General features: G+C 39.4%; 1 protein-coding gene across 4 annotated transcripts; it reads left to right on the forward strand.

Annotated features, from left to right (window-relative positions):
- The first annotated feature begins 15,170 nt into the window (after positions 1-15,170).
- Positions 15,171-50,579, forward strand: LOC5567254 (multidrug resistance-associated protein 4). 4 transcript variants are annotated; one of them, XM_021851094.1, is made up of 9 exons: positions 15,171-15,389; positions 22,051-22,371; positions 46,014-46,181; positions 46,241-47,885; positions 47,950-48,362; positions 48,422-48,625; positions 48,690-49,030; positions 49,090-50,029; positions 50,087-50,579. In XM_021851094.1, exons 2-9 carry the CDS (start codon positions 22,187-22,189, stop codon positions 50,355-50,357), a joined length of 4,167 nt encoding a protein of 1,388 aa, XP_021706786.1. In that variant the 5' UTR covers positions 15,171-15,389; positions 22,051-22,186; the 3' UTR covers positions 50,358-50,579. The 4 variants fall into 4 exon arrangements, with proteins under 4 accessions (XP_021706786.1, XP_021706785.1, XP_021706787.1 ...); XM_021851093.1 differs by having other exon boundaries at positions 15,171-15,382; XM_021851095.1 differs by having other exon boundaries at positions 15,171-15,363.
- Positions 50,580-52,344: the final 1,765 nt, after the last annotated feature.

Here is a 52,344-nt window from a genome sequence, read left to right on the forward strand (position 1 = left end):
CACTCAATGTGATTTTTTAAAGGTAAATTTTTATTAGCATGAGCCCAGGATGCTTAACTTAATCTGACCAATTTATTGGAACCCTTCTCATCGTGACAACATGTCTACTTGAAGGTGTCAAATTAAGTGCTTTTGGTTTATGCGGGAATATTAATCGTTGAGTTTTAGAAGCATTAGGAGAAATCTTCCATTTTTGCTAGTATGAAATCCAAACTTTTTTGCAATCGACTACAGATGACACACAGGCTTTAGTCCTTTAGCGGAGAGACCTGTGTCATCCGCAAACAAAGATTTTTTACATCCCTGAGATAACTCAGGTAAGTCAGATGTGAATAATGTGTAATATGGGTCCCAAAATGCTGCCTTGAGGAACACCAGCTTTTACAGGAAGTCTTTCAGACTTGAAGTGCTGAATTGTACGATTTGACAGATAACTTTGGATTATTCTAACAATGTATGTTGGAAAATTTAAGTTTTTTAATTTTACAACCTTCGTGCCAAAAACCGTCGCATGCTTTTTCTTTGTCTAGAAGAGCAAGACCAGTAAAATAGCCTTCAGATTTCCTGGAACAAATCAAATTTGTTACACGTAAAAGTTGATGAGTGGTCGAATGTCCATGGCAGAATCCGAACTGTTCATTGGCAAAAATTGAATTTTCGCTGATGTGGGCCATCATTCTGTTCAAAATAACCTTTTCAAAAAGTTTACTGATGGAGGAAAGCAAACTGATTGGACGATAGCTAGAAGCTTCTGCTGGATTTTTGTCTGGTTTTAAAATTGGTACAACCTTAGCATTTTTCCATTTGTTAGGAAAATATGCCAACTGAAAACATTTGTTAAATATATCAACTAAGAATAATAACCTACATTCTGGAAGATTCTTGATGAAGATGTGAAAAATTCCATCATCGACAGGAGCTATCTTTTTTTTAATTGTTCTATAATAAGTTCTCTTGATTGAGAATGTTTTCGAAGTCCTGAGTAACATGATTTTCTATTGGACGCACTTTCAAACTGTTTTTGAGCTTTTTTTTTTATCGTTGGTTGTTTGACTGTAGTTTCTTGTTGATGGATGGATTGGCGGTATAGCGCGAAAGCAATCCCAGACAACCAGAAGTCGCATAGCAGTGAACAAAAAAAAATCGCTTATTCGTAAAAACTGCATCACCCCCGCATTACATGGTGGATGAAATCGTTTGATCGATGAGCTTCCTCGCACAAAACGCTATTTTATGAGTTCATATGTACATTCCGTTTAGTCCCGTATACTTTTGCAAAGTAATTCGGATCAATAAATTTTGTTATCATAAATTAAGTCGCATAAGAGTACATACTAATTCGTAAGAAAATAAACACACTCGCATTGCATGTTATGTTTCATCATTTAAAATATGCACGTATATCGCCTCCACTTTTGTACGTATAAAGCCTTTTCGCGACATCTAATACGTGAAACTTTGTATATATAAGCATCGCATAACCGAAAGGTGATTCGGTTATACGTACATTCTGGTTGTCTGCGATCTCAACCTCCCCCCATAAACCATTACGTAATTTATGCACGGTCCCTTAGAAGTAAGTGCATTATCTGATGCTTTTTTTCTTGGGATTATCCATTAATGAAGAGACGAAATAGAAGTTTCCTGCGGCAGCAAGGGTTTCCATGTGATTTGAAACAATTAGAACGGTTATCCATAAATAGAAAATTTTAAGGGGAGGAGTTGTAACTGCTAGCTACAATATCGGCATACGAGTTTGCTTGGGTAGATTAATTCGAAATTAAAAGATTCGAACGGCTACCCGGCAGAAGAAAATTAGCTTGTTAATGAGCATGATTATAATTAACCTGATGAGTATGATTCTTAAGCAATCGATCGTTAACTGAAAAATGAGCATTGTTTGAAATTCTGCCAGGCGAATTCCAGGAACGAAAAACATTACCATTTATCTGCCAGCTACGAGCCTCGACGAGCTTACGCGAAGGCCAATCCCAAAAGTTCGACTCATGGTTGCCCCCGCTATTTGCGCATACAATTTTTTTAGTTTTTTCTTCCACAGGACATACGTCCTTAGCGTGATGATAACCTCCGCAAATAATGCATTGCATTTAGCATCCATGCGGCACTTTTGGCACCGACGGCACTGAGTGGGGTTCTGGAAATTTCCTCTAGGTTTCTGGAAATGTTCCCATGTCACACAGACATCAAACATATGTCTTGCTCTTTCTAAAGCTTTAATATAATTAAGATCACTTTTTTTTAAAGACACCGACACGTTAATGCTCCCAGTGGACGATTTGCCCTTTGAAGGAAGCACCACACTAGACAACGGACTAGCATGCAACGCCCAGTGGCACAATCAAAATACATTTCTAACGAAAAGTTTTCCAGACTGGAGCGGGAATCGAACCCACACCCCTTGACTCGATGCGGCTAAATGCTTGGTAACACTAACCGCACGGCCACGAAGTCCAAAGCATCGAACTGATTGCTCATTTCGATGCAATTATCAACATTAAACATTTCATATTTTAAAGAGCGCGCATTCAAGAGAAACGTTTAGTGACCGTGCCACGTTTAGTGACAGTTTTAAATCCCACTTTTTTGGAAGGAAGTTGTGAATTTAGAGATTCACCCTTCCTTTTGTTTGTAGTTGCAACCATGTTAAGTGAATAAACGGAAGAAGACGAGACCTCCTAAAAGTTTTTTTTTTCAAGACGGTGTCCAAGAAGGATTACCACCACTAGCTTTCGCCAACGGGTCCAACGAAAAATCGAAGGCACGGGTCCAAACAAGGATTGTAAAAGGATCAACAGTAGAAAAAATAGTACTGAAAAGTACTGTTTTAGGAGCACCGAAAAGTACTGTTTTATTGCTTTAGGTAGTTTTTAAAAAACTCCCAAGAGCAGAGAGAATTAGTGTACGCACAGACGAAGGTACGATGCGCACGTCGGAGAGCGATATATCTCGAATTGCACATAGCCTTGTTCTTTTGCTCAATATATGGAGACTTCAATGTGACGGCGCCTAGACATCAAAGCCATTTTTAAACCTACTTGTGACATTCCAGAGCTTTTAAGTTGGGTTGGGTTTTGTCCCAACCAACGAACAGCCAACTATCGAGTCATCCCATGTACTTCATTTTAAGGAGACGCTTGGTTGCTCATTATATTGTGAAGAGACTATCGGTCATAAGATGTTCGTTGTTCAGAGACCTTAGAAGATGTCAATTTTGCGTTGCGTTGCGTGGTAATACTCCGTTCGTAAATTGCATATTGAAAACTGTCATATTATTTACTTTACCACTCTTATTCTAATTACTTACGAAAAACTATTGAGAATGAAATAGCTGTTCAATCGAAAGTCAGAGATGGAAAGATAAGACAATTTCCATTGCCGGCCACGCCCATCTTCTCTGTTACGAGGAACGGGAAGGATAATGATGATATGACACCTACTCAAGGAGAGGCCAGCGACTCACCGACGCGCTCATAGATGTCAAGGAGTTGGATAATAGGGAAGGGAATGGTCTAGGATTCACTACAGGCGAGTGATACGACTGGATTCAAATTCATTGTAAGTGTAATAGTGTGCAAGTGTGAATGAAATGATTCTGTCAACAATGGGAGTGACGTAGCTAAGAAAGTTAATGTCACTCCATGCGCGTTTGTCTTCCAGGGATGGGACACAGATATTTCCACCGTGTGACCTAGCTAATGAGATTTGGTTTAAGCGCCATTCCTCGCTCTCTGAAACGAGAAAAAAATGACCCTACCCTGTGATGCAAACATACCCCTGATATCATTGAAATTAAGTAGTTTAATCGGAACAATCTCACCAAATCAGTCAATTATTTAGTCTTATCATCAAATGAGAAGCAGTTTCCACAAGGAATTTCAATGCCTTTGTTGGAAACGGGATCGAGATTCTATGGATTCGAATAGATCCCAACAACCGTGCATAAACCTTGCTCTCGTTGAAACAGCTTTCGTAATGGTATGTGAAAAACCGAACAGTGCATTTTATTCAAATATTCAACTTCGTGTAACTCAATGATCATAAAAGAATGCTATGTTCACACTTTACATTTGAGTTTTCTAGCATTCATTATATAAAATCACTTGACAGTAGGTTTCACACCTACAACTGATATAAATTCTATCGAGATCTCACTTTTCACAAACGAAAAAAACAACACTACGGGTGGCGTAGTACCCGCCGGACCACCAGCGGAACAAAGTAAAAATTGATCATTTGAAATGGAAAAAAAAGTGTAAAGCACAACCTTTGTGAAAAAATACAGCATAATAGAGCATATAAAAGTGCCATAGCATTATCAGCCGATTCTATTGAAAATATCGCGGAACCGAAATGAACGTGACAGAAAATACAAAAAACCATTATAGCAATTGTTCAATTGTATAATGATAAAGTGAAATCAATAGTGTGAAAATAAATAAGATTGCCTTTATGTAGTAATTCGGCAGTACACGGTTGAAAACCGCCGAAAATTCAACAACGCAGGTACAATAGGGTGCGGCTTATTTCTCGAAATTTCTTAAAACCAAAAAATCCTGTGCTCTTCTGAATTCAAATCACATAAAAATGGAAATCTCCAATTTTGAGCCAAAAATATTAAGATTTAAGCGCAAGCAACTTGAACGTGAATTTTCAAGTTATGAAATATGAACTTCAGTAAAGTCTCAATAAGCATTCTATTCAAAATTAAATTTATAAAAAGTTTGTACAATATTAAATTGGTCTAAAATCAAAACTAGTCTTAGTTAAAAGTAGTTTTCTCTAAATTTTTCCTCTTTTTACTAAAAAAATCATTTGTGTTTGACCATAACTTCATGCATACTCATTCGATTCCAGATCTTTATACATGTTTTTGAAGCTAATTTAGTTGTTTTCATAGTATGTTTAAGTTGAATACGCGTCTACAGGTGGCCGTGATAACTATAACCCGAATAAAACGTACGCGGATTCAATAATTAAAACTATACTACTTTATTAAAAGGTACCGGTACATAGAATGGTGTTACTCGAGTAGGCGGAAGTCGTAATGACATTTTTATACCAAACTGACATGGCATCAGTCGCATGACAGTCCAGCTGTCAGGATAGAGCCCAGTGGTAAAGCGCCCAGCTCTGCTCCATACGCCCCAACATCTCCCCCGTTAAAACTGACGGTACACGTCGAACCGCGCAGGCATCCTTCTAATGCGCGAAGAACGTCGAGGCTGTTGTACCATAGATGTGCTTGAACTTGATGACTCGATGTTGGAGGCTATGGTTGAAGCTTGCCTTGTGTGGTTCGAAACAACTGGATGATGAGTAGTGTCTTCAGGCGGAGGTGATAGCGAAGGAACACCCATCATGCCGATTGCGTTCGGCCTCGGCGTATTTGTAGAGACAGATGAGGCAGACTTGCTTGGTTCCTTAAAGTTCCATGCTGATAGCAGGACATCGAGAGGCAGAGGATTTCTAGGCTTGATTGACTCCGATGTACATTCAGAGTCTGTTGAGGTACGGCGTCTTAGCTGGTTTACGTGTGAGCGAACCAAATTACGTGTTTCAGTCCACACGTTGTACATAACTTTCCCAATTCTTTCCAAAATCGTTCCTAGTACCCATCTCCAGATGTTTTTGCTATACAGCTTTACGTAGACCTGTTCGTTAGGTTGAAATGACCGGCGGTTTGCCGTTTCTTCTCCTACTTCTTCTTGATGACGTTTTGATGGTGGCCGCAACAGTTCTAAATTGGTTCGGATCTGTCTACCGAACATCGCTTCCGCTGGTGATGCCGATGGGTTCGGTGTGCTCCTGTAGGTCAACAAGAACAGGTCCAAGGCCTCTTGCATTGACCCCTTTCCCTCGCGAATCTTCTTCGTTGCACGTTTGAACGTGTCTACCGCTCCACCTGTCCATTGGATTGGGGATGGAACGGTGCGGTGGTGATATGTTGAATGCCGTTAGTGCAGCAAAACTCGGCAAACTCCGCACTAGTAAACTGAGTGCCGTTATCGGAGACTAGTGTTTCCGGCATTCCCAGCCGAGCGAAGAGACTGCGAAGAATCCTTATGGTTGCCGGGGCAGTGATCCGGGACGTTTGCACTACTTCCAGCCACTTGGAGTGTGAATCTACCACCAGAAGAAAATATTCACCGTCAAGAGGTCCTGCATAATCAATATGCACGTGTTGCCATGGTCGTTCTGATTTCGGCCAAGGAACAGGCGCGGCTTGCGCTGGAGACTTGGCAGCCCGTGCACAGTGGGGACACGCTTTCACAAAATCTGCTATCTCGTTGTCGATGGAAGGCCAATAGACATACGCGCGAGCAATGGCCTTCATTCTTTGAATTCCAGGGTGTCCTTGATGTAATTGTTCCAGGCACCGTTTTCGCAAAGCTTTCGGAATGACGAGTCTCTCACCAAAGACTAGGCAACCCTGAACAGTTGTTAGCGAATCTTGACGATTGTACAGCTTGTGCAACTCACGATCTGCGGTTGACGGAGGCGCTGTCTTCCAACCTTCCTCGATGAATCTCAGTGCTTTTCCAAGGACAACGTCCTTTTTGGTGCCTTGCTGGACATCGCTAAAATTGAGTGGCAGAAAGTTGAACGAGTCAAAAGCTACTGACCTTACATCATCCTCAAGCGAAATGGCTGCTATGACGTAGTCTTCGTCCGGTTTAGCGTGTTGGTTTATGAGACGAGACAAAACATCAACCTGGCCAAACTTATCCGTGGTCACATATTCGATCGTGAAGTCATACATGAGCAACATCAATGCCCAACACTGCAACCGGTTGGCTGTATAAACGGGAATATCTTTCTTGGCCCTGAAAATCCTAAGCAGCGGTGCATGGTCCGTTTGTAGCCGAAACTTTCGACCAAACACCATACGGTGGAATTTAGTAACAGCGAATATTATAGCCAGCCCTTCTCTATCTATTTGGCTGTAATTCCGCTCAGCTGGAGTAAGCGCTCTCGATGCATGCTGGACAACTTTAATCGATCCATCTGGAAAACGATGACTAATCGTGGCACCAAGACCTATCGATGACGCATGAGCTGCGACAATGATCTCCAAAGCAGGATTATAATGTGTCAATAGCAGGTCGGGCGACAATATTTCCTTGAACTTGTCAAAAGCGGCTTGACAATCGGCGGTCCACTCGAACTTTGTTCCCGCTTACAACAACTGGTCCAACGGATATCGAATGGATCGCATATTTGGCACTAATTTGCCGTAGAAATTTACGGCTCCCAGAAAGGCGCGCACTCCTGTTACATCCACTGGCGCAGGCATTTGCCTAATTGCTTCGACCTTCGCCGGATCTGGTCGAACTCCATGCGGATCCGTCAAATGACCCAGGTACTTAATTTGGGCCTGACCAAACGAACATTTTTCCAAACGCACCGTGAAGCCAAAAAATAATGCCACTAAATTCTGCCAATGTTTTTCTTCGTCTTTACCACCTACCTTTTTTTTCCTTCTAAGCAATGGGGGGATAATCTGCTCAACAGACTCCGGACCGAGGTCCGGGAGTGTGGGGTTGGGGACCATTTACTACGTACAAGCAGTAAACAGGACTACACCCCCGACCCACTAAACCATTTCCATTGCCGCCAAACCCTTCGTCTCTCCGGGACCACCAAGAAGGCATTGCTTCGGAGAGGGGCTATTGCACATCGCATCCTCCAGGTTAGCTGCGTAGCCATGCAGCAACGAACATCGATGACACGCTTATGGGGGTCCACCAAGGTAGCATGCTGGCGCATTGCCAGCTTCCCGGGTGGTCTTCACCTCCCGTTGTCCGCTGAAGGCGGGCAGGGTCGACCACTAAGCCCGCGCCCAGCTGCACCGCAGGTATCAAGAACTGATACTGCGGGCTTCGCAATTTGACCTACTGAAGGCTCAGGCCCTATCAGCTAGCACCAGCTGGGATTGCTGACGAAGGGGCCTCCACCTGCCCCGAACAACCAGAGGCTCGTACCCACCCAGTAGGCCGGCGCCACGACAGCAGCGCTACCAGGATGTTCTCCCCGCGGCCACTTAATCGCTGTAAGGGTCGATTTCGACCGTAGGGCACCGGTATGACCTACGTAGCCGACTGCGAACCCTTGGACCACCTGTTGATTAGCGTCTGCACTAGTCACTCCTCGAGTCCACACGCCACCTCCTTTGGAGTTCCGAGACGATGTGGGTGATAGCCGATGAAACGGCATTCCAGCCAAACTCGTCTGCACACATCCTCTGGACCAAATTGTCCGGAGTCGTGTCCCGACCGCATGTGGCAAACATGCGGTCACGCATTGTGCGGAAACGCGGGCACACGAACAAAACGTGTTCCGCCGTTTCCTCTAAACCTGCACAAACTGGACATTCGGGAGAACCCGCATGACCGAAACGGTGTAGATATTGTCTAAAGCATCCATGACCCGAAAGGACCTGTGTTAGGTGGAATGTTAGTTCCCCATGGCGCCTATTGACCCAGATATCTAACCTCGGAATCAACCTGTGAGTTCACACTCCCTTGGTGGAACTGTCCCACGCACGCTGCCATTTGACCATGGAGGTCGTTCTGGCAGTCCTGCGTATGCCTCTTGTGCCGCGCCTTTCGAAGCACTCTATGTCTTCCATGATAAGGATACCAATAGGCATCATACCGGTGATGACACAAAGTGCATCGTGTGACACGGTACGGTACGCGCTCGCAACCCTCAAGCACATTAGCCTATAAGTACTCTCTAGCTTGCTACGGTAGCTATCGATACTCAAAGCCGTGCCCCAAGCCGGGCCACCATACCTCAGTATGGACGAGGCGACACTGGCCAGAAGCTTACACTTACTGGCGTACACCGCAGAGCTATTGGACATCATCCGGGACAGTGCCACAATAGCTGTGGAGGCTCTCTTGCAGGCATAATCGACATGGCTACCGAAGGTAAGCTTGTCGTCGATCATCACCCCCAAGTGTTTGACGGAGCGCTTCGAAGTGATTGTGCAGTCGCCTACACTGATCACCGCTTGCTGCACCGACTTTCGGTTGTTGACAACAACAGCCTCAGTTTTGTGGTGAGCCAGTTCCAGTTTCCTGGAGCTCATCCACTCCTCCACAATTGCGATCGAGTGGGCTGCAGTCAATTCCACTTCTTCGATCGATTCACCGTAGACCTCTAGCGTAATATCGTCGGCAAAGCCAACGATGACCACACCCGCCGGGAATTTTAATCTCAACACCTCGTCGTACATGACATTCCATAACACCGGACCCAGGATGGAACCTTGCGGGACTCCTGAGGTTATGTGAAAGCACTTCCGACCCACCTCTGTGTCATAGACTAATACCCGATTCTGGAAGTAACTTCCGAGAATCTTGTACAGGTACTCGGGTATCCCCAGACGCAGGAGCGCATCAGCAATAGCCGCCCAACTGGCACTATTAAATGCATTCCTTACATCCAGAGTCACTACTGCGCAGTAGCGAATACCCCTCCTCTTACGCTGGAGTGCTATCTCAGCGGTTTTCTTAACCGTCAGAACGATGACGTCGTCTAGGTAGCCGCAGGTGTGCTTCAGACCTGCTAACATGGCATCGACAACCTGCTGGAACGCCCCTGGTGCTGCTTTGACGCCGGGCGCAAGGCGGTTTACTTTGTAAATGCCCCGGTGTGTATTTATAGACAGCATCTTGCTAGAGGGTTCATCGACTTCCAACTGCAAATAGGATTCCGACATATCGATGATACTAAAAACTTTGCAGTTGCCGAGCTTTACAAAAATGTCCTGCGGTAGCGGAAGGGGGTACTGGTTCGGCTGCAACGCATCGTTTAGCGCAGTGGAGTAATCTCCACAGATTCGAATATTGCCGTTCGCTTTTCGGACGACCACAATCGGAGCGGCCCATTCCAAATAGTCCACTGGGGTTATTATCTTCATCCGCATGAGACGGTCCAACTCGTCATCCACCGCTTGATACACCGAGTACGCCACCTGGCGTTTAGGACGGAACACTGATTGTTGATTCGGCTTCAACTCTAACTTGACGGTTGCTTTCGTGCACTTGCCAAGCACGTACTGAATAATTCCGGAAACTCAGTCTTCAATCGTTCGACGAGGGTAGGAGAACCCGTGACCTTGTTACATAACGCACTGATCGGTACTGTATCCAACTGGAAAGCGTCTATCAAATCCAACCCCAAAATATGCAGGTCGCGATTCACTACAAAAACCGTACCGACTTGACTCACACCGTTTACCGTAATCGAACAATCGAATTCCGACACTAACTTTAAATTGTCTCCGGATGCGGCCTTCGCTTTAACCGACGGCGTGCGTACTGATGGTTTTCCTAGTCGCTTCCAAGTGTCCACGGAAATCACACTAATGTCCGACGCCGTATCTAACTGTAATCGGACGAACACACCATTCAACACTACGGGAACGAATCTTCTTCTACCGCGAACCAAATCCACCGATACTGTCACAGTCTTCGTCTCAACCGTAATGCTTTGGGACTTCCGTTTGAAATAACGACGAGGAGCTGGTTTCTTCGCACTTGCACAATAGCCCTCTTTATGGCCATACCGACTGCAGTCCGCACACTGGTGAGTCTTGAAACTGCAATCCCGACTATAATGCATTCCACCACAGCTCCAGCATGGACCTGATGGTCTCTTTGGTGTGCTGCTTGCAAGCTGAGGCTTCGACGAACTTTCCTGTCTCAGACTAGCACGCTTCTGGAACCGCTGGTGTCGCCTGATTTGGTTCGCCGAACTTCCACTTCCTTCGAGCATAGCCGTGTCATGTCGAAGGTTGAGCAATCGCTGACATTCGGTTGACAATTGCTCTAACGTAACGTTTGCGCGCTCCTCTATGCGAGAAAGAAGTCTCGTTCGCACTTCCGCATCAGCTTCGGATTTCAATCCACACACGAACATTAAACTTTTAAATTCTTCTTCGGACAGCTTTTTTAACTCGACTTCCACACAACATTTGTTAACACGACATGCGTATGAAATATAATCTTCTGTCGCCCCCTTGCATATCTGCAGACAACGGTAACGCTTGCTAAGCACCGACTCCGCAGCACCGAACAAGCTCTTCAACTTGACTACCGCTTCGTCGAACGTAAAGTCCTTGGGCGCTTTTGGCATGATAAAACTGATGAAGCGTTCATGCTCAGTGGTTCCCAATTTACGCATCAACAGTCTAACCTTCGCGGCATCGTCCTAGCAGCATCACGAGCAAAGAGATCGTCGTATCGAGCGAACCAAGCAGCAAATGTGCTGCCGGCCTCGACGTCATACCGGAATTCTTTTATATTGCCGGCAAGCGAATCCAGAATCGCTTCTGGCCCCGTCGGCACTTGAACTTGAAGATTCCGAAGCGCCTTGTTGCTGAATGAATAGCTTTTGCTGTTCCTGCGTCTCACGATGGTTGTTGAGAAGTTGATTAGTTACGAGCTGCTGCTGCTGCAACTGTTGGAGAACCTGCAGAATTAACGCATCCGTGGGGATCGGTTGTTGCTGATGCAACGCTTACTGCTGTTGCTGGCTCATGTTCACCGGAGAAGAGGATCGATCCGGACTTTCATCCACTTCCAACCTTTTCCTTTTCCGCGTGGGAGGTGTGATTTTTCCGTTCACTTATTAACCGCGCGAACGAAACAAAATCGCGATTACCGAGTCGCCACTGTTGAATACGCGTCTACAAGTGGCCGTGATAACTATAACCCGAATAAAACGTACGCGGATTCAATAATTAAAACTATACTACTTTATTAAAAGGAACCGGTACATAGAATGGTGTTACTCGAGTAGGCGGAAGTCGTAATGACATTTTTTATACAAAACTGACATGGCATCAGTCGCATGACAGTCCAGCTGTCAGGATAGAGCCCAGTGGTAAAGCGCCCAGCTCTGCTCCATTCGCCCCAACAGTTTACAACGGATTTAATTAAAGAATTGTTTGACTAAGTTGATTAACAAAAACTACCCAAAAGCGTGATTTTTAAGGGAAAAATTAAATTTCTTCGAATTGTTGATTATTTTTTGCCGGAGATTAATTTTCTACTGTTTAACCCCTCTACCGGCAGCTTCATTTTTCCACCACAAAAAATATTCAAACTGCGATAAATTTTTCGTTTTTCGCTGTTTTTGCAAAAAAAAAATCACAAGCCCTCAAAAACCTCTTCTATTTTGAGAATCTGTGTCGATATTGATCATAAGTCATCTAGATCCGGAGATTTTCCGAAATTTCTTGGGGGACCGACTTTTTTCTACAATCTACGTAAATATCTCAGGCTACAGATTTTTTCTAATGTTCGGTCATTCGCTGTTCGAAACAATACTTCAATGAGAGTTTGTTGTGAAAAAATGAAGCAAATTGGTGCAACCATTTTGGAGTAACGAACCTTTATGTGTCTGGTACCAATCTGGCCGTATAAAGATCTTAGAAACTTCAAAAAACGTCTTTTTGTAATTTTCTGATTTCTTCAAGCTTTCTCAACCGATTTGTATGATTTTTTCAGTGAATCTCCTTATAACCTGACATTGTTTAGCCCACATTTTAGTTTTTTGATAAATTGACTAGAAACAAAATGACGCCCAAAGATTTTTTGTATGGGGAATGTCGGTCCCCCAAGGCATATCTGAATATCTTTAAAACCGTATGACCAATGATCAATATTGATACAGACTCTTAAAATACAAGAGTTTTTTGAGAGCTTGTGAAAAAATGGTGCAAAAATTTCGAAAAACAAAAAAGTTATCACTGTTTGAATATTTTTTTGTGGTGAAAAAATGAAGCTGCCGGTAGAGAGGTTAACTAAAGTTTATGAAGCATCTTGTTAAAAGTTACAAAATGCATATATTAAAAAAAAATCTAAGAAATTATACGTTATAAAATTTATGAAAAATTGCTTCTACTACCTTTTTGTAAGTTTAACAAATGAGAAAAAAAAACAGTTTCAGCTTAAGTATTACGGTTTATTTTCAAAAAAAAAAAAAAAAAATGGAAGATATTATATTTTTCGTTAAAATTTCATGTTTTTGGGCAGTTTTGAATAAATTAATGAGTCAAAACCATTTTTAAATTAATTTGTTGTACCCACGGTTTGAAATCTACTAAGTTTGCTTCAAAAGCATGTAAAAATATTTGGAATCGGTCAAGTTTTTATTAAGCTATGGTCAAACAAAAAATAGTAAAAATTGGAAAAAAATTGGAGAAAATTACTTTGAACTTAGACTAGTTTTAACTTTTCATAAATTCTATTTTGAAAAGAATAATGCTAAGAGCTTCAAATTTGGTTGGAAAATAACAAAGTTATGAAGACTTCACTGAAGGTCATATTTCATAACTTGAAAATACGCGTTCAAGACGCATGCGCTAGCTCTAAATCTCTATATTTTTGGCTCAAAATTTGAGGTTTCCATTTTTATGTAATTTGAATTCAGAAGATCACACGAATTTTCGGTTTTAAAACATTTCGAAAAATAAGCCCCACCCTAAGGTACAAGGTTGATCAAAATTTAAACTGTGATGATTGTTGAATTATGGCATTCTTCAACCATGTACTGTCTACCCCAGGATGTCAATCTTATACATGTACATGCACGCACGCCTTATTGTTCAAAATATAACATTTCAAACTGAACTTAGTAAGTTCAACTTACTGAACTGATCTAGGTGCTTTCTACACCATACTCTCCCCCTGTTTTCGCATACAGCTTCCTCGCACGTGCTTCTAAAAGTGTATTCGCAGCGCTGTGGCTGTATTCTCCAACACCAAACAGTTGACTGGGCTCAGAGCAATATTGCGAACGTGCCGCTCGTCGATCGGTACGCCCCCAGTGAAGCTGTGCCGGCATTGTTGCACACAATACTCGCTTAGGTCGTCGGTATAACCACAGGCAAACAGACGTAACGCTAAGAACAGTTTCCTTCAAAACTTATCGCCCACTTCACACCATCATCATCATCCAGTGGCCATGTTGCACGAAGTGCGATTATGTAGGGGGACATGGGGCAAGAAGGACACCCGGGGCAAGAGTGCCACCTCTAATTTCACGTAGTTCAAATCAATTTTTTTTATGTTTAACGCAGGATAAGTATAAATTGAGTACTAATTGAGGGTTGTGTAAATATTACAGTTAAAAATGTTTAGTACAAAAAATTAGAAAAATGTCTTTAACTCACCAACGCAAAATATGCGAAATATTATAAGAATGTAAGGCTGGAAAACAAGGTTTGACTCCCAACAAATACAAAACATATTGATTTTTCCGCACAGTATTGATGATTTTCAATTGTTTAATATAGCTGTGAGGATTTTTTTTTCGAAAAAGTCCTTTTGACATTAAATTTTGCATATATAATAACAGTATGTCTTATGGGGCAAGAGGGACACCGCAATTTTCTCATGTAAAATCAAATGAACTTTTATTTTTCTTGTTTAATATTGCATTCAATCAATGTTTCCTACTAAATAAAATCAAAATAAAGCAACTTGGACATTCAAAATGGTTTCTGAAAATTTTTACTATTATTGTTACAGTCAAATAAGATGAAAAATAAATTAATTTCGTAAAATTTCTTTTTAACTATAAGTCAACTTTTATCCATCAGTTTTTATCTTTACTTACTCTACAATTTATCCTTTAGGCGGGGAAATAATAATATACAAAATTTGTGGCATTTTGCTCTGGTGGTCTTCTTGCCCCATACGAGTGGCACTCTTGCCCCGTGCCTCGTTTAAAAACCTCATAAGAAGGGACATTTTCAAAAATCTCAAATCATCATGTGTTTCTTATATTTTTGAAATCTATCGATAACATCATTTAGAACAAGAGCTGAGCTTGCCCCTACACTGGAATAATCTTCAAAAATTGTGCTAATCAACCATGATTTGAACCTATATATCTTAAGGTGTCCTTCTTGCCCCCAGCCCCCCTACCTACTCGCAGAAGGCGCTAGCGTGAAACGTCAAGCACGAACAAAGCGATGCGCGCGCCTCTGGTGGCGAAGTATGAAGCAAAGGAGTTTCGAAATGATCGTTAAAAGCGTGGTCCCTGCGATTTTCAGCAGTGTCACGTCTGTATGTCTGTGGTATAACTTCCACTACGAGGAGCGAAGAGTAGCGATTCATTCACTCGGCCAATTCGTCAGCCAGTCATCGTTCAGCGTCTCTGGGGAGAGGACGAGCTCGCGCCAAAGTGCCGTTTTTGTCGTGGTTCTCGACGTCTGTCTCCCGCGTAAAGTCCCTACCGTCCGTCGTCGGCGTCCATCCGGAAAGGGAGAGAACCTCTGTGTCGATTTGTTGAGTTTGGCATATGCGCATTGTTGTGTTGTTGGTTTGTGGAACATTGTGAAGTTAGTGGTAATTGTTGTATATTATGTTTTAAGAAAAGTAACTTTTGCGAAGGTAGCATTTCGTTGTGCAACAGTGTTCAAATGCATAAGTGGTAAAATGCATTCGTGAAAATGGTGCAGAATAGTATCAAAACCTGTAGGACATGAAACTGACAAATTCCGATTACAATCCAGAACGATTAACTATATGCCCAAGTCGATGGACAGTAAAAGTGGGAAGAGCATCTAATGTCAGAAAACGATTTATCAAAAAGCTGAGTATCAGTTGTACATCAGCATTCAACAACTCGCGTATGAGTGCCGTAACGCAGTATGAATGAATGAATCAAGCACACTTGTTGGCAGCAGACATGCGGTTAATGTGAACACCAGATTAACTATGGCTGTCCGTTTTATGTGTGCACTTTTTATTTTTGCCTCGCGATTTACCCGATACGGACGAAGGGTGATGTAAGCAAACAGTGTGATTACTTTTTGTGCACCTTATTTTTTCGGGCTTTTCGTTTGTCTGTCTACACTGGTATCTTATCTCTACGTTTACGTTAACTCTGGACTAACATGGCATTCAACAAATTACTCGATAGAGGTGGAATGTGTTGCTCAATCTCAGCTCCTGAAATCAAATTATCTCTATAAATGCCCTTGAAATGCTGATACTTCGTCTATCGATACTGTTAAGGTCAAGAATGTGTCGGCTAACGAAGGTTATGATGCTGTATTGGTAATTGTAAAGAATGTCGTTGACACCTGTTTGTTGACTGATGGTAGCCAATTTTAGTACTGAGTTTCAATTTGGAAACGGCAATCAGTACGATGAATCACGATTACATATTTGTCAGATATAACAAATACACCAAATTGAAGATTCTGTTAAATTTGAGTAAATCTCAAACAAATCTTGAATAATCCTGAACCTCATATGTACAACTAGCAAATATTTAAATTTCATCGTCATGTTCGTCTGATTGCGCCCAAAAACGAATGTATGAATGTATTGCTGTTAAAACTGCTAAATCATCATGGAAGCCGACCTATACGTAATGTGACGGATGAAATTGCCAACTTGTCAGCCAGTGGTCGAGAGTTAGGTAGTGCTTCGCAATGATGAACATAGCGTTTTGCAATATCAAGTGCTTTGGGAGCACCTAGATGATATTCGCACATTTTTATGTTAGTGTTTCGAGTGTGGTAATTCATCAAGAGCCTGGACACTGTAAAAAATGTGAAGTCGAAATTTAACGAAGATGATTTGCGTGAAATGCGGTCGCGCCAGCAGCACAACCATGCTTGTTAGCACTGTGCTTGATTCTCAAATGAACTCTGGGTAAACGCGTGGCGATGATCAAATTTGGAAGCAGTCTAATGAATATCTGAGGAAAATCGCATGCACCTTCCAATACTTGTCACTTGCTGAATAAGATGAAAGTAGCACAACCGAAAAAGCGTGCGGGTTAACTTGAAACGACAAAGCGGCAAATAATTAACTCATCATCATCATCTCTTCTGAATTGGACGGCAATCAAAATTATACGATCACTCATTCAAAAATTTTAAATTACTTTGATGATTTGCAACTTGATTAAAACGGAAAAATAGTAGGAATGGGAATATTATGAGCCAAACCCAGCAAGGGGCTGTCTATTAGGGTGCGGCTTATTTTTCTAAAGTTCTCAAAACCAAAAATTCGTGCGCTCTTATGAATTTAAATCACATTAGAAGAAAATCCTCAAAGTTTGAGCCAAAAATATCAAGATTGAGAGGTGGCGCAAGCGTCTTGAAGGTGAATTTTCAACTTATAAAAAATGGCCTTCAGTGAAGTCACCATAACTTCGGTAATTTCTAATTAATTAAAACTTTTAGCACCATTATCTTCAAAATTAAATTTATGAAAACTTTGTAGAACATCGAATTTGTCTAAAATCTAAACTAGTCTAAGTTAAAAGTAGTTATCTACAATTTTTTCTCCATTTTACTCAAAAATTCATATTTAATATTTCATATTTTATACCATTACTCCATAAATACTCAACCGACTTCAAATCTTTTTACATGGTTTTGAAGAAAGTTTAGTTGTTTCCAAACTGTTCTTACAACACTTTTTTCTAAAAAATGGTTTTGATTTAGTTTTGTAACAAAAACTACCTAATACATGTTTTTCAATGAAAAAAATCCAATATCTTTGGATTATTTAACTTTTTTCGCCAAAAATTACTTTTTCCCTATAAAACTTATATTTATAAAGCATCTTGTTTTAATTACGAGTTGAATAGTGCGCATATTTTTTAACATGGGCAAAAATCTTTTTGTTTCGAAATTATTAAAAAAAATGTTGCATAGTTCTTTTTACAGGTTTAACAAATGAGGAAATTCAGTTTCAGCTTTAAAAATATAGTTTAACTGACAAAAAATTGAAAAAAAAAAACTAGCGTTTTTCGTTGAAAAATCATGTATTTGTGCAGTTTTTGTTAAATAACTTGGTCAAAACATTTTTTTAGTGAAATGTGATGTATGAAAAATTTGAAAATAATTCAATAAGCTTCAAAACCATGCAAAAAGATTTGGATCGGTTGAGTATTCATGAAGTTATGGTCAAACAAAGATATTTTTTAGTACAATGAGGAAAAATTTAATTTGATGGAAACTAGTTTCGCTTTTAGACAAATTTGTGGTTCTACAAAGTTTTCATAAATTAAATTTTGAAGATAATGGTGTCAAAAGTTTCAAAATTGGTTAGACATTACCGAAGTTATGGTGACTTCACTGAATGCCATTTTTTATGACCTGAAAATTCACCTTCAAGACGCTTGCGCCACCTCTAAATCTTAATATTTTTGGCCCAAACTTTGAGGTTTTTCTTCTAATCACAAGAATTCATCAGAGCACACGCATTTTTGGTTTTGAGAACTTTTGAAAAATAAGCCGCACCCTACTGTCCATTAACCACGTGGATAGTTTTTTGGGATTCCAGACAACCCCTCTCCCCCATCGTGATCATTTGTCCATACAAAAATTTTAAAATTTGTATGAACCGTGATCTTTGGCCAGACCTTCTCCCCCCATGAATAACCACGTGGTATATGGACGACCCCCAATGTTGCTTGGGTTGCGCCATGAGGAATATCTTGGCAAGACCATACTTGGAGTACACCGAAAAAGCCAACTCTTGTTAAAGATCTCACCAGAAATCATTAAAAGATTAAAAACTGCTGGTTGTCTCTACGAAAATCCAATTAGGGGAAGTTACGTATTCTCGGCAGTCTAAGCCGATGCCGCGCTTCTTTTGTAATTTTCTCGGACATCAGCGTACAAATTACGTGTTTATTTGTTTACATTTATGTGCATCTCTTCTCAGTATGACTATTGTCGGCAGCCTAAATCTCTTCGGCAACATTCCCATAAGAGCTGTTCGGCAGTTCCAAATCAGTCGCATTTTGAATTGAGTCGGTGTTTGAATTGATGACATCTCTGGTAAAATTGATTGTTCAGTCTCAGAAATCTTGTCAACGGGAAGCTGACAGAACAAAGAATCATCTGAATGTTTTCAATGGTGTGTTTTGATAGAAAAATGTTGTGTATTTGGCGTTTGAAATTTGATTGCCGATAATAGTCGATTGGAGCCGAAGCCGTAAGTCTTCCTATAAGAACTAAGAAGAATTTGTCAGTGAACCCTTTAAGCAAATTTCCTTATGGATTCTTGAGGATATTTTTATAAAGTTCTTTTGGGGTTTTGTTTAAAATCTGATTTTAAATAAAATCTTGTTTTTATTAAATAACACAACAGAGCTTGTCCTTGCTATTACTTTAGCAGATTTTCTCGCTTATATAACGCCTCTATAATGTTTAACCTTTGTTAAGTCCCTAACAAAAATTCCCACAATATAGATATCTCCGGTGGTCATTCCTGGGTTATTTCGGTGGTCACAATGAGTCAGAGAGGTCATTCGTCTATAATTGAATGGTTTCCCGGTGGCCATTCCGGTGCTCCAAAAGGACCAGAATGACCATACATTCATCCTTTTGGCAAAATACATCCAAACATGATAAATCGTAAAGAATTGGACACAATTCATTTTATTTTGGGGCATAAATCCGAGTAATTTAATTGATTTGTACAGATTGGCCACCTTCCGGGACTCCAGGAACCGATTCCGCATGGACCATACTGGACCAATTTTCAGAGGATGTGCGCCGGTAATTGGTTCCTAATTATAGAGAAATTGTATGCCAACATATCCATCAACCGAATAGTACCGATGTGAATACATACACAAAACTGCGATGGAAATTTATTTTTCGGACGTTCCGGGTTTCCGGAACCGGGTATGAATAAGTAAATGATTTGAGAATCTCTATTCACAGTACATGTGAATACATATTCAACAATATGAGGACGGTTCAGATTACTTGTTTAGTTACGAAACTACAGGTCGATAAAGTAAGGGTCTCTAAAGGGACTTTTTCAGATGTAGCAGGTTCCCGGTGGCCACATTAACCAAATCCGGATCTCCGGGAGGGTATCTGAAACTAGACCTGTGCCTTTCAATTCGGTCAACATACTGATTTTTGCGAGCTGACGCCGCTAATCGCACGGTCACGAAGCGAAAAATGTCATTTTATCCACTATGATTTTAAGCCGACCATTGTAAGTTGTGTGTAATTATTGAAAGTTCGATAAATCGTTAATAAATACAATTTATCGAGAATGAAATTTCCTCGATATCCATACTCTACTTTGGAAGTGCATCACTTTTAAGCACCTCCTGTCCCTCAGTTTCGGACAGCTTGATTTGTTATATGATATCTTTGTAATTATAGCATCAGTGTCTCAAAATACTTTTATTTTTCATGGGTTCCGTCGATCATGGTATCAAACATGCAATAAAATTAAGAAGAATGAACATTCAGAACAACATCGTAAAATGTGCTATTTTTGATTATGTATGAAAGGGATTTTTGATAGGCATCTGACAAACTAAGAAAAACTCAAATTATTCATGTAAATATTGCAAATGCATTGAATTGGTAATTCTTAACTATTCCTATAGTGTAAACATTCAATGATGTTCAAATTTACAGAATTCGAGGCATTTCCAGATTGTGTCCGGTATTGGGTGCCACCTTTCAAGATCGATCAATTTGGTACTTAAATACATCATCAAAATGCAATGTCAAAATCCATATTTATTTTTTCAAATTTATTTTTGTACACTATAAAAATGGTAATATTTATCATGAATGGGTAACACAAGCCCATAAAATCTATATTTTTCGAATTATGAATTTAGTGGCTTAAGTGTCCGGTACTGGGGGATCTCCCCCTATATTGACTAAAAACAAAATTGCGAATGTGGATATGTTTTTTTTTTGCATGCCGCAATAAATTTTGACAAGGAGTACATACCTATATATTCCCATTTTTTATCATTTACCCCACTGTGGGAGCGGCTTGCATTTACCAAATAAATTTCTCAAAAATTACATCAGTGAAACAATAAAAACGTGGGTCCAAAATATGTTGATTAGCTACTTTTATGAAATGAAACATGATCACCGAATTCATTGTCTCGTAACACACAAGTGCTATATCCCAGACCTTCAGCTCTTTCAAAAGGTCAGCCGATCGGAACAGAAATTCATTTCCTATTCAGCACACCCGCAGAATGATGCGATCGCTGATCACGTGACTAGACCAATTAGAAATATCTAGTCGCAGTTTTATGAATACTGTCTGCGTTCTTATGATAAGTAGTAAAAAACAGGTATCCCTACTAAAATGTGAACGCCGAACTGAATAACTTATACTACTCTGATCAGTAGTATGTCATTGACCTAATGGCAACTAAAACGTGCCACACACTATTTCGAAGTGTAAAACTGATAGCAGCCTCGTGAGCAATCATCGTCTTTCTATGTTTACTTCCTATTTGACCGCATTTTGAAACAGTTCTAATATAGTTGTGTACAAAAATCAATCCGTTCTGGAACAAGCCGTGAACTATAAGTTCACGATTCACTTTTTGTTACCAAATCTTGACGGCTTGTTTCCGATTTCCGAAACGGAATTTTTATTGTTTATTTGCAATAATTTCTTTTCGATTAGCTTCCGAATAATAATTAAAAGAGCTTCCACTACAGACCATTGATAAGCTATCGCGGCGTGTAGACAAGATTTTTGAGTCGATTAGTTGGCGCTTACTACGGGTTTTCACCTTGACCTTAGTCAGTAATTTTATGATCATCCCGGCGGGCCCCCCGTTCTTTAGACTGAATCACGAAAATCAATCAGACGTTGAGCAATGACTTGCTATTTAGCACCGTGTGACGACATCTAATGTGACTGCATTTCATCAAATACGGTCTGTCGACGGATGACGCCGAACATTTAGGAGATAAGATACCAAATCAACCGGTGAATGCCAGTGCAAACATGTACAATATATTTGCGTTCGTGACGAGGCGCTCTTTCCACCATTACAATCGAATAGGCATGCCTTCCGAGACGAGGTATCAAATGACTACTAGCTACTATTCTTCCATTGGGCGCTACGTCGCCTTATCATTCCGGCTGTGTAACTCGAGAAGAGAGGTGGTTTTCAGCGTTCGGTCCAGATTGACCAGACGGTCCCAACACAGCTAGATTGATTCACGTTTCTTCCATGTTTGTACAGTGTGATCAGTGAGCGTTTTCGTGAAGTTTCTACGGCTGGCCGGGTGGAAATTGAAGAATTGAAGCGTGCAAAAGCGTCCTCGAAGAAGTGAATAATTTCAGTGATACAGTGTCCGGAGTGAGCAAGCAATGCTAGAATGGAATCGATTAGAAGGAAACTTGCTACAAACCCACGGGAGAAAGCCAACATTTTGTCGGTTCTGACGTTCTGGTGGACTATAGATTTGTTCCGGAAGGGTTACAACAAAGTGTTGGAGCTTCAGGACCTGTTCAAACCACTGGAAGTCGACAAATCGGAAGCGCTCGGTGATCGATTGGAAAAGTAAGTACATACGCGCGTGGTATTCTGTAATTGTTTTTGCAATGCAGTTGACACTGATAACACGGACCAGAGAAACGAAAATTAAGTGTGTGCATTATGAACTCGACGCAGCGTTGTAGAATCAGTAACTCAAATAGGAAATTTTATCTAGCACTTGGTGGTACAAGTATCTCTTATATGAATATTTATCAATATTCATACTCTGTTACAAGGCAATATTGACTTTTAGAACCCAAAGAAAATGTTTAGATCTACTTCAATGTAATTTGGAAACCCACTGTGATCAGGACAGGCTCTCTTAAAGATTATAATTTAATGATACTCTATTCGATAATGATTGTAGACATTCTTGTTCTTGTTTACGGCGGATCCAACTTTTGATCGAATCCTATTCGTTCAAATCTATGGCCCATTTGATTTTGCTGGGAATGCAAAACGGTTTTCGATCGAAAAAGCATTCGGACGTAAACAAGAATGGGGGTGATTATCCTTCAGTTCAGTTCTGATAGATTTGTGTAAGAAGCGTCCTAAGCTTTTCCAGCTTGCAAAGATGAAAATGAAATGCTAAAAACATTGAAAAAATCTCTGTTCCGTTTACAACTTCTTGTGTATGTACGGCAGATGATCTTCAATGAATTCTGTGCAAGCATTCAATAAATTTTGTGAAAATGTGCAAATGAAAGAAATGTTCAAATCGCTGCAATTTTAGCAATTCTAAACGGCTTGCCATCGTTTAATATCGAATAGAATCGTCTGGATGTCTAGTTTTTCACTCATCATTTGAATTTTTGGAAAATTCCATCGGTTTGGAGTTATTCCGGTGGGTCACTGGGTCAAGTCGGGTAAAAATGACCCCAAATTCTTCTTCAATCAACTTTTACCCAACTCATTGATACTCCATTTCAATTTGGTTTTACAGTTTTGACTGCGGACGTCATATTATTTATAATAATATATTAAAAGTTCGTCACGGGCCCAGATAGCCGTAGCGGTAAACGCGCAGCTATTCAGCATGACCAAGCTGAGGGTCGTGGGTTCGAATTCCACCGGTTGAGGATCTTTTCGGGTTGGAAATTTTCTCGACTTCCCAGGGCATAGAATATCTTCGTACCTGCCACACGATATACACATGCAAAAATGGTCATTGGCATAGTTAAGCTCTCAGTTAATAACTGTGGAAGTGCTCATAAGAACATTATGCTGAGGAGCAAGGTCTGTCCCAGTGGGGACGTAACGCCAGAAAAAGAAGAAGAAGTTCGACAGTCAAGAAGAAACATACAATTGACCTATTTTGGCCGGTTCTAAGGAGGTCCCATAAAAAAACCCAAGGCCAAAGCTAGTCTCAGTGTCTAATGTAGTTCTCATATGACGTCCGTAGTCGAAACTATAAAAACAAGTTAAGTTGGAATGAGATTTATATTAATAAGTTGGGTGAAAAGTGATTGCAAAAGCTGGAGTCTTTTTTACCCGACTTGTCCCAGTGGCCCACGGAATAACTCCGAACCAGCGGACATATTCGAAAATTCCAATGATCATCGAAAAACTAGACATTAAGACGATTTCATTCGAATTAAAACAAAGGCAATCCGTCAAGAATTGCCGAAAACGTAATAATTTGAACCTTTTATTTTCATTTGCTGGGCGGAGGTTAACGAGATTTGAAGCTCTGGCTTAGTACATCTCTTGACCACCGGCTTTACTTCCCTTCCAAAGCAAGTCGTTAAAATAACCATTACGTTATAAATGACTATCTTGAGATGGAATTCAACCTCAGGTCCTCAGCGTGAAAAGCATGTGTTCTAACCACTACATCAAGTCCGGCCTCCTTAATCCTTATTATGATACTGAAACTACTGTACTACAGATTTTTTTAAGAACCGTTTCGTATACCCGTTATTCATAGTATGATTTCTATTTTATCCGCAGGTGTTTATTTTTTTTTTTAATTATTCGTTTTTGGAAAAGTTTCCGCAAAATTCGGTCCAATTCGGACCTAAAAATAGTTTTTGGGCCATATTCTCGAAACACGACATGAAAATTTGTTTCGTGAATGCAGGATGTAGTGCGCACACTTTTCTCTCAGAGCGTTTATTTCTAACGCCTACCGGACCATGATTAGACATGTTTGAACAAAATTCTCCAGAAGGTCTGAATTGGATCAACCCTGTTCCAACTCGGACCCTTATGGTCGGATCATCCCATATTTCATACTTTTTTTGCTATGCTAGTAATAAAATATAATTCCGATTTTTTTAGTATCAAGTTTTTTTTTACCTTTTTTGTACATGTCAGTCAGAGCTAGCTCAAGTAAAATGTGAATTTTATTAAAAAAAAAAACTAAATGGAATTGAATCTAATTCAAAATTAAGTACAGGCAACCTTTCTTGACTCTTTTTGAGAGGACTATTCATTTTTTGTGATTCATTTATTTCTAAATAGTAATTTCAACGTTAAAAATAGTAAAAACTCAACACATTTAAATTGTTCATGGAAGTATGGAGTTAGAGAGGTTAACTTTTATAGCAAACTACCGTTTTGATTCATATTACGAACAGCTTCAAATTCCGGACACTCTACTTTGTATGGGAAACATTTCACGCGAAATGTTTCAATTTTTGCTGTTCAAAAGTTCTCAATTTCAAGGCTCGTTTCAGTAATTTTTTTCCATAAACATCTTTGAAAATTTATAATGCCCAACTACCTTAGATGTCTCTTTGGTGGTTTAACGATTTCGATTGATGATTTGACTATTCCATTGATGATTATCATGAGCTGTCCGGAATTCGATTCAAAGTGTTCGGAATATGAGGCAAAAGTGTGGAAGCGTCCGGAATAAGAATCATGAAAAGGCCACACATTTTGATTTATATAAAATTATTGAAGTTGCGGAAGCGTACTCTTCATCCACCGTTCGAAAGTAAAGGGCTTCCGACGCTCGATAGCGTTAAGGAATCACACAGAATGATTTATTTTGTATGCTCTATGCTGAGTTATATTTCTCTGAGTCCTTAAGTGTCCGTAATATGAATCAAAACGGTAAAACAAATAGGATGGAATAAGGGAATATCGGGTAGAAAAGGTATAAATTTACAAAGGGGTCAAAGAATGCTATATTGAAGAGTAGCCCATTCTACTGAGCAAGGAGAAAATCGAGTTACAGAACATCGAATAAGGAACGCTAACTGTGATTTTCTTTGCACTCGCGGATTTGTTTTTTTCGATCGTATTGTCGAACTAACTTGGATTCAGCTTGGCTGTGGAACTGATGGAGATGCTTTTTGAACAAACGGTTTATTAATTCCGTTAATTTTTGGCTGTCTTCCGTGTTTTTAGATAATTTTAGAAAACTCTATTTCGATAACAACAAAAATAAAGGCATCATCAATCAATATTATAACTTCTATGATTTACTATTATGTCGATGAGACTTTCCGTGGTAAAGCTCTTTGAATCGGTTGAGTGCTAGTCGAGAATTACCGTTCAACGCTCCGTCATCGTAATCATCGTTATCATCGAAACTTCAAAGGCAGTTTTTCTGTTCAGACCTAAAAATTATCCGATGAAAATGTGTTCACTGTGTTTCGGCTGAAGTATAGAATACAGTGAACACATATTCCTTTAAATTTTCTTGATTTTGAACGAAAAAACTGCTTTTGAAAATTCCGAAATCAATGACGGATCCTGCCCCCTTAAAAGGACCGGATTGAACCATGTCAAATGGTCCGGATTGAACCAACACACATTTTGTAATTTTCGAGCACACACAGTGCATAGACATATCAAAACAATCTGATGAGGTGACAGCTTAGGCCAAACGTATTCCTTAGCCGAGTGATTAGAGTCCGCGGCTACATGCTGAAGGTGTCTTAGTTCGATTCCCGCTCGGTCCAGGATCTTTTCGTAATGGAAATTTTCTTGAATTTCCTGGGCATAGAGTATAATCGTACCTGCCACACGATATACGAATGCGAAAATGGAAACTTTGGCAAAGAAAGCTCTCAGTTAATAACTGTGGAAGTGCTAATTGAACACTAAGCTGTGAAGCAGGATTTGTCCCAGTGAGGACGTAATGCCAAGATGAAGAAGAACAACATCAGAGTACTACAAAACAACGAATGAATATAAAAAATGAAAGCAATTACTGAAAGGCGAGACATTTATGGTGTGAGATACGATGCAGATGATGGATAGAAAAATGATACACAAGATTTTTACAGTAGCGCCAGTGTTGAGAAATGCTTGATGGTCCGAATTAGAACAGGATCCGAATTGGAACAGGCCTCCCTAAAATAAATGGTCGCTTAATCTTCTAAAAACTTCCATTGAGCACAGAGATAATACGCGAATACGACCGGTTAGTGAACGCGCAGCTGTGAATGACTGAAAGTGTTTTGGTTCCATTTCCGGTACGACACAGGACCTGATTGAATTAGGTTTTTTTTCAACAGCCAAGAGGTTTTTCAAAATGTATTAAATTCGCTTTTTATAAAAAAAAAATCCAAAAAATTTCTACCTAGGTTTTAGGAATTCGGCTGCAATTTTTTTAAGAATCTTGTCCACTATGTAATGAGATTTTCGTAAGGATTTCTCGTAATATTCATGTCCATGATTTCTTAGTAATCCGGGGTTTCTTTCGGAGGGATTGTGTTTGACTAATTTAGCTTTATTTGACAACTTTTGTTCAATTTTGTAAGATAGTCAGTTTTGTCTTTTAAATATTGAAGTTAGTCATGTCAGATAAATGGTTTCTATATCATATGAAATAATGTATTGATTAAAAACTTTTGTTTTTCTCACTATGAATGTCAAATCGATTATTTCATGCTAGACAATAGAGTAGTCAAATGCAGGGCTTAGATTTAGTGGCAGAAATTTTAGAGAACACATGTTTTAAAAAGGATAGATAAAACAGAGTAAAAAAACGAACTTAACAGAACCCAATCAGTAACCAAAAAGAATAAAAGAGAAGAGTCAAAAAGGAACCAGGAAATTCAATTTAATTGTAATTCAATAGATTCCTCGAGTAGACTTTTCTCAGAAGGCATTTCTAAGAACCACTTTGGTGTTTCCTTGGGGGTCATCCAAAAATGACGTCCATCTTTTAGGGGAGGGGGGGCTATGAAAGTATGACAGAGCATGTATTAGGTATTGGAAAAACCGTGACAGAGGGGGGTGTACAAATCCGAATAAATGATGGACGTCATATTTAAATCGTCCCTTGTGGCACTACGTCAGGTTCTATCCTAGGACTGTTTTCCTGAAGATTTTTCCTGGAAATTTTTAAAGAACTTAATTCTGGAATTTGTCAAAAAATACCTTCAGGTATTAATCCCAAGAATTTTTCAGGAATTCATCAACATTTCTTACTGAAATTTCTCAAATAAGACCTTCTTCGACAGTCTTCTAAGAACATCCTTCTGTTCCAAAAATTTAAACAAGCATGCTTTGAAGAAATCTTAATGCGTTGATCGTTTTGAGTCTTGATTTTTTGATCTCAGTGATTTATGCAAGGATTCAATCCTATGATTAAATCTATGTCATTACTCTCATATGCAATCAGTTAAGTAAAATTGAAATGCTCCTCGTATAGAATATTTGATGTTTCATAGAAGATTGGGACAAGTTAGACTACCTATCGAACTGGCAACAAAGTAGTAAGGAAGTCAATTGAATTTGGTCATAAAACAAAGGCTGGGAATGGTATTAAACCACTGCAAATTGGCCCTACTTCCGGCCATTTCTACTGCAAAGCTTCGCTGAATCCAAGTTTTTTTTTTTTGGCAGAAATTGATCGTGAAATTCGTGATAGCATCATATTCTCTATTTAACGTTCAACGCGCCGTCATCGTAATCATCGTCATCATTGAAACTTCAAAAGCAGTTTTTCTGTTCGAAAACAAAAATTATTCGATGAAAATGTGTTCACTGTGTTTCGATTGGAGAATAGAATACCGTTTTGTCTCAAATTCCGAAAAGACTCATATTCTGAACACTCGGTTTTTGTATGGCGATTTGGTTGAAATGTTTCGCTGAAATATGTCATCAAATTACAAGGAAATGGCAGTCAATTGAAATTCAATTTTAACGTCTTCCAATCTATTTTATACCTCTGGAGTAGTGATGATTCTCTAGTTCGAGACCAGTAGACCTAGCTCAGATACATTTATTTGCGAAATTATTCTTTTGAATGCGATTTATTCTTGCTGTTCGGAATTTGAATCAAGGTGTTCGGAATATGAGACAGAATAAACACAGTGTTCGGCATTTGAATCAAAATGTTGTTCCATACTTTTGCGTTAAAACAATACTAAACAAGTTTTAATAAATATTTTTTACGGCACACCTAACAGCTAACAGTTAGGCTTTGCGGAGAAAATAAAATTTTCATTAATTTCAGCAAATTTATGCCCATCAGAGGCATATGAAGTCACTGTTGGCCTTAAGTGTTCGGAATATGAGTTAAAACGGTACAGTGAACACATTTTCCTATAAATTTTCTTGATTTTGAACGAAAAAACTGCTTTTGAAAATTCTGAAATCAATGACGGATCCTGCCCCCTTAAGATTTCAAAGTATCGTGAGAAGCCATTGTCTACATAGAAGTCAGAACGTTAGTTATAAAAAAACTGTCGCTATTTTCCGGTCACAGATACGGTTCACTGAAAACAGCTGTGCATATTGAAATCTTTCAGACACATTCAAAATGCCCAGTCAGACAAAAGTTTTCAACCGGTATGGAATGGAACATCAATGCTAACTTGATTCATTTTCTTTCAGTCCTGTCATACACGTGTCATGATTCATGGCATGCATTGGTTGAAAACAAAAAATCGGAATAAATCTTGCTCTGAAGAGTTGACCTCAACAGCTCTTGGAGTGCGATTTTTTTAAGACTGAACCTCGGTTCCAGCCATGCTGAAGGTGTCTGGGATCGATTCCTGGTCGATCCAGGATCTTTTCGTAATTGAAATTTCTTTGACTTCCCTGAGCATAGAGTATAATCGTACCTGCCACACGATATACGAATGCGAAAATGGCAACTTAGGCAAAGAAAGCTCTCAGTTAATAACTGTGGAAGTGCTCATTAGAACACTAAGCTGAGAAGCAGGCTCTGTCCCAGTGAGGACGTTAATGCCAAGAAGAAGAAGAATCTCCTAACATTTCCTCCTGGCATTCCTTTACAAAATTTAGAGAGTTGTTTGCATTTTCTCCAAAATTTTCGTTTGGGATTCATACAAGATTTAATCAAAAAGTTGTCTTATAATACCACTAGGGTTAATCCTAGAGATTTCTCATGGGTTTCCTTCAGAGGTATCTTCATATTTTTTATGCAGAGATTTTCAAGAAATTTTGAAACGGAATTTAACCAGAATATTTTAGGAAATTGTTTAGGTAATGTTTGAACTATTATGAAAAGCTGAATAATGAGAGATGCATTTCTAAAGTAATCTCCAATAAACTCCTTGATAAATACTTGATAAACTCCTGTAAGATAAAACTCCTACCAAAATCTCTGAAGAATCTTCTGGAGCTTTTAAAAAGTCTTAAAGAACTCTTGTGAGAAATAGTTGGAATAGATATTAGAAAAATCATCAAACCATACACTGGATAATATTTTGGAGTATTCTCTGGAGTAACTTTGCAAAATCTCTGAATAAATGTGTACAGAAAAAGTTGGAGAGGTTTATTGTTGTAGCATTTCATGGTGAACGTTTTAAAGCCTCCATATAAAATTAACTCAACTCGGGAAACTTTTGGAGGAGTCTGCTGCAGTGGTATATCTTGGATGAAATGTAGGACAATCCCTAGATAAATCTGTGTAAGGAATTCCAGGAGAAACTTCACGGGGAAACCCTGAACAAATTTATTGAGACATCAAAATTATTTTCCGCACAAATCGTTAAAAGTAATTAGGTACTAAATGAATCGGCTAAAAAATCCTGGATATGTTTTTCAAAATTATCCCTGTGGGAATTTCTGGAGACTCCGAGGGAATTTCGAAAGGGAGAATTTTCGAAAATCTGAGCAAGAATTTCTGTAGCAATTCTAGTAGAAATTCTTGAAGTTTTATTTTGAGAATCCCTGTGTTTATGGGATTAGCATTTGGTACTAGAGGTATTCGCGTTAGAAGAATTCCATATATTGTTCTATTTTGGAAATCGCTGAGGACTCTCTAAAATTTCTACCAGAATTTTTACAACCAGAGTTGGGAAAAGTAATGAGATTCAAGCTACAGTAGTCAAGCAAAGTCAATCACAGTCATCGGAGCCAGTGAAACTCACCGCTGCTTTTCAGTTTTTTATTCTGTTCTGAACATGAACCACTGCGACCAATATTTGATATATTGTAGTATATCCCGTGTCCTTTTTTTAGTGCATGTCGTGTTACTTTGTCACTATCGATAAGTAATAAAGTATTCGGTTTAATAACAGTTGTAATTCCCAACTTCATCACAGAAAAGAATTACAATTGAAAGGTTTATTCCCTTCGAAGAATGTGGTGAGTGCACTCTCCACAGGCGGCGCGCTTTAACATTCAAAATCGAATCTCTTGGTAAAGTCAAGAAATGACACCGATATTGTCCTTGCATCAGAATCTTAGTCCTTACTTTTTCAAACTAGAGAACTAAATAAATAAAAGATTAGAAAACAAACTGTTGAGTTCGACTCTATTTTTTCCTTGTCAAAATCATTCTCGGCAACTGGAAAAACCGAGACTTGCCACTTTCACCAAGGTTTACAGTGTAACAAGGACTAATAAGTGTTCCTTTGATTACTATAACATCCTATTCTCTTCGTTTGAAATAGTCAGGACTAGGGTTCACTGGTATATCTTTATCCCATAACGCACCACGAAAAGATGATGTGCCCGGGTTATGGGTCAACTTAGTGCTCTTATGAGTTCCACAGTTATTAAATGAGAGCTGTCTTTGCCAATTGACCATTTTTGCATTAGTATATCGTGTGGCAGGGTACGGACCCTGGGAAGTCGAGAAGTTTTTTCCTTACGATCTCGACTGGTGGGATTAGAACCCACAACCCTCAACTTGATCTTGCTGAATAGCAGCGCGTTTACCGCTATGGCTATCCGATATTATATACGATGCAGCCAGGGTGAGAGAAGTAAGAGAGTGAGAGATGATAAAAAAGCATAGAAATACTTCAAAGTCTCTCGAAGGAATACCATGAGTAAATCCCGAATAAGAACAGCAGAACCCAAACTCCAAACCAAACTCAATATTCCAGTAGCCAAGATAGGTGAGCGTTTGTAGCTTTAAATAGCCAAAAACCATATTACAGCTGCGAGTCGGGTTTTGAAGGAAGCCGTCCGGAGAGCTTTCGAGGCTATGCTTCTTTAAGATCCCCATGATAGACAATAATGCTCAGGTCAGTCAGAAGAATGGGCTCAGACAGAAGAATAGTGCTGCTGTCTCAACCAACACTGAAATACTACCAATGGTCATTGCATCCCGCAAGGGATACATGCCGCATACGGAAACCGGACAAGAACATTCTGACGGTCGAAAATGCTAAACAATCGAAAGATAGAAGCGATATTACGTGGAACACCTGAACATGGATAGCGCTACATAGCAGTACACCGGAAAATAGTTACAAACCGGTATTCACAATATGAGATGATAAAAATGCCATTGCCAATAGTTAAATTTTATTTTGAAAATCAGTTCAAAACCACTATTAGCAGCAATTTTGTAAAATATCATGATTGTACACCACTACGACCAGTTTACCTATTGCCAGTCAATTGCTTCGCACCGAACAAAATGATAAATTTCCACTGGTATCAGCATCCATTAAATGCCGGATGTCAATTGAGACTGCCATATGAATAATTAGGCGGTATTACCTATCAGCTGGACAGGGGCATAACTGTGCTTATCTGACAAAATTCCATGCATTTCAACATTTATACAGCTACAACGTGGTGCAACAGTCGCGTGGAGGAATATTTTCTCTACATTTCAACAGGTATTGTAAATGGCTAAAATTCAGATTGATTTTCTAGCGAAGGCTTCTGTCAGAGGCAAGAACTTGTTGAAACAACTAAATACACGTCCGAAACGGAACAACCGCAGCCACCACATCAAACATTCTTCCTAATGAACAAAATTAATTGAATGAGAAATGTGACATTCAAACGGAGATAGAACGTGCTCTCCGGTGGAAACGTTCAACTTTTCAAAAATTGTACTGCCATCACACACAAAGATACCGGCACGAACCCTACAGCAAATTTGCGTTCGTTGACGATCGACGCTCTTTCATTAACGAACGAAGCGCCTTGTCGTTTGCCATATCATGTATGTTCCTACACTGACTGAAGGCATGATGCCGACCTTGATGCCAACTGGGAACGATGGACGATGATGAAGCAGTTTTTCTAATTTACTGTTTTGTTACGCTTGAAACGCTAGACAATAAATACCTACCACCGCCCAACAGTCAACCTCAGTGAGTTAACGGGAGACAACAGTAAGAAGCGCGCAATCAAGTGGCTGCCTGACCGCATCACTATCATATTTCACCATATTGCGAATAATACCTAGGCTTTGCATATATGCCTTCTATAAAACGGTAACTGTAGAAGTATTACTTAAGGGCAAAGCGACATGCGTCACCTACTACAGTTTGGGTGGCCTGACATAATGGTGAAGAATGGTGATAAGAATCCTGGAAAGCTTCAATAACGAGCAGTAGATATCAGGAATGCTTTCGAAACCGAACCAGTTTTTTCCAGATTGATATGTCAAGCCGGATTTCAGGTCTCATCGATTTGTAGAGTTTCAGATTATCGGCAAAATAAATGTAAAATTGTATATATCAATTGTCATAATCAAAAGTTTAAGATTAAGACCATTATATAAGTACATCATGCGATAGCTCAAAAGTCATAATTTTTCATCCAGATCTAAATAGACACCATGCCAAATATTGGTAACATAAAATAATTCTTCTTGTTTCTGGCGTTACTCAAACGTTAACCGAAAAGATTCCATCAGCAAAATTCAACATACATTCAACAGTTGTTCCATGAATTCCTTCATATTCATAGAAAAAATCCTGGAGAAATTTTTGGAGGAATCCCTGTAGAGATTTTTCATGAGAAATCTCTTGAGAAGTTTGTTTAGGAGAAATCTTAAGAATAATCCATGAGGAATAGATGGAGGAATTTCTTGGGGAATACTTGGACAAATTTCTGGAGAAATCCATGATCAAGTCCTGTATTAATCTATGTAGAGATTTTCAGTGTTGACCAGACTCATTTCCCCGAAATTCGAATTGTGAAGCCATGAACTGTTATAACTGTGCGTTGTATTCCTGAGATGGAGGGGGAGGTGGTTGGGCTTGAGTGTTGCACATGGGATCCGACAGTTTCGATCTCGGTGGGCCGCAATTCAAGTTTCGGTGAAATGATTCGCACTCACTCACTCATTTCATTTCACCGAAACTTGAATTGTGGCTCTCTGGGATCAAAATTGATCGATTTTGTGTGCAGTACTCAAGCTTAACCATCTGCTTTTCTCTCTTAGGAGGTTAGAGCTTGGTTGTAGTAGTTCGTGGCTTCGTAGTTCGGAAAATGTTATTTTCGGGGAAATGAGTCTGAACAACACTGGAGATTTTACTAAAGAAACCATGTTGAAATTTTCCTAATGTTATCCCCGGAGAAATTCCATTTGAGAACAAACATTTGGCCGCAATCACAGTTTGAGGATCGGTTCAGAGATCCCAAGCAATTTACCCATGAAGTTCAGAGATTCCCATATTTTTTCGAAATCTGCTTTAAAAATTCTCTACAGGGATTTCTTAGAGATTTCGTCATCAATTCCTTCAAAATTTGTTCACGGATTACTCCAGAACAATCTCCATATGACTTGTATGTATGTATGTATGTATGTAGATAGCCACCATCCTTGCTTGAGTCTTGCTCTGCTTGCGGCTCCACTCAACAGCAAAGTCAAATTTCATTACCGATCTGAATTCAACATACCATTGTATGAAGGGCCAAAAGGGGGGTGGCGGACCCGTAAGCAGAGACACTTACGCGAAACCCGCGGGAAGAAGAGAATCTCCTTCCAACAGTATGATCCTACAGATTGAATATTGAAGTTTGCAGTACTTGTCGAGCTTTCCACGGGATGGTTTGTTAGAAGAAGGGCGCGTCAAATCTTTTACAACTGTTGGAGAGAAAAGTATTAGTCGCGAACGATTAACATTTTTCCTCCTGACTCCGATTGGCACTCCACTTCATTGTCCAGTTGTAACTTCAATGATGCCCTGATGCTCCCTCCCTTCCCAATATATGGTTCATTTATAACAATATGATGTAATATGATATAACATGATATAATATACTGAAGAATAAAGAGTAATAAATTATAATACAATATAATAAAGTACGATATCAAATAATATAAAAAAGTAATACAATACAATTCTCCCTCAATCGATAAATACTGAAATTAGGAAGTATCGACTTATTATGAGTTGAAATCATGCTTGATTGATTCGCCAAATTAAGTTAAGGGGATATCGACTAAAGGAAAGTTGATTATACAACAATATGATATAACACAGTAAAATATAATATAACACAATTTTATATGATATAATCACAATAAAATGTAACATTAACCAACGTGTTACATTGTAGAAACTCCAGTATCATGGGTGTCCATCTAACCAGCGTCCTGCGGTTGAATGTTTATCATAGACAACTTTTAAATTTATTATGGTCCATTTTTCAATAACTTAAAAAAAAAGAAATTTTAGTATTCGTTTGGTAACCTATTAGCCCATGAGCCACTTATCCTGAAGAAAGATATTATAAGTAATATAATTGTTGATTATAAATGTATCATTTAATAAAGTCGCGAACAATAAACATTTTTCTCCTGTTGTAACTTCAATGCTGCCCTGATGTTGTCAGACGAATGACTAGCTGAAATATGAAAAGCAATAATTAAGTTAGAATCTATAATATGCAGGCTGCATGATGCTCCTAGAAGTTAAGACCATTAAATAGTTTATTAATATATGAATTATTAAAAAAAAAATGCGTTCCTAAAATTTATATGAAATTAAACGTGCAATAAGGTGCATTATCGTGATTTTATCTATTTTAAACCTAACTAGGAAAATAAGTAAAACCATAGAAAAAAGTCTGATATGAAACATTCAATTTAGAAATAATAGAAAAAAGTCAATCTGATCATAATCGTAGTGGTAAAAGTTTAAAGAATCACCCGAAGAGCCAAAGGAACCAAACGGGATATAGAATATCAAGATATGGGGAGTACCATTAAGCTCAACTACAACAAACCTGTATGTGGCACATATATCACCTGGAAAAAAATGGGCTTAAGTCGAATTATTGAATCAATTGAAAACCGAATATTATATGAAAAGCGTCCGCAAAGGAAAATAAAGAACAAATTATTTAAAACGTATCGCATTGCATTTCACTTCGGTCTTTATACCTGAAATCAATGGTTATTTTCAATAATCAGCATGCACTTAATGATGATTCATAAAAACAAACATGGTTTAACTACTGAATATATACATGCAAATTTACTGTTAGCTGTTTGGGAGCTTGTTTCAGAGGAAACGGTTTTTTATGAGTATTACTGTTCTCTGCAAGGACATTTTACAGAATGCGGTTATTTGAAAATGTCGATATAACGTCGCAATGATAATATAAATCATCAAATGTTTAGTATTAAGCAATTTTGGAACTTTCGCGTCCTTGATGAAGAAAAAAATCCAGCTTCTACTTGAATTTTGTCGATGCGTTTGAAGCGCGCCTAATATCTGCGTGTTACCGCCGCCGCCGATTATGGATTTAAATAAGCGCTGCAATATATTCATCAAGAATCAGATTTGCAATGGAGCTCATAGGAAAACAAGCATTATTTATCGAAATGACCTTGGTGCCGTACTAGTTTTTTACAACAACTCAGATGTTTGCCAAGTATAACGACAGGTCCCAAGGAATGCTAGATTTTCATTTTCTGCATGCACACATAGAAACTAATTATGAAATAACCCTTCCCGTCTTTGCCCAACCAAATCACCGTACTTATTATTATCTTTTTTTTTTTTTCATACAAATGCGATGAAGATATAACACTCCTAAGGAACAGTCATTATACTTATTTGAACACTAATATATACAAATAATGGAAAAAAAAATCATTGATCACTCTAGATTACCATATCAACACACTGCAACATTCGCTGTCCCATTGACACATCATCAACTCGAAATGCTCAAGCAGCTTGTCTCCCGCTGTCTCTGCAACAATAATATTGGTTTCAACAGAGAAAGAGAGAGGAGGGTGGAAGAATACAGACATCTGACAAGACTGATGTTGATTATGTTGCACTACAATGTCACATGTTGCAGTTTAATTATAGCAGTCAGTGTTGCCGAATATTGCTAAACGATGATACAATAACACATAAAGCAATTTAAATTACATTTGGACGAATTCAATAATATGGGGGTATCTAAAATAGAGTTTGATAAACATTGAAAGTTTCAAACAATTATTTGCTGTTCATAAATTATATCATACATTGCTTAGTCTAGCATGCACTACAAATGAATATAATGAAAAAATAAAAAGATACTTAGCTTTGAATTTTGAAAGAATCTGGCAGCCCGGCGAAGCTTCGTATGGTATCAGTGATTATGTGGTGTGTGAATGCTGTACCACAAGCACTTATTTTTTACTTACACTCACACACACGCGTTCACATTTTTCACTTTCAAAATGCAATATTCTTTCGCCTATCCAAAAATTTTCTTTCCAAATCACATCAATCACTTTTCATTTGTAAGCATTTGTATTCACTAGGATTTTCTAGGATTAACTCATTCACACAAGCAATCTTTCACGTCCATCAACGGGTCACTACAACAAACCCTCCTCAATAGCTTCTCCTCGGCCATTATGAATCATTTCTTTTCAATCATCACTTCGTCACCGTTCGTTCATTTATTTTAACAAATTACATACAAATTTAATCGAAATCTGCAAAAATTGAACCTTATTCACATTTTTTCGAAATATATGCTGAATCACTGCATACTAGATTGAAAAATCCGCGATCAAATACGTAACCACCGCAGCAACGCTTTATGCCACCACTCACGATCAAAGCACAAAGCAGACTGAGAACAATCTCCATATGACTTCCTCTGAAAATCGTTCCAGGTATTTCTTCAGGAATTTGTTCAGAGTTTTCCCGGATATCCCTCCAGAAACTCCTACAAGGAATTTTTCCAGGGATTGTTCCAGAGATTTTATCAGATATTCCTCCACGGGTTTCTCTATGGGTTACTCTAAGGATTACTCTAAGAATTCCTTCATAGGATTTTACAGGGATTTTTCCATATTTGTTCCTCCTTCAATTTCTTCAAGTGTGGAGTCCCTGGGAAAATTCTTGGAGGCATCCCTAGAAAGAGTAATTGTTGATGAAATCCCTGGTGGAAATTATAGGGAGTTATAAACAAATTTTGTCACGCTAAATTGGGACTTTTTCAACGTGGAGGGAGACGCTTTATGTATGAGAACTCCAAAAATTTTGTAAGACTCGCGCTATGCCTGACCCCCTCCTCACTCTTGGAGCGTGACGTAATTTGTGCATGACTCATGGGGGAATCTATGAAGAAATTCCTAGAGGAATTTTTGGAGGAATCCTTAGAGGAGTTTTTGATGGAGGCCCTGAACTAATCTCTGGAGAAATTTCTGGGGTAATTCGTAGAGGGATACCAGGAAAAATCCTTTGAGTAATTCATGATGTAATTTATATTAGAATTCCTGGAGGAATCTTTGGAGCGATCCCTGGAGGAATCCCTGAAGAAATCTCCGGATTCCTGGAAGCATCTCAAAAGGACTACATGGGACAATTCCTACAAGTATCCTTTGAGGAATCCATGGGGGAATATCTGGAGAAATCACTAGCGGCATTCCTACTGGAACTTCTTGCGAAATCTTCAGATACATCGCTGTATAGATTTTACTACAGGAAACACTGGGAATAATTCTTAAAGGAACTCCTGGCATAAGTCCCGGAGTTCTTGCTGAATGTTCTGAACTGGTCTCAAACTTGCGATTGCGTTTGGTTCTTTTGTTCAGGTTTTCTTTGTGCCCTAACGGAACTGGTCTGGCAACGATAAAAAAAAAACTCTTTCTGGAGGAATCTCTAACGAATTTCCTAGTGGAATCTCTGGAGAAATAGCTATATAGATGGCTGGAGAAATTCTTGGTCTCAAAAATGCGATTGCGTTCAAATGTTCTGATTCGTCAGCAAATAACGAAATTTTACTTATATGTAACCATAACCACAAATTGTGACTTGTTGAATAATACCGATTTGCTATATTACCGTAATTCGGGGTGTAGTTGATCAGTGGGGAGAAGTTGATCATTCACGTACCCACAAGAATAAACTGTCAAGAGAGTTATGATTCGATTTCAATTAGCACAATTTATGTGGCGTCGTATTACCTGATGGCTGTCTTGATGATCCAAAATTCTGTTTGGCAATCAAGATAATTATACCATGGAAAAACAGACTTTTTAGGAAATGTTTGATGAACTGTTGAAGGGTTCTCCTCCAAACAATCGACTATTGACAAGGCTATTCAAAGACACCATTTAAATAAACTGTTTCATACATTCCAGATATGTTCTGTGAATCCAGTTTTAAATTTTCATTGTGGATAAACAATGATTTTCTGAGTAAAAAATGTATTTTTTCTGCGTGAGTTGCTAATTTCAAAGAAAATTGCATACTTGTAGGCGTTTACTGTGGTGTATTCTGTAATTTACAACATTCAAATATAAAATTGACCGATATATCATTAAGTTGTAAGATTTTTGAGACTTGATCCAAATTCAGTGACCCCAAATTTAGTGAATATCATATCACTTTATCTTAAGAAACTTATCGCAATAATTGATCAACTTCACCCCGAAATCAAAAACTTCACTTTATGATTTAATATAAATGTTTATGTTGTGAAGAGATCATTTCGTCGAAATTTCGTTTGTATAATTCGATACATATCCAACCGGTACATGTTTTAAAAATATTTGGAAGATAATACATGTATTTCACTAGGAGTTACAGAACAGAATCGCTCTAAAGTGATCAACTTCACCCAAACCAAACCGGTACCAAACTTTCCTAATTTGGCCGTATCCATAACGGTTCTGGGTATTTGGATATCATAATTTTCGGAGATTTCTTCTATGGCCAACCAGATAGCCATGCAACTTTTCAGCAAGACCAAGCTGAGGGTTCGAATCCCACCGGTTGAGGATTTTTTCGGGTTGGAAATTTTCTCGGCTTCCAAGATATACACATGCCAATGTACAAAGGAAGCTCAGTCTAGTAATCCATACTACTTTACAACTAGGATGGGCCCTGGAAGGCTACTGAACTACTCGTAACTGTATATTTGTCACATTTGAAATTTTTGTCAATTTCAAGTTAATCCCGTGGAGAGTCAACAAATAATAAAAACATTCGATCAGCTTACTGAGATCTGTAAGATTGTTTCAAAAATATCAAGTTGTTTTTTTATATATCCATTACCATCCGTTACCAATTATATATAAATTGGCAACTGTAACCGCATAACAGTCACATTGAGTTTGAAAACTGGACTCGAACAAAATGAGACACACATAAATGATCTTCAAAAATTCATTTTGAATCGGATTCTTCTCAAATTTTCAAGGATTAAAAAACTATATATTAGCTATGTTTTGGCATAGTTAATTTACACAGAAAGAAAAATCCATGTAAATTTCAGCGTAAAATCATGCACATAGAGGGAATGCCAGATTTCTCGCAAATTTACTTGACACATCGTGTAAAATTACATCAACGTCATGTAGATTTATGCGAATTATCGCGTAATGAGTTAAGCTAAGTATACTGTTCCGCTCAAGAAAAGGAAAAATTTCTGCCCAAAAAATGGTCAAAAAATTTCCTACAGTGAGCTCCATTTGAATTGACATTTCTTTTCAACTGCGTGCTGCGATCAAAGAAAAATGATTTTCTTGAGCATTTCTTGCAAGAAATTTCCCACGCATAGAGATAGGCGATTACTTTTCTGTTGAAGTGCATACTTCGCTTTAGAGTCCATGCTAGATTACACAATGTATAGCGGAAACTTACATGATGTTATTGTAGTTTTACACGATGTGACGTGTAAACTTGCGACAATTCTGGCATTCCCTCCATGTGCATGATGTTACGCTGAGATTTACATGGATTTTTCTTTCTGTGTATTGAATTTCCTCCTCCAAGCTGAATGCTCGTACATTTCTCTTAACACTGCTAATGAGATCTTGGGCGAGGCTTTGTCCATCTTTCTCACACATTTTCTCCTATTTTTTCTTCAAAACATTCAATTTCCGCTTTTCTTCAAATTCTTCTTCATTATCGCCCAAAACCTTTCGTTCGGTCGAAGTTCTGGTGTATTTGGCGGGTTCTCCTTCTTCGGGACCACATTAATGCCCTTCGCTTCGTACCAATCCATTACAGGCTTGATGAATAGCGAGCCGGAGCGAGATCCGGCCAGAACAGCGTGGGACCACGTGATAGCGAAGGAACGGCAGCAAGCGCTTCTGCAAGCATTTCTTTCGCTAAATCTGCCCGTTTATGATGCCGGTTGTGAAAAACGGCTTGCTATACCGTCCGCACTCGCAGGTCGCCTAACACAACAGGTACTTCTTCGCGAATTTGTCCATCTTTCTCTTCCGGAACTTTTCAAGAACCTCCATGCGGGACGTACCGACAAAAAAATTCGAGGCCGGGGATTTTTTTGATGTATGTCTCGTCGTCCATGACGAGACAGCCTGGCTTGACCAACCACTCACGGTACAGCTTCCGCGCACGCAATTTGGCCACCGTGTTTTGCTTGTTAGTCCGGTTTGGCGCCTTCCTGACCTTTAAAACACGTAGCCCAGAGCCCAGCCCGCTTCATGGTCTGCTGGACGAACCACTTCGACGAATTGACCTTTTTGGCCACATCTCGGGTGAGAAGGTTCGGGTTATTCTTAATTCGCGCCTTATTAGGGTATTCCCTTTTCGGTTTTGGTTGGTTTGGTTTGTTGTGTCTTCGTCTCCTGGGACAACTTCACAACTCGGGACACGGTGGATTCCAAACCTTTAGCCGATCCAAGAGCCGATCCTTTTGTGCGACTGACCAGGATTATCGATCACCGCGCCCAAGATTACCTGGCGTAGCTCTTCTTGTTCCGAATGCATCTTATAGGCCTTTTCATGTGACAGATCTGTCTATGCATTTGTTTACATCGGTGGAGGACCGGTGCTAACACGGGCCTGTCATTTTCATAGAAGAAATGTCAAAGTGCTTCCCGATCAGCTGATTTGAGACGTCATTTGAATAGGCCTATTGAAAACTACATGACAGATCGAGATAAACATTTTGCACACATTAACATAACACTCTAAGCTAGTATTACCCAAAATTTCATTATTTTTTACCCACGCGATAAAAAGTTACACCCAAAACAAAGTGTCGCATTTTTTCTAAAATTAATTTAATGTAACTTAAGGTTAATCTATCTGACAATAAATGTGACAAAATATCAACGAAAGAATAATATTATTTCATCTTCTTCCATAATCATCTAATTTGTACATATAGCTCAGGCAACACTGTTTTTCAAATGCGTAACATCAAATTCACGAAAAATATTCTTCCTTCAGAATGGTGACTTGCAGAATTCATCAAACGTCACCATTCATATTTGCGTACTGACAACTTTGTCCTTAACTAGCGGGAACGCCGCAAGTATTAATAACGATCATTTGACCAGCTAGAGCCGCAGAATAGCAAAGCAATTGACCTTATAAATTCCCGAGCTGTCATCATAGCTCTGGTATCGTTGCGGGAAGCGGTCATGTTTGTGAACAAAAGCTTTCGCTTGTAAATTCAATAAATATTGAAACGTGCATATTAGAGTGGTTCAAAAAATCGTTTTTGCTCCACACCGCTCATTCCATTCTAGATCAAAGTCTAAGTGTCCACCCAAAATTTTAGCTCATTCGAATGAAAACTGTGTGTGGGCTTCGTGGCCGTGCGGTTAGTGTTACCAAGTATTTATCCGCATCGTGTCAAGGGGTGTGGGTTCGATTCCCGCTTCAGTCCGGAAAAATTTTCATCAGAAATGTATTTCGACTGTGCCACTGGGCGTTGCATGCTAGTCCGTTGTCTAGTGTGGTGCTTCCTTCAAAGGGTAAACCGTCCACTGGAAGCATTAACGTGTAAGTGTCTTTTTAAAACTGAGACTGCACAGCCCTTTACAGTTTATATGGGAATTACTATGGGAAAAGCAAGCAATTCATTCAACCGGTCATAGTGTTTGCTTATGTGCTCTTGGGGATTAGAACCACGTTGATACTGTGAGATATATTAATCAGCTACAACATTGCCGAAGACCGTATTAGAATCGGGAGCCTAAGTCATTAATTATAAATTTGTGAGAAACTTAAAAGTAGATGGAGTACCGTATACCTTTTAATTCCGCTCCTAAATGCTTATCTTTGACAGATACGCGTATTTCAACTACCACTTGCAGTCTTCTTCAGTGTCACTCGTAGTGGATACGAGTAACTGACACTGAAGAAGACTGCAAGTGGTAGTCGAAATACGCGTATCGGTCAAAGATAAGCATTTAGGAGCGAAATTAAAAGGTATACGGTACTCCATCTACTTTTAAGTTTCTCTGTTGGGATTCTGCTCAGAGGATTCGAACATTATTTAGAGAGTTATAAATTTGTGTATGAGTTGCAAAACTTTGGCTATAATAATTGGGCTGTTCTGCAGGCATCACTGGATATATACAGCACGGTAAAAAATAGACACCATGCTATCAATAGTTCTGCACTTGGATTTGCACTACTGTTGAATCTTGACAAAATCAAGGTAACAGCACTTGAATTCAACGTTGCATGTTTTGATTTGAAATAAAAAAAAGTTAAAATAAACATTTCCGCCTGACCCAGATTTGAACCACCAACCTTCGGAGTGTAAGTCTAGTGTCTTACCTCGACACTAACTCGCATCTGTTGAAATGGATTGAATTGATCTCAATCACTTTCTACAACGAGCTGTCAATGATTGCTCTCATACAAAAGACATGATGTTCAAAATCAACGACTTTTCACTTCAGAGTCTAGTTCTAGAGACAGTAGAGCAAATTCAAAGTTGAAACTCTTCAAATCATGGTGATTGGTGTTTTGAATTGAGTCAAGTGATCAATCTATTCAATCGAACGTGCTGATTTTTTACCGTGAGTAAAACATAGTAGCCATGATTTGTGCGTGCTATCTTTCGCGCCAGATGCAGCAATGTTGCCTGCTCAGAAGTTACATGAGCACTGTTCAAGAATTTGTGACTGGATATAAATCAATAACTAATTACTCAGACTTTGATCTAGAATGGAATGAGCGGTGTGGAGCAAAAACGATTTTTTGAACCACTCTAGTGCATATAGCAATATTTTGAGAAGCACAATATTATTTTTTGTAATGAATCGCAACTGGAACAAAATCTGCCTCTGAGCTTCGACTTCTAACTCATGTGATGCGGCTTTATGCTTACCGTGCCAAAAAAAAAATCCCTAGTAGAAATCAATGATTAGCCCTATAATACCCAACCCCGCTTTTAGCCTTTTTGGCTTAAACCTTCACTCATAACACGCATATAAGACAAGTTTTTTATGACTTTTGAAACTTTTTTTGTATTTATTAAAATTGTTTGAAAAATTATATTCATATGTAACCTATAAATGCCAGGGGTTCATTTAACGTGTAATATAAAAAAATCGTAAATTTTACATTTTTCTACAATAAACCTATCACAGAAGAAGAGCTTGGTAGTATTAAAATAATTTCAAACCTGTTTTTCAGTTAATTACACGGAAAATACAAAAAAATACTAGCAAAAAACTAAAAATTTAATATTTTTAAAAGTATTGCAACAACTTGATTTTTTTTGCCAAAAAGCAGTAAGATGTTTCGAGAAAAAAGGGATGTTCAAAAATAAAAATTATAAAAATCAAAAACCGGAATTCATAGATTTAAAATAAAAAATAAATCATTGCTCAAAGAGCTTTTAAAGCACCAGATTTTGGAGAACCAGTGCTTCCTGCAACATCCACCATGGATTTGTTCATACCCACCCAATCCATCACGACGCATTTTATTTGAATATTTTCTAAATTTCGTATGCACTGCAACATCTTAAGGACACCCACAAATTCCTTTCAGCGTTATAAATTTGTGAATGGGTCCCAATTGACTTCTTATTCTTCCTTCTGGCGTTGAGTCTCAAAGTGGAACAGAGCCTGCATCTAAGCTTCCACATTTATTAACTGAGAACTTTCTTCACTATTGAACATTTTTGCATATGTATATCGTGTGGCAAGCACGGAGATATGTACTTCTATGGTTTGGAAAGTCGAGAAAGTTTTCTTTACGAAAATATCCTCCACCGGTGGGATTCAAACCCACGACCCTCACCTCAGTTTAGTTTTGGTGAATAGCTGCACGTTTACCACTATGGCTGTTTAGGCCCCGGTTCCCAACTGTCAGATGAATTAATCAAATAAATAAATAAATAAATTATGAGTTTCACACAGTGTATTCTGTGCTTTTTCGTCTCTGGCGACTTTTAATAGATACAGATCGGTTGGTTTCACTGTTGTTCCTTTCCTTGCTGAATTTGCCAACCGGCTTAATTGTACCTAATTTAGTTTGTGGCTACGAATGAGCTTAACCTAGAGCAGTGATGCTCGGGCTCATTTTTCAATCGCCTGTATTTCGGATCTAAGATCTAAGTAAAACAGTGAATGGACCTTGGGAGACTCATGATAACTTTAGGGGTAGTACAGCCTCCTGACGAAAAATGTACAAAGTTCGTGACATTCAGGAGATCCAGACGAAACGTGTGGCCCGCGGGCTGTACTTTGGCCACCACGGACCTAGAGCATAACAGAACAACAACGATCAATCTTTGCAGACTCATTCAAAAAGGCGGCGCTTGTTCAAGAACCTTATTTTTGTAACGAGAAAGTCTATCTACCTAACCCTGTGGACTCAGTTTTGTTACATTCAATTAATATGAAGTAGAACGCTCGCGTGCCAAATCATATTCATCACATCATTTACGATAGCTCAGATATTAATTTCAGAGGCTCCAGTATGATGAAACACTTAAATAGAGATATAGTCACTTTTGGAATGCTTTTGAAACCTTTCTTGGGATACACCAAAACTTATTATTTGACAAACCAAGTTCATTCGATGACATTCTAATGACTTCTAAAGTATTTGGTAAATGGCAGATGTTATTCCAATGAATCTAAAGCCTTCATGGATGCGGCAACTGATATTGAAACCTTCCTTCTTCATCATACTCAATAAACGTTTTCATAAAATAAGATCGCCATAACCAACACGAATAGATAGAAAATTTGTAATTTGTATTTTTAAAAGAAAAATTTCATAACAACGGACTCAAACACACTTTCACGTACTGATGCATTAATTCTTCAAAATCTTTTACAGAAAATGGTTCGCACAACAGTCCGGCCCGGGACGACCCTCGCTCATCAAAGCCATCTTCAGGACGTTCTGGTGGGAGTACACCATTCTCGGGTTCATCTGCGTCGTCAACGACATTTTCATTCGGTTGGCTCAACCGATCTTCCTTGGCTGGTTGCTGCAGTATTTCAGGTTACTTCGGACATCTGAGCGCGTTTGTAGACTCTTATTAAACTTTTGTTTTCTTACAGGAAAGATACCGACGTGACACGTGAAAGTGCGTTGTACTATGCCGGTGCAATTGTCCTACTGAATGCGCTGAGCGTGATAACCATCAACCAGTATATTCTGGGCAGCTTTCAGAACGGGATGAAGGTGCGAATTGCTGTATGCAGTGTGATATATCGGAAGTCGCTGAGATTGTCCCGGACGGCCTTGGGAGACACGGCACCCGGTAAGGTGGTCAATCTGCTGTCAAACGATGTCAATCGATTCGACATTGTATCAGTTTTCCTGCATTCGATGTGGTCAGCCCCGCTGTTGAGCATCATAGTTGGAGTGTTGCTGTATATCGAGATCGGAGTTGCAGGTCTGATCGGGATGATTGTGATCTTCATCGTGACACCCATTCAGGCCTATACTGGCAAATTGACCTCCCGGTTTCGACTGCAGACGGCGCTGAGAACAGACGAGCGAATTCGACTGATGGACGAGATCATATCGGGGATTCAGGTCATAAAGATGTACGCTTGGGAGAAGCCGTTCGCGAAGCTAATCAATCTAGCTAGAAGATTGGAGCTGAAGATTGTGAAGAAGAGTGCCTACGTGCGGGGGCTATACATGACGTTCCTGTTGTTCACCACCAGAATGGCGCTGTTCTGTACGATGATGGCAATGGTTTTGTTGGGGAATGATCTTACCGCAGCTAAGGTATTTGTTGTGTCGACTTATTTTGCAATCCTAGCGAACACGATGTCTGCGATGTTCGTGCGAGGAATTGCAGAAATTGCAGAGGCGCTGGTCGCCATGAAGCGTTTGCAACGCTTCCTTGAGTATGCAGAGAAGGAGGGAGAAAACGAGGGAGCTAAGGAAAAGTTCCTTAAAGAATTTGAAGCCAATGGAGACGTTGCTGAGAAACAGAAATTGATCGAGTCGGATACACAGCTGCCTCCGAATGTGGCAGTATCAATGAAAAATGTAACGGCTCGTTGGGGAGCAGTTAAGAGACAGGATGTGCCAGGAACAAAACCTGACGTCAAAAATGGATCTGCATCCGTGCCAAACATCGTCGAGACCGTTCGGCAGATGGACGAGGAAGATGAATCTTGGAAGACTGCTACACTGTCCAACATTAGTATAGATTTTAGAAAGGGAATTTTGATAGGCATAATTGGACCGGTCGGAGCGGGTAAATCGTCATTATTACAAGCTTTGTTGAAAGAGCTTCCATTAGAATCGGGAACAATTGTTAGCAAAGGAAAGCTTGCATATGTTAGCCAAGAGCCCTGGGTATTCGCCGGAACGGTACGGCAGAACATTCTGTTCGGTCAACCGATGGAAAAAGATCGATACGAATCCGTAGTGCAGGCTTGTGCTTTAATCAGGGATTTCGAACAGCTACCGCATGGCGATAAAACAATCATAGGAGAACGTGGAGCTGCACTTTCCGGAGGGCAAAAAGCTAGAATTAGTTTAGCTCGCGCAGTGTATCGAAGAGCCGACATATTCCTAATGGATGATCCGCTCAGTGCAGTGGATGCCCATGTCGGTCGTCATTTGTTCGATATCTGCATAGGTCCTCGGGGACGATTAGGTAGGCTTAAAACAACGAGGATATTAGTCACACATCAAGTACACTTCCTCAAGGAAGCCGACTGGGTGATAGTAATGAATGAGGTAAATCGTCTACAGGATGATCTGTGAAATTCCCAGGTTTAAATGCTTTTTTCATTATTTCTAGGGTAAAATAACTATACAGGGTACACCTTACGATCTTTCGCAAAACGGAATAGACTTCGTGGAGTTGCTGGAGAAGTTCGAAGAAGAGGCCGGCGATGGTGAAAGTTCGATCATGACGTCAGATAAACGAAGCCGTCGCGGTTCACGTGCGTCTTCGAGATCCATTGCCTCATCACAACGTTCGCTGGACGATCTCACTGAAGATGAGCAGCACGAAAAGGAGGAGAAGGATAAATCCAAAACACCGGAAGCTGATCAGAATATGGAGCAGAGCTCCAAGGGAACGGTTCAGGGATCGGTTCTCATCAATTACGTTCGCTGCGGTGCAAATCCTGTGATATTGTTTGCTTTGTTAATTCTATTTTTGGGCACACAGCTAGCGGCAAGTGGAGCTGATTTCTGGGTTGCCTTTTGGTATGTTGGTTGATGCTTCTACATAAGAATCATTACTCAAATACCTATTCAAATTGCAGGACATCCCAAGAAGAGCAACGCATATTTTTAAGACACAACAGCAGTGATCATGGCGGTTTAATCGAAAGAACCAATGATTCTTCCATTCTTGGAGAACCTCTACCGGCAATAGATTCCACTAATGGAACTCTTCGAAGCACGGAGTTCTGTATGACAGTTCACGGGGCTCTAGTGATAAGCATCTTTCTGATAGCAATCTCACGGTGAGTCCTTTTAAATCTATTTATTAAATGATGTCCTCACCCAAACATATATACGTTTGAACAGATCCATAAGTTTCTACAAAACATCAGTGCGCGCATCGCAGAACCTTCACGACTCGATGTTCAAGGGCTGCGTTTCGACTTCAATGCGCTTCTATGACACAAACCCGTCCGGGCGCATCCTGAATCGGTTCTCCAAGGACATGGGATCCGTCGATGAGCTGCTGCCAAAAGCGATTCTCGACGCAACGCAAATAATTCTCAACATGCTTGGCACGATCGTCGTCACCGTGATTGTAAACCCCATGTTCTTAATTCCGTTAGCAGTTCTCGGAATCATATTCATCTACCTGAGAAAGGTTTATCTCAAGACATCGAAGAACATCAAACGTCTCGAGGGAATCAGTGAGTTTATTTTGCACTGAACAAATACCGTCATGATTACTGAAATTTGTATTTTGCAGCTCGATCGCCTGTCTTCTCACATCTAGCAGCTTCGCTAGCCGGTCTTCCTACGATTCGTGCTTTCGCTGCACAAAACGAATTAATCAGAGAGTTCGACTCCCATCAGGATATCCATACGGCTGCTTTCTACATGTTCATCACCAGCAGCACGGCTTTTGGCTTTGCGTTGGATCTATTGTGTCTGATTTTCGTTTTGGTTGTTGTGTTTAGTTTTCTAATCATCGATACACATATCTTGGGAGACCGAGTGGGGTTAGCTATCACTCAGGCAATGGCTCTAACTGGTATGCTGCAATGGGGTATCCGACAGAGCGCCGAGGTGGCCAACTTTATGATGTCGGTCGAGCGTTTGCTCGAGTACCGAGACCTGAAGCCAGAAAAGCAACCCGATCAGCCAAGGATTTTGAACAAAGGATGGCCGGAAGCTGGACGTCTTCTGTTCAAGAATGTCTCTTACCGTTACTTCGAAGGTGGAAGTCTGGTACTGAAGAATCTAAACTTTGAGATCCTTCCGATGGAGAAAATAGGAATTGTAGGACGAACTGGCGCTGGAAAATCTTCGCTAATTGGAGCTCTGTTCCGCTTAGCGCAAGTCGAAGGTGATATACTGATTGATGGAGTCAACACAGGGGAAATTTCATTGGAAAATTTGAGATCAAAAATTTCGATCATCCCTCAAGATCCGGTTCTATTTTCTGGAACACTTAGAAGAAACCTGGATCCGTTTGAAGATTTTCCCGACACGGATCTATGGAACGCGTTGGAGCAAGTCGAATTGAAGGAGATCGCCAACGGACCACTGGGTCTACAAATGGCTGTTGCTGCTGGCGGATCCAATTTCAGTGTAGGGCAAAGACAGTTAATTTGCCTTGCTCGTGCCATTTTAAGAAGCAATCGTGTCCTTGTATTAGACGAGGCCACAGCGAACGTTGATCCAAAGTAAGTATATTGGTGTGCGCATTGTTTCAGTTATTTTATATCATTTATTTTTTCCAGTACCGATCGTTTGATCCAGGAGACAATCCGCGTCAAGTTTGCCAACTGCACCGTGCTGACCATCGCTCATCGTCTGAACACCATTATGGATTCGGACCGGGTGTTAGTAATGGATGCGGGCGAATCTGTCGAATTCGGCACTCCACACGAACTGCTCCAGATGCCAGTGGGTGTCTTTAAGGAAATGGTACTAGCTACGGGACCATCCGAGTCGGAAAGACTCATACAAATTGCCAAACAAAAACACGATGAAATCGCGGCCAGCGGATAGATGTGATTAAACGTTTAGGGAAACGGTGCAGTCTGAAGTACAAAAAGTGTCCTTATGAATATTTGTTTTGAACAAACGATTTCAGGCGAAATCAAGAACCAAATAACTTTTCTATTAACACAGTCTCATTTGATAAAGAATCTGTAACCAGTAAGTTAAACCACACTTCCTTTTACTTAAAATTACTTAATTAGTTACGTATTTACTGAAGCGCAACTTGCTTACCAAAATCGAAACAAAAATTATAACTTTCCGTCATATAGTTTTCATGTTGATTATCATCATTATGTTATGATATTATATTATACTGTGTGGTTTGGATGCAAACTACGAAGTTCATTTACTTTAATTATTCAATAAACCATTGCCGAATAAATAACAAATTATTCACTTACTTTTGAAAGAAAGACCATTTTTTCCTGCTCTGAAAAATATGTTCCAATATAACTACCGCCAATCCAATTGGAAGGTTCAGCACAATTGAATCAGTTTGTATTATACAGGCATCTCAATTCCACTTTGCAGCGCGGCGCCGGTTCAATTGGTATCGTACCGCGCATCATTCTGCCTCGTGACATGTGCGCGGAATGATAATATAATCACGGTCCATCATTGACTGCGAGCGCCTGCCCTAAAACGTTAAGCGTCATGTTGCCAATTAGGCTTAATTTAATCTGATCGTCGTTTGAAGAACGGAACGCGTACGCTTTTCAATGGGGAGAGTAGTCAGACTCTGGCAGGAAGAAAGTGACAAATATTAAACCCCCGCACTATGGGTCATGGTGCAATTTTTGGTTTTTATTTGTTATCGCAGAATGGTTTCTGATATAGAGTGAAGAGTTACTTAAACACTTCCATGATACACTTTGTCATGGGAGGTTTTTCTCGGCCGAATTGTCTAAAACTTTGCATTGAGAAGCACTTCAAGGCGACGCATCTTGTGGCCATATGTGAACCGTGAAAGCTCATAGCTTTCAAAAAAAAACATTGCCCAAATGAGCCAAAAATGCAAAGAAATGGAATCCAGCTCCCTATCAGTAATTACGCGGGTTGATGCGATTCCCTATGTCAAAGCTACTACACAACGATCGACTCAAAAATTGAGAAAGAAAGCCAAGGGAAATTATGCATGCGACTCTTATTATGAAGTTTAACATTTACAAATGTTGGAATGATCGTATTAAGTGTGATCAATAAAAAATATGTCAAACCAACTTGGAACGTACAAGCAAGCGTTACTGGCTATAATCAAAGTTCATAAAAAGTCATAAAAAGGGATACCTCACAGACAAACAGACATTACTGTTTGTCTGTGAGGTATCCCTTTTCATGTTTTTATGAACTTTGATTATACACAGCTAAAAATATGTTGTAAAATTAAGTTTATTTTCATGCACATATTTGGAGCATCAAAATAAACCTAAATTTCAACGACTAATCCATTATTTTTCAATCGAATTCACTTTAAATTTACACGATCATCTAATATTCAAAAATTTTTAGTTGAAAATTGAATGTATATTCATTAAAATTTACATGATGCTGTAACAACACACGAATTTGATTTATTTTTACAGTAGACATCAGTTTACATCACATTGAAAATTAAATATTTTTTTCTGTGTAGTCAGTAACGCTTGCTTGTACGTTCCAAGTTTGTTTCTCAAAGAACCTTAATGGATTCCAGATGAGATATTCACGGTTTCCGAAATCATGAACAGTTAACCTATACTGGATTTTTATATGAGATCCAAGACGCGATTTTATGACAAGGTTTTGGCGAAATTATTATCGGAGTGTTTTATATAGTTTTTATATAGTTTAATAAACAAGACCAGGCATTGCAGAATTCGTTCTCAATTGATTTCGAAGCACGATAACATCGCATCTGTATCGGTCCGCGATCGGAAATGCTTCGCAAGTTGTAGCAAGCTTGATAAACAGCAGCATGCAAAGGCGAGCCTCAAAGAGAGTGCGATGATAAGAC

Source organism: Aedes aegypti, chromosome 3, assembly GCF_002204515.2.
Source record: "Aedes aegypti strain LVP_AGWG chromosome 3, AaegL5.0 Primary Assembly, whole genome shotgun sequence".
In the NCBI taxonomy this organism is placed as follows: domain Eukaryota; kingdom Metazoa; phylum Arthropoda; class Insecta; order Diptera; family Culicidae; genus Aedes; species Aedes aegypti.

Bases quoted from the DNA above. Each gene is read 5' to 3' on its own strand.
- LOC5567254 (XM_021851094.1), top strand. From the start codon at position 22,187: ATGGAATCGATTAGAAGGAAACTTGCTACAAACCCACGGGAGAAAGCC. The intron at 48,626-48,689 runs GTGAGTCCTTTT...ACGTTTGAACAG, and splicing joins TTTCTGATAGCAATCTCACG to ATCCATAAGTTTCTACAAAA. The intron at 50,030-50,086 runs GTAAGTATATTG...TATTTTTTCCAG, and splicing joins ACAGCGAACGTTGATCCAAA to TACCGATCGTTTGATCCAGG.